Consider the following 72,089-nt stretch of genomic DNA (forward strand, 5'->3'; position numbering starts at 1 on the left):
CAAAGCTTAATGGGTGAGGTATGGTTAAGTGGTGAGGTTGCAGCAGCGACTAAGCATATATTTGGTGGCTAAACTTACGAGTACAAGAAATAAGAGGGGGGAGATCTACGCATAGCGGACGTGAACTACGGATGATCAAATGAATGATCCTGAACACCTACCTACGTCAGACATAACCCCGCCGTGTCCTCGATCGGAGTAAGAACTCACGAAGGAGACAGTCACGGTTATGCACACAGTTGGCATATTTTAATTAAGTTAACTTCAAGTTATCTAGAACCAGTGTTAAACAAAGTTTCCACGTTGCCACATAACCGCGGGCACGGCTTTCCGAAAGATTTAACCCTGCAGGGGTGCTTCAACTAGTCCATCACAAATTACCACAAGCCGCATAGAAATCCTCAATCACAAAGCTCGCGATCTCGTCGGATTCCCTAGTGGAAAACCTCAACTCTGAGATTACCCAAAGCATCACCGGAATCCCGATGCACAAGATATCTCGTCAAAGGTAAAACTAATCCAGCAAGGCCGCCCGACGTGTCGACGTACCCGATAGGAGCCGCGTATCTCGTTCTCAGGACACGACGAATGGAACTAGCTACAGGTGCCAAACCTCGGGTTTCCCCGCGGTGGCCCCGCAGGCAGACCGTTTGGGACCAACAGCATCAGCACTGCCCCCCCCCCCTGTTTATGTAAAATTACTCCTCGGGTAGCGCTAACTCCCTATGCATTTCAATTTATCAAAGTTATTATGTTGGGCAAATGTAGAACCAAAGTTGGGCCTTGCCAGACCAGCTTTAATCTAAAACGAATTATCAAGGGGGTCCCCATAACAACCCCGATCGTGTTAGGAGCGCTCTTTTATGGAACATAACACTGATAGCCGAAACTAAGGGGGCAAAGGTGGAACAAAACACCAGGCTAGAAAGACCGAGCCTTCCACCTTTACCAAGTATATAGGTGCATTAAATTAAATAGCATTTAAATATGGTGATATAACAAGGAACCCATGCTTTCACATGGAAGTGACTGCACCTGCAACTAGCAACGCTATCAACAGGGTTAAGCAAGCAGTAACATAGCTAATCAGTGGTTTGCTAGGTCGAACAGGTTGAAGGTTATCATGGCATTGTTGAGAGGCTGATATTTAACATGTGGTAGGCAACGAGACATAAACGACAGCAACGGTAAAACTAGCATGGCAATGATAGTAATGATATCTGGGGAAATGATCATCTTGCCTGAGATCCCGCATGGAAGAAGAAGGCCCCCGTGAAGCAGATGAACCGACGTAGTCGAACGGGTCCTCACAATCCGGCACGTTGCGGAACTCTATCGAGACGGGGGAAAACAGAAACAAGCATCAACACACGGAGTTCACCACACGATGCACAACACAAATGATGCATGAACAACTAAATACATGCAAGTCACGGCATGACAAATTCACACAATCAAAACTACACATTAAGTGAAGTTCAATATGCAACGAGTTGCATATTGACGAAACTCCACGTCTATTTATTTAGTTCTATCCCGATTAAATACACGGCAATATTAAATCTGGTTAAACATGCAATAGGTTAAGTGGAAATTAAACTACCTATCTAGACATTTTAAATGAGGTCGGAAATGTCATATAGCACCTCCGAAACAACCTCACATGTTAATTTACAATTCTGCCTAGATCTGAATTAACACCTTTAATTACTTATTAAACAGCAAAACAAATAGGTTCACGTGATTCTACACGTCAATACAAGCAATATAGGCATAAAGAACAACTCCAACGGAGCTACGGATAAAAAGTTACGAGCACCGCAAGATATGATGGCATGAATGCAATATGTGTGCAACGATGGCTACGGGCACTTCAAAACATACAAACAGCAAGAGAAAATGAAACTACACAAGATCCTAAGAAAGTTTCATGTACGACACGATCGAATCGGAGCTACGGTTCGAAAACTACGAGCAAAACAAGAAGACACTACAATCTGCCAAAATCAGCCACATAGCACTTTCTACGCCCCACAACTACGAGCTACAAAAACCCAACAGGCTCAAGCAAAGCATGACACGAAAGAGGGCAAGACGCACTACTACAAACAACTAACAACAACTAGCATGGCAGCAAGGAACACTAGGGAAAGAAGTCACAAAATGGCTTCCCACACACTATTTCAGACTTAGAGAAAATAACACCTCATGAAAGTGCAGTTTTCAGCCTGAAGCTATATTGACTGCAGCAAAATCTATATCTACAGGTCTCCAAATGGCATGAAACTTCACAGCAAGCTAGAGAAATACAAGGGGTACAACTAACTCCATTGGACCAACCTCAAAAGACCTACAGATCACAAGATACAAGCAAGACAAGACAGCAACAAAATATAACAGATTCCAGACTTAGAAATATTTCAGCTCCTCCAAATCAGCACTATTTCTATCAACTTGAGAGCAAGCAAACAACACCTAAACATGCATTTCTATTGCAACCAAAAATACCAGGGGCTAAACAAAACATCCAAGATCAACTCTCTATTTGACAACTAATTCAAACGAGGCACGGAATAAATCCTACGAATTAAGCAAAAGGGCATCACGGCAAAATATCGCGCGAACTAACTTACTCAAAAGCTAAAACTAATTGCACAGAAAAATCCATGGGATTTTTCTACCCCGGAAACATGTAAAATATGTGGGGTTTGCAACACAAGATAAAGCCACACGAAAATGCGGGAAAATATCCTACGTACGGGAAAATAAACTACCGGCAATCCCTACACGTAAAAATACAATTGACCGCTCTAAAATACGTGCAAAAATGATCCGTAAAACATGGGCATTTATACCACGGCGTCCGGGCTATCCGAACACGTGCGAAAAATAAATACCGGACGTTCCCCTATTGGGACAGCACGCTAAATAAAGCATTCGGCATGTAAAACTACGTCAAATAAATATGCAAGTTTCAAAATCATATTCTACGCGCGAAACTACCACAAAACCACATATAATACGCGTCGTTCCGACTTACGGTCTAAAAGCTACGGACGTTTTAATATCGTCATTTTTCTGGAATTTATTAATTCCGAAAAATTAACCTAATTATTCTAATGGGCCGAATCCTAACTACTGTTGCACCGAACAGAGCAGCGCCAAATAACAATGCAGCTCCTCAGGCAGAGTATAGCAGAGAGGCCGGCTGGCTCACCTTTGGGCCCTTGGGCCGCCTAGAGGAGAAGGCGAGGCAGAGGGCGAGCTGCGCCTGGGCGACGTATAGCGGCACTGGCCCGCTCAGCCTCGATCGGAGCTGGGTGTGGCGAGCTGGGCCGAGGGGAGGTGGGCCTCGGGGACGGGAGGCAGGCCGGCCTGGGCCTCCTAGCGCACTGGGCCGAGGGAGCCTGGCCAGGTGGAGCTGGGCCGGCTCGGGCAGGCAGCCCAGGAGCGTTGGTGAGGCGCCGTCGTGCTCCTCCCGTCGAGCCCTGCTCCCTTCCGAGCGCTGCAGGGGGCGGCGGCGGCAGGCTCGGTGAGGTCACGGAGCTCGAGGAGCCTCGCTCCAGTCGGACGGGGGGGCCGAGGGCGGCGGGATCCGGCGAAGGAGGCCGGCGAGCGGCGAGATCTGGCGCGGGCAGGGTCGCGGAGGAAGCTGCGGCAGAAGGGGCGATGGCGGCTGCTGCGCATGCAGAGAGGGGCGGCGGCGGCTGTGCACGCAGGGAGGGGCGGCGGCGGCTGCGCAGGAAGGAAGAGGCGGCGACGGGGCATGCGATCCGATGACGACGGCAGCAGCACGGGGCTCGGGCTTGGCTGCCATGGAAGGGAGCTCGCTAGGGTTTGCCTCGGGCCCCGATGGGCTTCGGCGGGATTGACCCGGGCTCAGGCGGGCCCTGCGGCTGGAGGAGGGAGACGGGGAGGCTAGGGTTTGGAGGGGTGGCGCGGAAAATGAGGAGGGATTAGGGAGAGGTCGTCTAATTAATGGCATGGGGGCTATAAATAGACAAACGGGGGGGCTCGGTTAACCGGAATCGCGTTCCGGATCCAACCGCGGGGTCAGATTCGGACGATTCCGAACGCGGGACGTGCTAAGTGGCCGTGTTGTGTAGATATCCGGAGATGAGAGGGGAACGAGCGGCGCAGCAACGAATTTTTAAAACACCGACAAACGTCCGACGGTAGACCGAATACGGTGCCGCTATGGTCGACCGTTCGGGTACCAGACGAACTCCGATCGCGACGAAATTCGACAGGCGGTCTAGCGATAACTAAACACGACCGCATGCCAAGTTTCACCTCGATCAGAGAAAGTTTTAAACGCACTTTAAAAACAGGGTTTCGACGGTGCCGCGGGCGCGTGCGAGTGCGGTCGGGCTCAGAACGAACAACGACGAGAACCGGCAACTAACAACGGATGCAAATTTGAAAACGGGCGGCAATGGAGACGCCGATGCAATGCTGATGATGCGCATGATGCGATGATGATGCGACAAAATAAAATAGACACACGACGAAAACGAAAAGGAAAAGGGAATCTTCTGGAACGTCGGCATCGGGCTATCACAACTCTCCTACACTACAACAGGATCTCGCCCCGAGATCCAAGAATGAAAGGGGGAGAGGATGAGAAAGAACAAGAGGTAAAAACTTTAGTCGCTTCTTTGACAACAAGTGAAAAAATGATCCCTGAAGGTTGCAAAGCGATGAGGAGTGATAAGAGAAAGAAGCAAGAATTCACAGAAAATTTCGGCAGCACTTCGGTAGGAAAAAGGGACAAAAAATTCGATACGAAAAGAGAATTACACAATAAGCACCACAAACAACTAAGTAGAGCAAGGGAACATGATGATCTAGATAGAACAACAAGATTGACCCAAAAGAGCAACATCACAAAGCCTCCGGAACAATAGAATAGGAACTAGCTCACACGGAAGAAGAGGATGAAGAGAGAATGACAACTACTAACTCCAATGAACTTGACAAGCATTCTTGCAAGAAGAATTGGGCGGAGTTGTTGGAAAAACAACAACGAAAAGAATAAGATGGTAGTGGGCTTATGGAAACCTTTTCAAACTGATGAAGTGACAACCAGCCACTAACAGAAACAAGGATTGATTGGGAGAAACAAGATATGAACAATTTCTTACACCGAGAGGATACATTGAGAACTTGGATTAATGACAAGCACCATTATAGCAACAATCCATAGCAAAAGCTTTAGGTGAAATCCAACCAAGATAGCTCAATGAACAAGTCATGGGTTGAAAGTATCTCATGAACATAGAATTGGTGGGTTTAATTATCCCATTCTTGAAAGGAAAACTCTTCGAGGCTCCTACACTAACAAGAAGGCTATAGTACCACCTCAAAGGATCAAGGAAGAACAAATGCACTTGAAAATGCAAGAGATGGATAATTGAGAAAAGAATTGATATCATGAGTCACTCCGGAAGAAGAATTGAAATCGTTTGATGACACAAGAATAAGAATTATGTTATACTAATCCTTCATCAAATTAAATTGATGATAAGCAACGGATTTAGCCTACCACTTATTCTTCTTGAAATGATCTTGAAGAGACAGAGAGATAAGCACCACTTGAAGCATAATTGAAGAAAGCACCGGTGAGAATTGGATTGAATGGGGATACCAAGAATTAATGGAGATACATGAGAATGAAGAGATCATGATCCACCTGAAAGAAAACTAGAACAAGGCACCGGAATAACCGAGAGACGAACGAAGAGACAACAATGGAGAAGAATTGAGGATGAAAGTTGAAAGATGAGAACGAAGAATCTTCTAAAATGATGGCCTTCGGAGGAACGAGAAATAAAAACAACTCAGATATGCACCGGATAGCACAAAAGGGATTACTCATGATTGACAACAATTCAAGATAATGCCACCAAGCTGAAATGATGAATCTGCAAGAGAATGAACCAAGATTCGAGAGAAGCACCCCTTCGAATTTGCAAGCTAGGAATAATGACGAGGAACAACACCAAGAATTACTGAGACACTCCGGAATAATGAAAAAAATGAAAGGTTAAGCCAAATAAGAGAATTAATTCTAATAGATCTTGAAGAAGGAATATGACTTATGAAATTCATACTTACGTCATAGTTGAGAAGAATTAAAGATCTCCGGATGACTACATGAGCCACACAAGATCCTGGGAAAACCTGTGGGTAATGGGGCCACTCAAATAAGCCACCGTAGAAAAGGATTGCTAGAAGGAGAGATATTGCACCGGTATGAAGAGAACTAGATGAGGTTAGCACCTCGAAATAATTGAAAAGATTGGAAACAAGAACTACTGAGATAACTTCAACGCTCCGGATAGAAAAGAGAGGAATACATAACAAGATAGGATGGTAAGAATTCCCAACATAGGAAAGAATTACAAGGATGAATAGGATATAATGAACACGGACAACTGAATTGAATTCACTGGAAAAGATGACCAAATTGAATAAAGATGAACACGAAGCTCCTCAAAATCTTCACAATGAATCACCGGATGAGACACGAAAGATAACATAGCGGAAGCACAATGCAATGAAATGCAGTTGCATGAAATCCAATCACTGAAGAAAAAGGGCGGGAGGGCGGGGAAAAACAAAGACAACATGGGACAGATGAGAGAACTCCGGAAAGAATTGAGAGAATGATCTGCAAAAATTAGAGAGGATTGAATCCACTGAAGAGAAGCACACCGGTTGGATGGAATTGAAATGACAACTCCGGTTGACAATAATTGATAAGACGATTGATTGAGCAAAAGGATTAGCACTCTCATGTGAATATGAGAACACTGCTTAGAAAAGATCTGAAATCACCACTTGACATCGAAGCAACTGAATTACCATATTCCAACAAAACAAAGGGTGCGGCTTGCAATTAGCCAGAACAAACTCATGAGAAAGATTTCGTCCGATATTTTCATGGACAGGATCGCACGGGCTCGATTTACAGAAGCCATCAAGTGCAAGGCAGTGCACCCGACATACGAAGCGTCCCCGAGTCGTAGCAAGCTACAAGGACTCTTTAAGACACAAAATGTACCGCTGTAAGTCGACCGTGAACAAACGAATCCACTAGATGTCGAACCCCAACCTAACATCAAGAATTTGTTGGAAGATTATCCTATAAGCAACTACTAGAATTCCCACCTATGAATTCCCGAAATATCTGGTCATGCAATCTGGTACACGGATACAAGGAGTAATATCACACAACTCCTACACTAACCCGTCACTTGTATCACATCCGTCAACACACAACCAGAATCTCGGACCTTCATCTACAACAGACCCTCGTGATCACAATGATACAAAGTATGGTAGTACCCCTGAACAATCTGCACCAGTACTGGGGACATCAGGGTTATCTCGCCACTACTAGTATTGAAGCAATTACGAACATCCTTCGTCCTGAGATACTAAGAAATCTGAATGATAACGATGTGTTCAAGAATCCCCTGGAGCTCAACTCCCCGGAAGAAAATCAAGTCAGACAGGAGGCACCAAGACAGAACTCCGTCACATCGGCATCATATAGATTTCAAAAATATCCGCGTGATCCTAAAAAAAAATTTGAGCGGGAAGAGAAGTAGAGTAAATTATTACATCGAGATTCCTCACCAGAGCATAGAAGAGGAGAAAAAAGAATCCTACTCTCCGATATATAACTAGACTCAAAGTAGTTTTTCTCTAGACTCGACTCGGCCAAGTTCGATCAATCAAGGGGGCTCCTAGGTCGGTCCTTGCTCTGATACCAACTTGTCACGCCCAAGATGCGACCCTATCCTCAATTTGGCACGAGGGCCTCGTCAGGGATAGAAGCGCATCTCGTCGTGTCGCAAGAATGGATATCGTTACAAGTACATGTACTGAAAAGAAGAGATATATAAAGAGTTGGCTTACACTCGCCACAAGCTACATCAGAGTCACATCTGTACATTACATAATCATCAAGAGTAAGAGCAGGGTCCGACTACAGACGAAAACGAACGACAAAAGAAGAACGACGTCCATCCTTGCTATCCCAGGCTCCCGGCCTGGAACCCATCCTAGATCCATGAAGTAGAAGAAGAAGAAGTAGCAACTCCAAATGAACAATCAACGCGCTAGCGTCGAGTAACCTCTACCTGCACCTGCAACTGGTGTTGTAGTAATCTGTGAGCCACAGGGGACTCAGCAATCTCATTTCCAAAGGTATCAAGACTAGCAAAGCTTAATGGGTGAGGTATGGTTAAGTGGTGAGGTTGCAGCAGCGACTAAGCATATATTTGGTGGCTAAACTTACGAGTACAAGAAATAAGAGGGGGAAGATCTACGCATAGCGGACGTGAACTACGGATGATCAAATGAATGATCCTGAACACCTACCTACGTCAGACATAACCCCGCCGTGTCCTCGATCGGAGTAAGAACTCACGAAGGAGACAGTCACGGTTACGCACACAGTTGGCATATTTTAATTAAGTTAACTTCAAGTTATCTAGAACCAGTGTTAAACAAAGTTTCCACGTTGCCACATAACTGCGGGCACAGCTTTCCGAAAGATTTAACCCTGTAGGGGTGCTCCAACTAGTCCATCACAAATTACCACAAGCCGCATAGAAATCCTCAATCACGAAGCTCGCGATCTCGTCGGATTCCCTAGTGGAAAACCTCAACTCTGAGATTACCCAAAGCATCACCGGAATCCCGATGCACAAGATATCTCGTCAAAGGTAAAACTAATCCAGCAAGGCCGCCCTACGTGTCGACGTACCCGATAGGAGCCGCGTATCTCGTTCTCAGGACACGACGGATGGAACTAGCTGCAGGTGCCAAACCTCGGGTTTTCCCGCGGTGGCCCCGCAGGCAGACCGTTTGGGACCAACACCATCAGCACTGGCCCCCCATGTTTATGTAAAATTACTCCTCGGGTAGCGCTAACTCCCTATGCATTTCAATTTATCAAAGTTATTATGTTGGGCAAATGTAGAACCAAAGTTGGGACTTGCCAGACCAGCTTTAATCTAAAACGATTTATCAAGGGGGTCCCCATAACAACCCCGATCGTGTTAGGAGCGCTCTTTTATGGAACATAACACCGGTAGCCGAAACTAAGGTGGCAAAGGTGGAACAAAACACCAGGCTAGAAAGACCGAGCCTTCCACCTTTACCAAGTATATAGGTGCATTAAATTAAATAGCATTTAAATATGGTGATATAACAAGGAACCCATGATTTCACATGGAAGCAACTGCACCTGCAACTAGCAACGCTATCAACAGGGTTAAGCAAGCAGTAACATAGCCAATCAGTGGTTTGCTAGGTCGAAAAGGTTGAAGGTTATCATGGCATTGTTGAGAGGCTGATATTTAACATGTGGTAGGCAACGAGACATAAACGACAGCAACGGTAAAACTAGCATGGCAATGATAGTAATGATATCTGGGGAACTGATCATCTTGCCTGAGATCCCGCTTGGAAGAAGAATGCCTCCGTGAAGCAGATGAACCGACGTAGTCGAACGGGTCCTCACAATCCGGCACGTTGCGGAACTCTATCGAGACGGGGGGAAAACGGAAACAAGCTTCAACACACGGAATTCACCACACGATGCACAACACGAATGATGCATGAACAGCTAAATACATGCAAGTCACGGCATGACAAATTCACACAATCAAAACTACACATTAAGTGAAGTTCAATATGCAACGAGTTGCATATTGACAAAACTCCATGTCTATTTATTTAGTTCTATCCCGATTAAATACACGGCAATATTAAATGTGGTTAAACATGCAAGAGGTGAAGCGGAAATTAAACTACCTATCTAGACATTTTAAATAAGGTCGGAAATGTCATATAGCACCTCCGAAACAACCTCACATGTTAATTTACAATTCTGTCCAGATCCGAAACAAATAGGTTCACGTGATTCTACGCGTCAAGACAAGCAATCTAGACATAAAGAACAACTCCAACGGAGCTACGGATCAAAAGTTACGAGCACCGCAAGATATGATGGCATGAATGCAATATGTGTGCAACGATGGCTACGGGCACTTCAAAACATACAAACAGCAAGAGAAAATGAAACTACACAAGATCCTAAGCAAGTTTCATGTACGACACGATCGAATCGGAGCTACGGTTCGAAAACTACGAGCAAAACAAGAAGACACTACAATCTGCCAAAATCAGCCACATAGCACTTTCTACACCCCACAACTACGAGCTACAAAAACACAATAGGCTCAATCAAGGCATGACACGAAAGAGGGCAAGACGCACTACTACAAAAAACTAACAACAACTAGCATGGCAGCAAGGAACACTAGGGAAAGAAATCACAAAATGGCTTCCCACACACTATTTCAGACTTAGAGAAAATAACACCTCATGAAAGTGCAGTTTTCAGCCTGAAGCTATATTAACTGTAGCAAAAATCTATAGCTACAGGTCTCCAAATGGCATGAAACTTCACAGCAAGCTAGAGAAAAACAAGGGGTACAACTAACTCCATTGGACCAACCTCAAAAGACCTACAGATCACAAGATACAAGCAAGACAAGACAGCAACAAAATATAACAGATTCCAGACTTAGAAATATTTGAGCTCCTCCAAATCAGCACTATTTCTATCAACTTGAGAGCAAGCAAACAACACCTAAACATGCATTTCTATTGCAACCAAAAATACCAGGGGCTAAACAAAACATCCAAGATCAACTCTCTAGTTGACAACTAATTCAAACGAGGCACGGAATAAATCCTACGAATAAAGCAAAAGGGCATCACGGCAAAATATCGCGCGAACTAACTTACTCAAAAGCTAAAACTAATTGCACAGAAAAATCCATGGGATTTTTCTACCCCGGAAACATGTAAAATATGTGGGGTTTGCAACACAAGATAAAGCCACACGAAAATGCGGGAAAATAACCTACGCACGGGAAAATAAACTACCGGCAATCCCTACACGTAAAAATACAATTGACCACTCTAAAATACGTGCAAAAATGATCCGTAAAACATGGGCATTTATACCACGGCATTCGGGCTATCCGAACACGCGCGAAAAATAAATACCGGACGTTCCCCTATTGGGACAACACGCTAAACAAAGCATTCGACACGTAAAACTATGTCAAATAAATAAGCAAGTTTCAAAATCATATTCTACGCGCGAAACTACCACAAAACCACATATAATACGCGTCGTTCCGACTTACGGTCTAAAAGCTACGGACGTTTTAATATCGTCATTTTTTTGGAATTTATTAATTCCGAAAAATTAACCTAATTATTCTAATGGGCCGAATCCTAACTACTGTTACACCGAACAGAGCAACGCCAAATAACTATGCAGCTCCTCAGGCAGAGTATAGCAGAGAGGCCGGCTGGCTCACCTTTGGGCCCTTGGGCCGCCTAGAGGAGAAGGCGAGGCAGAGGGCGAGCTACGCGTGGGCGACGTATAGCGGCACTGGCCCGCTCAGCCTCGATCGGAGCGAGGCAGAGGGCGAGCTGCGCCTAGGCGACGTATAGCGGCACTGGCCCGCTCAGCCTCGATCGGAGCTAGGCGTGGCGAGCTGGGCCGAGGGGAGGTGGGCCTCGGCGACGGGAGGCAGGCCGTCCTGGGCCTCCTAGCGCACTGGGCCGAGGGAGCCTGGCCTAGTGGAGCTGGGCCGGCTCGGGCAGGCAGCCCAGGAGCGTTGGCGAGGCGCCGTCGTGCTCCTCCCGTCGAGCCCTGCTCCCTCCCGAGCGCTGCAGGGGGCGGCGGCGGCAGGCTCGGCGAGGTCAGGGAGCTCGAGGAGCCTCGCTCCAGTCGGACGGGGGGGGCGAGGGCGGCGGGATCCGGCGAAGGAGGCCGGCGATCGGCGAGATCTGGCGCGGGCAGGGTCGCGGAGGAAGCTGCGGTAGAAGGGGCGACGGCGGCTGCTGCGCACGCAGAGAGGGGCGGCGGCGGCTGTGCACGCAGGGAGCGGCGGCGGCGGCTGCGCAGGAAGGAAGAGGCGGCGGCGGGGCATGCGATCCGATGACGACGGCAGCAGCACGGGGCTCGGGCTTGGCTGCCATGGAAGGGAGCTCGCTAGGGTTTGCCTCGGGCCCCGATGGGCTTCTGCGGGCTTGACCCGGGCTCGGGCGGGCCCGGCGGCTGGAGGAGGGAGACGGGGAGGCTAGGGTTTGGAGGGGTGGCGCGGAAAACGAGGAGGGATTAGGGAGAGGCCGTCTAATTAATGGCATGGGGGCTATAAATAGACAAACGGGGGGGCTCGGTTAACCGGAATCGCGTTCCGGATCCAACTGCGGGGTCGGATTCGGACGATTCCGAACGCGGGACGTGCTAAGTGGTCGTGTTGTGTAGATATCCGGAGACGAGAGGGGAACGGGCGGCGCAGCAACGAATTTTGATAACACCGACAAACGTCCGACGGTAGACCGAATACGGTGCCGCTACGGTCGACCGTTCGGGTACTAGACGAACTCCGATCGCGACGAAATTCGACAAGCGGTCTAGCGATAACTAAACACGACCGCATGCCAAGTTTCACCTCGATCAGAGAAAGTTTTAAACGCACTTTAAAAACAGGGTTTCGACGGTGCCGCGGGCGCGTGCGAGTGCGGTCGGGCTTAGAACGAACAACAACGAGAACCGGCAACTAACAACGGATGCAAATTTGAAAACGGGCGGCAACGGAGACGCCGACGCAATGCTGATGATGCGCATGATGCGATGATGATGCGACAAAAGAAAATAGACACACGACGAAAACGGAAAGGAAAAGGGAATCTTCTGGAACGTCGGCATCGGGCTGCCACACCCCGGCATGGATCTCGTTTAGAATTACGCACCCTTCATCAAAGGAAACACATCTTTGAAATACCCCAGAAGTACTTCGCTTATATAACTCGCCGTTGATGATGACCATGGATTTGCTCCGACGAACGATTTGACGGGCCAACACCTCATCCGAAGGTAACTCGCCTCGTGTGAGGTACGCCAAGTAGGGAAGAACCCATTCCGGCGTAACACGGACAGCCGCCACAAACTGGGACTCAGGATCTCGTATCGCCAACTCTTCTTCCGAGGGCAACCTCACGGAAGGATTATGCACAATATCCAGAAAGACATTAGGAGGAACCGGCTTACGTTGCGAGCCGAGACGCGAGAGGGCATCGGCTGCTTCGTTAAGTCGCAGGTCGATATGATCGACTTGATAACCATGGAAATGACCCGCCACATCAGACAACCCTTCTGTAAGCCGCCATCAGGGGGTCCCGGGAATCCCATGTACCTGAAACTTGTTGAGCCACCAGATCGGAGTCGCCAAGACATTTGACGCGTGTGAAGTTCATCTCCTTGGCAAGTCGCAAACCATGAAGCAGGGCTTCATACTCTGCAGCGTTATTGGTACACGGGAACATGAGTCGGAGAACATAACAGAACTTGTTAACAGAACTTGTCTCCGTGGGGTGAAATCAACACCACGCCAGCCCCCGAGCCTTCCAATTGCCTAGACCCATCAAAATAAATAGTCCAGTACGTGAGATCAGGCCTGTCTTCCGGGATCTGCAACTCGGTCCAATCATTGATGAAGTCGACCAATGCCTGGGACTTGATAGCCGTGCGAGGCGCATATCGCACGTGGTGCGGCCCAAGCTCAATCGCCCATTTGGCGATTCGCCCCGATGCTTCTCGGTTCTGGATGATGTCCCCAAGAGGGGCGGAGTTAACCACCATGATAGGATGTTCTTGGAAATAATGTTTTAGCTTCCGACTCGCCATGAAGACCCCATAAACCAACTTCTGCCAATGCGGATAACGTTGTTTGGAGAGGGTTAGCACCTCGCTGATAAAATACACCGGGCGATGTACCGGGTATTCCTTTCCTTCTTCCTTCTGTTCGACAACCACTGCCTCGCTCACTGCCTTGGTATTCGCCCGCGATGTATAGAAGCATAGGCTCCTTTTCAGTCAGGGCGGCCAGAACCGGCGGGTTGACCAGCTGCTACTTCAGAGCTTCAAAAGCTTCGTTGGCCTCGTCCGTCCAAACAAAACGATCAGCTTTCTTAAGCAACTGATAGAGGGGAATGGCTTTCTCCCCCAGGCGGCTTATAAAGTGACTTAAGGCCGCAATACGACCCGCCATGCGTTGAACTTGATTGATATTCGCTGGCTTCCCGAGCGAAGTAATTGCTTCGATTTTGTCCGGGTTGGCCTCAATGCCACGTTCGGACACCAGAAAACCCAAAAGCTTTCCTGCGGGAACGCCAAAGACACATTTGGTGGGATTAAGCTTCATCCGATACACCCGCAGATTGTCAAAGGTTTCCCTGAGATCCTCCAAGAGTGTTTCCTTCTTGCGAGATTTAACCACGATGTCATCAACGTAAGCGTGGACGTTGCAGCCGATTTGGCCACGGAGACAGTTTTGGACACAACGCTGGAAAGTCGCCACAGCGCTCTTGAGCCCGAACGGCATTGATACATAGCAAAAAGGCCCAAACGGGGTTATGAAAGTTGTCTTCTCCTGATCTTCCACAACCATCTTGATTTGGTGATATCCGGAGTAGGCGTCCAAAAAACACAAACGCTCGCAGCCCGCAACCGAATCAATGATTTGATCAATGTGGGGAAGGGCGAAAGGATCTTTTGGGCAAGCTCTGTTGAGGTCAGTGTAGTCGATGCACATGCGGAAAGTGTCGTTCTTCTTGAGCACCAGGACCGAGTTAGCTAACCATTTAGGGTGGAAGACCTCAACGATAAATCCGGCGACCAAAAGACGGGCGACTTCTTCTCCGATCGCTTTGCGTCGCTCCTCGTTAAACCTGCGAAGATATTTCTGAATCAGCTTTGCTTTCGGGTCAACATTAAGATGGTGCTCAGCGAATTCTCTCGGCACAACAGGCATGTCAGAAGGTTTCCATGCGAAGATGTCCCGATTCTCACGGATGAATTCGATGAGCGCGCTTTCCTATTTAGGATCCAGACCCGCCCCGATAGTAAACTGCTTGGATGAATCGCTAGGAGTGAAGTCCACCATCTTAGTGTCATCGGTGGGCTTAAACTTGAGGGGCGGTTCGGCAACAGTTGTTGGCTTCTTGAGAGGCGACATGTCTGCCGGGTCAACATTGGCTTGGTGATACTTGAGCTCTTCTGCAGCACAGGCGATTTCCGCATAAGCCGCATCTCCTTCCTCGCACTCCTTTGCTATCCTCCTATCACCATCGACCGTGATGGGTCCCTTAGGTCCAGGCATCTTGAGTTTAAGGTAGACATAGCAGGGGCGAGCCATGAACCGAGCGTAAGCCGGCCGTCCGAACAATGCATGGTAAGGGCTCTTTAGCTTGACCACCTCGAATATGAGCGACTCACTCCTGTGATTGGATGTTGTACCAAAAGCCACATTAAGTTTGACTCGCCCAATTGGATATGCCGACTTACCCGGGACGATGCCGTGGAATACCGTGGTTGACGGCATTAGGTCTTTTTCCAAGAGGTTCATCCTTCGAAAGGTGTCGAAATATAGTATGTTGATGCTGCTACCTCCGTCCATAAGAACCTTTGAAAGGGTATATCCCCTGACTTGGGGGGCAACGACCAATGCTAAGTCGTCGGGGTTGTCGATTCTGGGCGGGTGGTCCTCCCTACTCCGAGAGATAGTCTGTTCAGACCAATGGAGGTACCTGGGGAGCGTCGGCTCGGACACGCTATACGTCATGTGCTTCACTTTCTTGTCTCTCTTACACGCACTGGTGGTGAACACATGGTATTGTCCGCTGTTTAATTGTTTGGGATTGCTGTGGAATCCGCCATTAACGTCTTGCCCCTTGGGAGCCCCCTGCGGGGGTGGCTGCTGAAACACTCCGGGCGGCTTATACCGCTACTGGTTATGCACAAGGTACTGGCCACTGCTTGGTTGCGAGCCGCCCTGGGCCCCTGGTTCAGGAAAACCGCCGAACGGGTTCTGGCGTTGATTAGGTGCACCGAACTGTTCCTGTCGCTGGCTCTGGTCACTGGTTTGGCCTTTCTTTAGCCCCTCCGCCCGAAATTCCAGCATTACGTAGCAATCTTCCCAAGAGTGAGTCGCCGGTCCTTCCACCGTGGCGTGATGCGGACAGGGGCCCTTAAGTATCTCGATATAGTTACGCGGCTTCTTGCCACTGTAGCCCCTCTTCTTCTGGCGCTGGTTGCCATTGTTAGCATTGGTGTTGGCGACGAAGTCCGTGGATCCTTCCTGTTGTCTTCTCTTGCCATTTCCACCATGATTATGGTGGGCGCGTCCCTGAAACCGGGAGTGATTTTTGGACGACTTGCCTTTCCTCGATGAGTTGGCCTTCCTGCCGTCCTCTCCTGGATCTTTAGTAACGTCTGCTTCGGCGTATCGGGTGAGGGTGTCCATCAATTCGCCCATATCCTGGACCTTGCGCTTGAGTCGCCCCAGCTTCTGTACCAAGGGCTCATAGTGGCAGTTTTGCTCCAAGATCAGCACGGCTTGAGCCGCCGTGATGCCGTCTGACGAGTGGATGATTTCTGCAATCCGCCGCGTCCAGTGGTGGGCCGACTCATCAGGGCGCTGAACGCAATGCTGTAAGTCGACGATCGTCATCGGGCGTTTGCAAGTTCCTCGGAAGTTTTTGATGAAACGTTCCTTCAGTTCAGCCCAAGTCTGGATGGAGTTGGGTGGCAGGTTTTTCAACCAAGTGCGCGCCGTCCCTTCGAGCATCATTGTGAAGTACCTGGCACAGACAGCTTCACTTACGTCGAGCATGTCCATTGCGAGTTCGTAACTCTCAACCCATGATGCCGACTCAAGGTCCGGGGTGTAATTGGGCACCTTTCTTGGTCCTTTAAATTCCTTCGGCATCCGCTCGTTGCGTAGGGAAAGGGCCAAGCATGGCACCCCTACTTGCCTGCCGCCTCCGCTAAGTGGCGCTGGGCGGGTCTGGATGTCTTGGTGATCCTCGCGTGTCGCACCAAAGGTGTTGCAGACGGGAGGGTCCCGATGGTCAGGCGGGTTACCCTGAGGTAGGTGTCGTGGTCCGCTGGTTATGGCGGGTTGGTCCTCCGGCCGGCTTCTGGTGCGGCTCGCCTGGGGGGTCGAGTGCAGCCGATCGAGGCTGTGTGAGAATTGCGCGTTATGGACCACGCCGTTTTCAACATCTCAACGGCGTTTCTTGCTTCTATTTCAGTCGGGGTTTTGCCATAAATCGGAAGGGATTCTAAGTGGTGAGTCGCGGCGAGCACGTTGTCCATGGGGTTGGAAAAGTGGCCCTAAGGCGTTTGGAAACGGGGGACGCGACCATCTTCTGGCTGAAGCGGTGGGTTTGGCGGCTGAGACGGCCCTCCTCCTGGAACGGTTCCTGCCCCGAGGGTGCGCGGAGTGTCGAAAAGGCGGGTAGGGTTCAGATCAGGGGGTAAACACCCCTGGTGCCATCTCTGATGGACAGCGTCGGACGCGCACTGATGCCTTTCAAGTCATTAGTTCTCGGTGTTCAAGCGGGCCGTCTCAACGGTGATCTGAGCTTGCCGAGTCTCAATCCTGGCGGCTTCTGCCTCTGCATCTCGCTGGGCCTTCGCCATCTCGTCTCGCAGCTTTGCCAACTCGGCATTTATTGTTCCTTGGTTTTCTGCCGTCACTGGGGTCGCCATGATCCTTGTTATCTCCGCCGACAGGTCCACCAGGACCGCAGCTCGGCTCTTGGATGGTTCGACAGCCTCATTGTTGCCTGCAGGCTTTTGCTGGGACCGTGTTGCCCCCGCCATATATACGGCGATCTGACGGTGGGTCCGGTCGAGGACTTCGGATCCATCGCCAGCGACATATCTCCGAGGCAGCCCTCGTGTAGAGACTGGATTGAATTTGTGTCGCCCATGGATGACTCGTCGTCAGTGTTGACCGGCGTAGTCTCCTGAGTCGCCGATCGCTCTGGTTCATCAGATCCCTGCGTGAAGCCGACGAAGACCGGGCGCGTCAGGCTTGGCATCGCAACGGGACAGACATACCTGGCCGGCTCGACGGTGTCGGTGAAGATGTCCGGCTCAGGCATGGGTGCACCGACCATGCCGATGAAGATGTTGACCTTGGCGAAGGGGACTCTGTAGCCGAATTCGATTAAATCGGCCTCGGGTCCCCACAGCGAGTTGTCGATGTAGTACTTTCTACGGCGGCTCTGTGTCATGAGCCCAGCCGCATAGCTCCCTGACCCTGGTAGGGCTCCCTTCGAGAACTCAACTCCACCGTGCGTAAGCCCCACGGTGGGCGCCAACTGTTGTGGTTTTGTCAGGGCAGATGTCCTAGTGAAAGGACTTAATGATGGAGCCATCGCACCTTGGTGGCGACTCAAAGGGGTTGAATGGGAGCGGGACTCAGATTTACCCAGGTTCGGCCCCTCGTGAGGAGGTAAAAGCCTAAGTCCTGCTTTGTGTTGTATTGATAGTGTTTCGATTACAAGGAGGGTGTAACTCGCCTGACCTAGCTCTCGATGATTTCTAACCTGCCCTCTCCTCCCTGGGACTCGCCTTTATATATAGGTCAAGGACTTAGGGTTTACAAGAGTCCCAACCACGATACGGATCGTGGTTTCCTTTATCTCTAAGTCGTCGTGCTTTCCAAGGCTGGAAACATCCTCGATCGCCTATCGTCTGTGTAGATCTTGAACCACCATCCAGCTCCTGGGCCCTCTGGGCCAAGGCTTGCATCACCAAAGGATGAGTCGCCCACTTGGTGACCCGGCCCAACTAGGGCGGGTCATGTCGCAGATAATACCCCCAACACTATTTCCACGGCTTGTGCATAAAATTGTCTTGTATTCGTCAAGCATCGTTCTTGCCATCTCTATGAGCGTCCAGTTCTTCCTCTCAACAAGTCCATTTTGTTGAGGTGTGTAAGTCGCCGAGAACTCATGAAAGATACCTTATTCGTCAAGAAAAGTATCCACATTAGTGTTCTTGAACTCCGTTCCATTGTCGCTCCGAACCTTCTTGATCTTCACTTCAAACTGGTTTTGAGCTTTCCGAGCAAAGTTCTCGAAGATCATTTGTACCTGCGACTTATCATTGAGAAAGAACACCCACATAAATCTGGAAAAATCATCAACAATGACTAAACCATAAGAATTTCCACCGAGGCTCTTGTAAGCATTGGGACCAAAGAGATCCATGTGAAGCAGCTAGAGGGGTCTTCTTGTGGTCATGATGTTCTTTACGGGATGACTTCCACCAACTTGCTTTCGTGCTTGACAAGCACTACAAGGTCTATCTTTGTCAAAGATAACATCTTTAACACCAATAACATGATCACCTTTGATAAGTTTGTAAATATTACGCATACCAACATGTCCAAGCCTTCTATGCCATAACCAACCTTTAGAAGATTTTGCGATAAGACATGTACTGGGTTTGGATATCTTAGAGAAATCAACAATGTATAGATCACCTCTCCGGAAACCAGTAAAGACGATGTTATGATTGTTGCTACGAAACACTCGTCATTCAATTTTCGTAAATAGCACATCGAAACCAAAGTGTGCTAATTTAGATATGGAAAGAAGGTTGTAGCCAAGGGATTCAACAAGCATGACATTCTGGATGGAACTATCATGCGATACAGCAACCTTACCAAGGCCAAGTACCTGACCTTTGAAGTTGTCTCCAAAAGTCACATACTTCTGAGGTCCACGGTTCGGTGTAATCTCATGGAACATGTCTTTACCTCCGGTCATGTGATCGGTGCATCCACTGTTGAGAACCCACTCCTTTCCACCGGCCATGTAGTCTTTAAGGTTAGCCATAAGACTAAGGTTCTTCATGGTCTTCTCATATTCGATGGCAAGCTCTTCATCTTCATTGTAGTAGCCATGCTCCACATTGTCATCATCAGATGAAGTCCCTCATTACAAGAAACAAGAATTTCATCAGAAATTTGATTATGACAATGTTCATGTTTGTGCATTTGAATGGCTTCAACAATGATATTGTTAATAGTAATGACATCTCCTTTAGCACGCATGAGGTCACAAAGCTCAAATAGGCATTTATCGAAGTTAGGATCGGTTGGCTTCATTTTGTGAAAAGCAATGCATTTGTGGAATATGATATCAAGATTTTTCAAGGAATGGTCTAGATATCTTTTCTCTAAGTCTTCCCACAAGGTATGAGCACACTCAAAGTTTTGCAACTAATTAAGCACATTTCCTGGTAAACCTCTAATTATAAGATTAACAGTGTTGAGGTTACCAAGCATATTAACTTCATCATCATGAGAAGGATGTATGGGGTCAATGGGAGGCGCATAGTGATATTCAACATACTTGCGCAAATGGAACTCATCAAATATAACAAGCATTTCATCTTTCCATTGTCTAAAGTACTCCCCAACAAGAATAGGCACTCTACAACTAAAAATCTAGAAACTAGTCACATTCATCATCCTCCAATGGTCGTTAAACCAAGGTTTTGAATACCCTGCTCTAATACTAATTGAGGGATTGATAGAAGATGTGTCTAGAGGGGGGTGAATAGACTACTTGTCAAGATAAAATTTCCAGCCTAACCCAATTTCAAGGAAGGCAGAAATTCAGAAGTTATAACGAGAAGTACACCCTACACATGTAGTTCTAAGAGTATAGCAGTGGAATGTAAAACATGCAAGTGTAATGTAGAGGAGTAAGGTAGGGAGATCAAACGAATGAGGTTGACACGGCGATTTTTGGCATGGTTCCGATAGGTGGCGCTATCGTACGTCCATGTTAGTGTAGACTTCAACCCACGGAGGGTAACGGTTGCGAGAGTCCATGGAGGGTTTCACCCACGAAGGGTCCACAAACAAGCAACCTTGTCTATTCCACCATGGCTTCCGTCCACGGAGGACTAGCCTTACTCACGGTAGATCTTCACGAAGTAGGTGATCTCCTAGCCCTTACAAAAATCTTGGTTCAACTCCACACCACGAAGTAGGAGGCTCCCAAGCAACACCTAACCAATCTAGGAGGCACCACCCTCCAAAAGGTAATAGATGTGGTAGATCAATGAACTCCTTGCTCTTGTGCTTCTAAAAATAGTCTCCTCAACACAAATCACTCTCTCACAGAATATGCATAGGTAGGAGAGGTTGATTTGGTGGAAAGCAGTTTGGGGAGGCTAGAGATCAAGTTTAAAATGATAGGATTGGAATATCTTGGTCTCAACACATGAGTAGGTGGTTCTCTCTCAGAAAATGGATCTGGCAGTGAATTGTGTGTTATGAGTGCTTCTCCCACGAATGAGAGGTGGGTGAAGGGGTATATATCGAAAATGCTAAACATACGGACACTTACATGAGTTTTACGGAGACCTTCCCTCTAATACTCTCCACCTCCCCCTGATTTTCAGATGGGTGGGCCCCTCCTTCACCTTAATCCAATGCTAATTTGACAGGTCAAACCCAGTCCGTAAAACCCCGTATGGGTCCGTCGATGTAGCATTACTAGGTATATATAGGCAACAGCCAAAATCCAACCGTTACACACAAAAGGGCAAACTCGGTGACATCGAAGTTGACAACTGGGTGGTACCGGTTAGCACTAAAGGTGTGAACTTTTGAATCTCGTTGAGACCGATATATGAAACACGGTGGCACTAAAAAGGTGACTAACGGTCAGATGACCAAACTCGGTGCACCGATACTCAAACTCGAAAATTCCGATTTTGTGTATCTTGGCAACAGAATGTTGGTCACACTGAACTCGGTAGCACCGACTTGGTTTTGGTTGAACCGATTTGGTGGGAATGTCTAGGGTTTCTGTCTCAGGTAAAACTCGGTGGGTCCGATATGGAAATGTTGGTGACACCGAATTTGTGAGTGTGGATCTTGAGAGAGTGGATATGTGGGGAAAATGACTGAGTGTTTTGGTGGCTAACTTTGAGCATTTGAGCAATCAGTGCATTTTACTACCTCATTCCCTTTTAATAGTATTGGCTTTCCTATGGACTTAAAAGTGATTTCTCACAAATATAAAATGAAGAGTCTTCTAGCTTGAAGCTTGAGACAATATTGTTCCTTTCATGCATCTAGAGGCATCTCCACATAAACCTTAAGCCATAGCTCTCCATGAACTATTCCTAAAATATCTAGGTAAAAGTGTTACTCCAAGAGACAATGTATGTTGTCATGAATTATCAAAGTCACCAAGGGAGCATATGTGCTTTCACACCCGCGGGAAGGCAAACGCTGGGTCGGCCCAAGCGAGGGCTCGGTCGTGGTTGTGCTCCTCCACGACATGGACAGGCGCGACGACGGCTTGCTCCGACGAGGGGCTTAGCCTGTGGGGGGGTCTGGATCCGGCTCGGACGATGCTCGGGAGGCCAATGGCGAGGAGGAGACAGGCTCCCGGAGTGGTAGCAGCAAGACAGACGCGAGCGGTGGGGCGGCGACGCGGCATAGCGAGGAGCTATGGGAGGCGAGCGGCGCAAATGCGAGCGGCGGCGCGCCTTGAGGCGGCGGCGAGCACGGGGCAGAAGGCCCCGGCGAGGAGGACGGCGGGCTCCGGCTTAGGTGGAGGTGGCTGGGGCGAGCTCCTCATGGACTGGAGCAGGGCTGCAGGCGGGATCGAGGGCAGCAGAGGGAGAGCATGCCCGAGGCCATGGCGGGCGACGCGACCCGAGGCGATGACAACTCGCCGGCTGGCCCGACAGCGTGAGGTCAGCGAGGAGGCTGGAGCAGGAGGCCTCGGGCGCGCTACGGGCATGGAAGCATCCATGGTCAGGTGGGTGGCTGGCGATGTGGTTGGTTCATTGGGGAAAACCATGAGAGTAGGTGGGGGATCGGGATGGCTGTGCTCGGAGGATTTTTGGATAGGGAGCGATCCCGAGAGAGAGTACGGCGACGCGACGGGACAAGAGGGCTAGGATCTAAGGTTGAACACTAGGGGTTGGTCTATATATAGGGTATATGAGATAATCCGGATCATAGGGTTTAAATCATACGGTCGAGGTTAAATAGGTTAGGGGTCCAATTGAAAAACCGATGATGGTTTCGGGTATTACGGGGTTGATCCGGGTCGAACGGTCATGACCATCTGGTTCGGTTCCGGGGAAGTTTTCGGACTAGGTTGCGCGCCGGTAGGTGCACTATGCAGAGGGGCTAGGAAAAGATGAGAGGGAAAACGGGCAACCCTTTGATAGAGTTTAAAATACCGAAACGTTTGCGATTTAGACCGGCTATAGTGCCGCTATACATTTAACGGTTCGGGTATCAAACTGACTCTGATTACGATGAAATTTGACAGGCGACCTACCTACACTACATTAAGACCGCACATCAATTTTCAACCCAATCTGAGAAAGTTTAATACACAATTTTAAAAACAATAATTTAACAATGATGCGGGCGCATGCGTGTGTTGTTGGTCCTTAAACGGTTAACTATAAAAACGGAAAGAACCGGCAAAAAATAACGGATGCAAGTTCTGAAAAGTGACGACAACGGAGTGCCGTTGCAGTGTAGATGATGCGCATGATGTGATGATGAATGCAACAACCAAATAAATCATACGACAACAATGAAATAAAAAAAGAATCTTATAAAACGTCGGTTCCGGGCTGTTATAACTTTGCTCAAGCGATGTAAATCCACGGATGTGTGCTCGAGGGATCGAAGCACGGGAAGAAATCATCAGTAGTGCAACCTTGTTGGTCTTGGTGGTAGTCTCTAGGAATGTAGGAGTATTTCACTAGCATGTTTTTCGGTAGTGCGAGTGAGATTCTAAATTTGGCCATTAATTAGTGTTCATTGTAATCACAATTGATCAATTAATGCAAAGGATTCGGCTATGTAAAAGCATTGGATCACGGTTATGATCAATCTATGTATGCAAGCATCTGCCACTACATCTCTTTCTATGTTTTCATGTGATGTATGTTCCCTTTTAATAACATTTTTTTAAATGATAACGTCCACATGTATGACATGAGTTAACATAATTCACACGCCTTTATAATCATCCATCTTGCACATCAAATATATGACATCAACGGAATCTTTTTAGTTGTTTGGACTTAAAAATGTTTTATCTCTTACATAAAAAATCTAATTGAAAATCCGTTCTCATCATTAAATCCGTCTCGACGAGATCTTAAAAAACTAGATCTCATATTCATATGTTTCAACGACTTTTTTGAGGGGCAAAAGTTGCCATGATGTTTACACTCAAGTTGCACCAGTGTTTACAGTAAAGTTGTCACGACATTGTTTCATCTAGTTTTTTTTCTTCTAGATTTAAAGCTATCATTGTATTTCAACTACTTTTTATGACATTTTTTATTAATTGACCATGGCAAATGTTAGTAATTAATCACGACAATTTTAATTCATAGATCATGGCAATATTTAGTAAATCATCATGGAAAATTGAGTATAGATCATGCCGGTTTTAGTGTTTTGATCATGACAATTCTAGTATTTTGAACATGAAAAATATTTTTTTATATGAACCATGGCAAATTTTAGTGCATGTATCATGACAAATTTAAGTAATTCATCATGATAATTTTAATTAACGGCAAATTTGAGCCATTAACCATGCATTTTTATAGTAATTGATGGCATATTTCTTTTTTACTTATGAACCATGTCTAAATTATTTAATAGATCATGGTTAATTTTAGTAATTCATCATGCCAAGTTTAGTTTCTTTTTTTTTATAACATGAAAAAAATTATTTTAAACGTAAAAGTAGTTGAAATATATCATGACAACTTCAGTATAATCATAAGGGTAGTGTGTGCATGTGTGCATTCATAGAGATAAGTGTATGAACGTGTATATAAACGTTTGCTTCTGTATTGTGTTAAAAAAACTTCAGAGTAATCATGATGACAATTTATGTGCAATAGGAATGACAACTTTTAACCCCTAAAAGAAGTTATCGAAACATATCGATATGGGATCTAGTTTCGAAGATCTCATCGCGACGGATTTAATGATGAAACGGCTTTTCAATCGGAAGTTTCATCTAAGAGATAAAACATTTTAAAGTTTGAAAAATCCTAAAAATTCTTGAATCATTTGTCTTTGTCCATGTTTACATTTTCTTTTCTGGAGAAATAAAAAGGCTGACGTGTCACAATGCATGGTCAGAAGGGCTTGGCCTGACCTCTTTTAGCCCACACGTATGGACATGTGTGGCACTTACCAGGGTTTCATTAATCTAATTTTTTTCATGAATAATAACAGGCACACGATCCCACCAAGTTGTTGCTCCTAGATATCCTTGAAACAATTTTGATGCTTGATAACTCAGTATCTGAAAAGTTGGACAAAAACTTTCATCAATCTACTTTGGACTTGTTCGGTTAATCCCCACCACAAGGGGATTGAAGGGGATTGGAGGGGTTTGAGGTGGATTTTGACTTGCTGGGGATTTAATCCCATCAGAGCAAATTTCCTTTTTTTATTCAAGATATTTAATTTAATACTTTGAAAAATTAAAGCACGATTCCCCATAGAGATATGTACATAAAGGGGATCTTTGGATAATAATGCTGCTCGGACCTAAAGTTCACCTATACACGGATTAAGCATAAAGCCATAATATTTTATTATGCCATTGAAATTGAAGGGGGGGAGATAATACCGATTTAAGAGTAGTTCACTACTGCAATTCAAAAAAGAAAGAGAATTCTAGTTAATGGTTCCAATTTGTTCTGAATTTTGCAGCCTGTGACTAGAAATCCACTTTTCTTCTTTTTCATCTCAATAGAAAGAAATGGGAAGTTTTATTGTGTTAGCAATGTATGTTTTAAGATAGAATCTATCGAGGAGAATAATCGAAACTGGATCAAAAAAAGCAGGAGTATCTTTTTTGAAAAAGATTGGAAAAAAGTAAGTTTAATTATATTCAAAATAAAAGAAAGGGGCTTTTCGTAAGAAAACGTGGATGAATACTTGCTGTTTTCTAGATTTTCGATCGGATTTTTTGGCGGCATGGCCAAGCGGTAAGGCAGGGGACTGCAAATCCTTTATCCCCAGTTCAAATCTGGGTGCCGCCTGATCAATAAAATACTTAGGTTTTCTAGTACTGATCGAATTCAATCAATTTTTACTTCGCATAAGTTCGGGCAAGAGAGTAACTAAGCCTGCCGATACTGGGTTTAGAGAAACCATACCATAGTTCTATCCTTAAACTAGGGTTAGGGTTTGTTTTGGCGGTAGTGGCCAAAATGGTTATCAATAGGGGTGAGGTAGTGTTTCCTTGTTCTTTTATTATATGAATTTGAATTGGTTCTTAATTGATTCGATTTGAGAATTTTTAAATACGAGGATAAGATGTCAGAAATCTTGGTATCCAAAGAATCATCAAAATCTAGTCTGATTTAAAATAAGAAAAAATTTCCAATAAGCAGTAGTTATTCGTTTTTCTTTATAGTTTAATAAAGAATTAGTAGATTTTTATAACAAAAAGACAAAATCAAAGTTTAGTAATCAGTAATCGTTCTTGAATTCGAAGATTTTTCTTCGTTTATTTTACTTTCAGACGAATTCCTAATTGTTTGAATTGTGTAATCTCCCATTATGGAGATTGGTAACCGACTTAAAGCAATTTGATTGTAATTCAATTCATGACGATCATAGGTAGAAAGTTCATATTCTTCAGTCATTGATAAACAGCTTGTTGGACAGTACTCAACACAATTGCCACAAAATATACAAACTCCGAAATCAATACTATAATTAAGCAATTGTTTTCTTTTTATATCCTTTTCAAATCTCCAATCCACAACGGGTAGATCTATCGGACATACGCGAACACATACTTCACAAGCAATACATTTATCAAATTCAAAGTGGATTCGCCCTCGGAAACGCTCTGGTGTAATTGATTTTTCATAAGGGTAGTGAATCGTTATAGGTAAACGATTTGTGTGGGATAAGGTAGTTATGAAACTTTGACCTATGTACCTTGTAGCACGTATTGTTTGTTGACCATAACTCATGAACCCAGTTACCATAGGGAACATATTCATTCTAAATATCTATGAAAAAGATATGTTTCTTTCTCTTGTTTGGGAGAGCTTTTGTGTTGAAAATATTCTTACTATCTATTATTGTATTATCTTATTTATAGTGAAACAAGTTGAGAAGAGGTTGTTAATAATAGATTGCCCAGGGAAATAGGTAAAAGAAATTTCCATCCAAGATTTAATAACTGATCCATTCTCATCCTTGGTAAAGTCCATCTTATTGTGATAGAAATGAAGAGAAATAAATAAGCTTTAGTTAATGTAATAAATATACCCATTGTCATTTCCAAAATTCCAACTGCTTTATTCATTTGGAAAAAATCAAAAAAGGATATATAGGGAATAGAGAAATTCCACCCGCCCAAGTAGAGAACTGTTACAAATAAAGAAGAAACTAATAAATTTAGGTAAGAAACAAGATAAAATAAACCATATTTGATACCGGAATATTCAGTTTGGTGACCTGCTACTAATTCTTCCTCTGCTTCTGGTAAATCAAAGGGTAATCTTTCACATTCTGCCAAAGAAGAAATTAAAAAAACTAGAAAACCTATAGGCTGACGCCAAATATTCCATCCAAAAAAACCATATTTTGACTGTGCTTCAACTATATCAACTGTACTTGAACTGTTAGATAATCATAGTCGATGATAACATCACAGTTCCCACCGCTATTTCAAAACCGTACATGAAACCTTAGCTTCATACGGCTTCTCTATGATCAGAAAAAGGAAAGGACTGTTTTGTTCTGTTCCTAGCCCCTGGGGCATAGATAGAATTAGGTAAAATAAAATAGATTTGAAAGTCCTAAATTAGACCAAAGGAATTCCGTCTGCTAGAATAAGAAAAAGCGCTTCTGAATTGATCTCATCCTTTATAATATATTCCAAATTTTTCTTTGTTCAGTAATAACTTAATCTTGGAATAAAACACTTGGTACTTGTTTTGTTATAGGAATTCAATTAATAAATGGAAAGAGTGGGGTATTAGTTCATGAGCAATTCTGCATGAATAGAGGAAGGAAATAATGCAAATTTTTTCTAGTGCACTCCATATCTTTTTTACTATTCTTCTTTCCCCCGGGAAGGGGGTATTTAAAAAGAAAAAATGGATAAAGGGTTAATTCGTTCTTGATAGCCATTTCCTTAACAAGTGAATGGGAACATACTCTTAGCAATCCTGACATTAGAAGTGGCGCGTTTCGTGATTAAATCGCGAATTACAAATAGCTGAAAAAGCTTTATTGCTCTCCAATCCCCTTCAAACCCCTTGAAAATTTATGGAACCGAACAAGGCCTCAAGGATCTTTTTGGGGGCTTGTTCGGTTAATCCCCACCATAAGGGAATTGAAGGGTATTGGAAGGGTTTGAGGTGGATTTTGACTTACTAGGGATTTAATCCCTTCCAATCCCTTCAAACCCCTTGAAATCCTATGAAACCGAACAAGGCCTGGAGGGGATCTGGGGTGGTTTCAGGATCTGCTCATCAAACAGTTGAAACTTGAAAGAATCCCTGGAGCCAGATTTTTCTTTTCCTGGAGCCGGATTGACAAGCCGCAACAGTCTGAACAGTGCTCCTTCCTGGAAAACAGAAATTAGAGCAGCTTACCTTGGCCGAAAAGGCTTACTAGATTTCCTTCTGACAAGCCGCAACAGTCTGAACAGTGCTCCTTCCTGGAAAACAGAAATTGGAGCAGCTTACCTTTGCCGGAAAGGCTTACTAGATTTCCTTCTGAAGAATCCCATGACACGTTGTGTGCTCCTGAAAAATGCATCTTGTGGCAAAAATCCATGCCCTACAGGAACTTTTATTTTTTCCTGTAGACTCGTGGAGCAATGCTGAGGGCCTTTCTCTTTGGTTATGGAATGAACCTTCTTTCGTTTGGTTTCAATTAAATGGAGGCGAGGGCTGACGCCCCTGTTAATTGGAAAGAGGTAAATTTATTGTAAATATCTCAATAATATCTATATAAATATTTCAAGACAACAATAAAATGGGCCAGTAGATCTTGTTCGGCGAATCTCAGCATCCCAATCCCATGTCAGCACTGAAGAACCACACAGACGACAGTCAAGAAAGATCAGGCTACCTTCGCTTAATATTGTTACTAACATGGAGGTCTGGGTGCAAAACTTCAGAGCTCTGGGGACAAAACGCATCTTAAATTTGATTTTGTAAGTTGCTCCAGATCTTTCAAACTCCCCCTCAACTGCGTAGTGTATACAAGAAAAACTAGGAGCCCTGCAGACCGCTCCATTCTGTCAGGACGCCCCCCAAACTAGTGTTCCTTGATCCTGCAAAATGTAATGATGAAAGGTTAGAACTTAGGCATGCAATGTGCCTTGATGATGTTGCTTGCCCAACTTCACCTAGTGATTTCTTGAGAACAAAAATATTGCCTCCAATAAGAAAACCACAAAGAAAGCATTAAGTGGGCCATATACTGACCTCCTGGTATTTCGCTATCAGAATTACGGACACAGAGAAAGTCAAGCACCGACCAGTAAAAGCTATGGACCGACTTTTTGCAGCCTGTGCTAAACTACCAAGGTTGTATCCAAAATGGATGATACAAAAAATGTTTGCATCCAAAAGGTGTTACATCACAACCACCGATTAATTATTTGCTTTGAAACCAACCTTGCATACATAGCCTGTGATTCTTGATTACAAACCACGTGCACTCTGGTGGGATGTTGACATTTCAGGCAGGTCATGCCATAGCTTCTTTACGTGTGTAGTTATGTTGTTTCAAGAAAGACTTTAGTATGTGCTGTCATACATGATAGTAGCAAAAGTAGTGGGATTGTCAATTTCTAAAATCCTACTGCACTTGCGACTGTAACGAAGTAGTGGCTGGTCTATGGTAGGATAAAAAAGCAGTGACTCTGCAATTGCTGTCCTGTTGCATGCATTTGGCCCTCACACGTCACAACACCGCAAACCAACAAGCACATGGTCAACTTCACAGAGGTGCTCGCTGCCTAGGATGACATAATGAGCGGCCAACAACACACCTGCATGTTGGCTGTGATCCTGGCAATTTGCAAAGCTAGTAGCATGGTGGATATGTGAGTGGTTAGGTCACAGAACCAACCATAAAAGGAGCGGGTAAATGCATATGTAGCAGAAGGACATGGTAGATGCATAGCAAGGCAAATCAACAAAAAATATATGCGCATACGCCAATCTTATGAACAATGCTAGATAGTGAAGATCTCAAAGGGGATCCCCACAAGACAATGGGCCAGCTCTTATTTCCTTTTGACCGATGGATCTGTTAGTGGGAGCACTGTTGCGCTTGCACTGCAGTTCCCTACATTTTCATTGTAATTTTCTCACTCCACTCTCCTCTAGAACACCGTGACAGCTGTCAGTATGCACCCAACCCACTTACTGTTGCCTGCCCCATTCGCTCAGCAGATGCCAGTTGATAATGGGTGGTGCACTGTATCAATTTTTGGTTAAATGGTACATTTTCACTGCTTCAACAATTAAGGTTCTATATTGCACCAAATAGGCACCATTATAACATGCAGAGGTAAGAACCTTATCATCACTATAACATTGGTATTTTGTGGAATACTCAGCTCATGAAATGGCTAGGACATAATCTAATCATGGCAATCCTTTTGCAGAGTTAAGCCATCATTCCATGCATAGCTGATCAAGAGGAAGACTACGAATAATTTCAAGTCTAGTTACTGCTATCTAGTATCTACCATTCGAAGCTATATGTGACATTTCATCCAATATGATAAGAATATGGTGCTGTTAACACAAACGTTTTAAAGAAGAACACACAGGTTAGGTTTTAAAGTAGCTTGAGCCAAATGCAGTTGACCTTGTATTGTGGGATATCAAGTTTCAGGATAATCCTGTAGAACAATCATTACTGGTAGACCATATCCAAAGTAAAACCTTTTTTCTCTCTTTCCTACAGCTCAACCCATCATCCATGTATAAAAGGGGCAGAGACGCAATAGCTTCTCGCCAACAATCCTCCAGGGAACAAGTCTCCTTTAGCAGCTAGCGGAGAACAACATGCCTAAACCCACTTTTGTACTCGCCATCATTCTTCTAATTGCTCTCTTCAATGCATCTGCAGGTATGGTGTTTGCTATTTGTTCTTCCCAGTATTTTACTACGTCATTAAATATATATACAACAACTTCTTTTTTCATGCAGGCCAAACCATAGTGGTAGAAATTGATAATGCTGTTCCCCCGAAGTTCATAAAGGTCTGCCTATGTTGATCTCAAAGTTTTTGACCGCAATGCTTGTTGTGTTTCATTATTTCCGTTCCATAGACATATATGTGAGTGCTAGCTAATACTTTCTAGCTCTTTATGTTTTCCTCTAACGGTTGGTCACTTTTGCTATATAACTTATGCTTCACTAGAGGAAATATGTCTACAATTTATGCTTCAATCGACAAATACCAGATGAACAGAATAACTTCTATCTATTCATATGCTAAATTTCATGTATTCTTGTTCTCTGTGCTCTAAATGCAGGGGCACAGCAGGAAGATTCTCACAGAGATTCAGGACTATGACTATGGAGGTGCAAACTCTAGGCATGATCCACGCCGAAGGCCCGGGAGGAATGGCTAGAGTTAAGACCCTTCGTACATATCCCTGCAAATGACCGTGTGGGGTATTACTACATGAAAGCGGGTCATATGAGCGACCAGTCACTCGCGGTAGCAAAGCCTGTATGATTTTCAAAACACCTGCAGTATGGTTTATATATCCAAATATATCAGAGAGCGGGATAGATATTACTCTTATCCTCTAAATAGTCTAGTCAAGTGAAGTTGGGACTGGTTCATTTTAAAGGGCACCAAGTGCTACAAATACATGATGCCATTTGGTGCAGTGATAATAATTTCTTGTGAGCTCAAGCTGTTCTGTGCTCTTCTGTTCTGTTCTCGATTCTGACTAGACCCAGATTCTCCCACACTAGGGCATGCTTGTGTGAAAGCACACTCATCGCACTCATGACATATACAACTGAGGATAATAATTCAAGCATAGAGAAGGAAGTAAAGAGTAATTGGAGAGTGAGTTGTGAGATATACTTACGATAAAGCATGTGATTCTATTCAATTGCCTTCTTCTTTTATGAAATAAGGCCCGGGCTTGATAGGATAAGGATAAAGGTAGCCCTCTGGCCGAGAAAATCCAGCTTCATTCATGCGGTCACTGAGCACATGTAGTATAGGTTTTTTCAATCCATACTCATGCCTGTGTTTCTCAAGATAGGCATTAGCTTCTTCTGCCACCTCCATTGTGAATGCAAACCTATTCTCTTGAGATAACATGAGCTGGTTGATATCCAAGCACACAAGCTTCCCATTTTCCCTTACTTTTCTCACTTTCTCTTCTAAGAAAGGGATACGATCCAACTTGTAACGCAACATATCATCCTCTTTGGTCTGCCACAAACGGAAGGGGATTTTTAAGCATGATGTCACGATGGTGCTAGCAAATAAGATGGAAATAAGGAAAGAATGTAAAGTTTCTAATACATGTCAACAATGCCTATTGTTTCCATTTCAACTGATTTCATCCCATGGCGGTTTTATTGCCTATGCAAACAACAAATGTGTGATATACAGCTGCTTGCATGCCTGCATAACTGCTCGGAAATGGCCAAGCAGCGCTGGACGTGTGACACAGTTTACCCAGAAGGAAAAGAAGGCAGCTCGTTCCTACTTCCCATGACAATGATTGGATTGTCTACAAGAAACATAGTCTAAGACCGCAGCGTAAATCAGTTGGAAAGAAAGTCTGCAGCATAAGAGTCACCAACTTCTTATTTGACAAGTTTAGAAAAAACTGCAATTCAATGCAAGGTCATGACCCAGCACGACCAAAGGGCCTGCGTAAAATTGATATATATCTCATCACACAACTCTCCATTTTCTTTAAGAACCTCCCAAAGTGGGTCCGGATTCCATTACTTATCATAACATAACAAGCAAGCACACAACTCTCCCTTTGCTGAACTATATGTATCTCCGATTCAGTGTGCGTCTGGCTCTGTTACAAGCAGAGCTATATGTATCCCTGTACTGAACTTCGATGAACACAAGCCAATCATTTATCCTGTGTGGCTGTGTTTTAGATTTTGTCAAATACTGTACACCACATGGTAATGGACACCGAATGATGGTTCTCGGGTCTCCTGAACATCAGTATGCCCAACCTACTCCACTGAACAGGGACGCAAAAGTTCTAGGCCCAATCGTATTTCACCGTCCTAATTCCAACAGAAACAACCACGCAGAGACGAGGAGACCGGCCTTGTTCGGCTGTTGCGCATACCAGTTTCCGGCGGCGCCACACTCGCCGCCCACCGCTGACTCGCCCGTCCCCGGCCCCCTTCCCACTTCCAGGCTCACTGCTCTGCTTTTTCTACGAGATAATGGAAACAAAATGATAAGGATTGCGTGAGTTGGCGAGGAGGAGAAGAAAAGGGGAAGGGAAGTAGGTTGCCTGGGTCGGGCTTCCACCTGAGCCTTCATGGAGATGGTGCCACCGCTGCGGCTAGTCCTCCCGCTTGCTTGAGGGATGGAGGGGAGGCCGGCGGCGAGGTGACCGTGGTGGTGGCGGGCGGCGAAGGAAGCGGCCATTGCCATGGACATTTTTTGGACCGGGAGGTTCTTACCTCATCCAGTTCTCGACCTGTTTGGGCACGAGCAAGCGCTGCGGGACCTTATTCATCGACCTGCGCATGCTTTTGGGCCTGCCCATGTGCGGCGCGGGTGCCGCTACTTTTTTCCTGTTGTTCTTTTTGGCTTCATTAAAAATGTTTGGGATTTTAAAAAACGAATTTCAAAATCTTCAGAAATTTTAAAAAAGATCATGAATTCAAAACGTGTTCACGATTTCGATTTTAGTTCTTCAATTTGATAAATGTCTGTGATTTCCAAAAAAAATCTTGAATTCAAAAAATTATTCTAGAATTTGAAAATATGTTCATGAATTCAAACATATTCATGAGTTTCAGAAAACATGTTTGTGATTTCGGAAACAATTCGTGACATGTAAAAATTATTACAAATTTGAAAAACATTCCTGATTTAAAAATGTTCACAATTTACTAAAAAGCAATCACAATTTCGAAAAAAAATGTTCATGGTTTTCAAAAATATTCAAAAGTTTGTAAAACTGATTGTGATTTCAAAAATGTCAAGAATTTCTAAAAAAATGGTTGTGATTCCAGAAAAATTTACAATTTCAAAAAAAATCACAACTCAAAAAATCTTCATGATTTTAGAAAATGTCCATGAATTCAAAATATGTTTGAAAAATAAAAATAAAAAGTGAGAAAGGAATAAAAAAGGAAAAAACGAAACTAAAAGAAAAAACAAACATGAAAGAGGTTATGGAAAGAGGAAAAAAATATGAAAAATGAAAAAAAGGTATAGAACCTTCCCAAAACCGGTGGATGGAGTGAGCGCTACTTGGAAGTGCGACCAGTGAGGGGATGCGCGTTTGGTCGACAACCGCCAACCTATGTGATAAATAGAACCACCAACTTTGATGCACAACAGAAGAATATGGGGTGAAGCATATATGTGGGCTTTCAGCAAAGCCCAAATGAAGTAAATGGCCTAACATTGATCATCGATGGATGTAGTGTTGAAACCCCAAGGGCCGAATGAACCATTGGAGAGCCCCTATTTGACGCTTCATGCATTAGAATATCAGCAAACGTATGGTGCGTCGGTGACTAGGCTGGCTCATATCGGTGCTCGGTATGAATCATAGCGGTTTTCATGATCGATTTTTTAGTCGATTTTCTTTAAAAAAATTACAGTGCAGAGTAATTTTTCTTAACAGTAAAAATGTACTATATTTAAGAAAATGCTCGACGAAAGATGGAAATGTTCAATCAATTTCAAAAATATCTCATATTTCCAAATAAAGGAATTTTGTTTATTTTTTGTTGTATTTTTTAAGTTATTCTTCAATAAAAATTATTCTTGAAAAAATAAAAAATTTGTAGTTTAATAAAACATTTATGAATTTTGGAAGATTTTAAAAATAGAAAGGAAAGAAAATATACTAGAAGATAAATAATGTATCTCCCCAACCCATAGATGTGCACCCACATAGTCGTTAGAACGTGTCGCGCCTGTGCGACGTGCTCGACGTGCGTGCGGAGGGAGGCCTTCCAGATGGCAATTTCTTTAGTAGCTTGTCGACGAGGGGGAGAAGCGAGGAGGGTGACGGTACCTTCACATAGAAGGGAAGGCGAAGGAGGTGATTGGGAAGGATGCAACCGTGCAAGAGAGAACCGCACCCAGTGCTACTGAGACATATGGTGAGCATTTGATGTGGAGGAGAGAGCATTTGCTGAAGTTTGTGTGGAGACAAGAGGCAGTGTCGAAGGTGTCCAGTAGCACATGCACGATTTTGAGCTAAGGTGGATCAGGATGGTAGAACCACGACATCGTCGGTGTAAAGGGAAATACCGTAGGCGGCGTGATGGTTGGTAAGGCGCTTGATCAGACCCGAGCGAACGGCGTGTTGGAGCAACAAGTTTAGGCATTGATGACGATGGTGAACATCATCCATGAAAGGGAGTCGCCCTCCAGAAGACCACGAGCGTGCATGATATGTGGGGGGCATTGATCAAGACGTGGGTGTATCGTGGACCTGGTGGAGATAGGAATGGCCACCCATTCCCAACAATTGTTGCCAAAATCCAAGTGCGAAGATCCTCGAGAAGGAAGGCCAGGAGACAAGTCGAATGACATCAATGCCAAGCTTCAGGAGGATGCGAGGTGACATGAGATTGTACAACTTTGTGGCCATGTGTTTGATACGTTCATTTTGCATCATGAATTACTATTGATATTTGTGTTGATCATGTCCATTATTCCTTATTATCATACAATTATTATGCTCTTTCTCTCTGAATATGCAAGGTACATCACTACGAAGGAAATATTTGAAACTGGAATTCTGGATCGGGAAACCGAGAAAAAGGCAGAAAAATCAACTTTCTCCAAATGACTTAAAACTTTATGGAGAATTTTTCTGGAATATTCGAGAATTTGTGGGCCAAAAATATATGGAGAGGGACCACCAAATGTGCACAAGCCAATACCCTCCACCCCCAGGTCGTGCCCTGATGGCTTGTGGGACCCCAGCTGGCCCTGTGATGACGATCTTCTCCTATGCGGTGGGTTTTACCATAGAAAAAAAGCATAAGTCATCTTTCGGGATGAAGCGCCGTCGTCTCGAGGCGCAAACCTGGACAGTGGCCCTTTGGCTCTCCAACAAAGAGATTATGTCGGGGAAACTTCCCTCCGAGAGGGGGAACTCGAAGCCATCGTCATCATCAACGCTTCCTCCTTTGTGGGAAGACCAATCTTCATCAACATCTTCACCAACACTGTCTCATATCCAACCCTAGTTCATCTCTTGTATTCAATCTTTGTCTCAAAACCTCACATTGGTACTTCTGGGTTACTAGTTGTGTTGATTACACCTCGTAGTTGATGCTTGTTGGATTACTTGGTGGAAGATATTATGTTCAGATCCTTAATTATTATTATTATTACACCTCTTATCTTGAACATGTTGATGGTGTGTGAGTATTAATTATTGTTCCTAAGGACATGGGAGAAGTCTTGTTATAAGTAATCATATAAAGTTGGTATTCGTTCGATATTTTGATGATATGGATGTTGTTACTTCTCTTAGTGGGGTCATGTGAATGTTGACTACATGACACTTCACCATGTTATGGGCCTAAAGGGAGTCATTGTGGAGTAACAAAGATATGATGGGTTGCGGGAGTGACAAAAGCTTAAACCCCAGTTTATGTGTTGCTTCATAAGGGGCTGATTTGGATCCACATGTTTCATGCTATGGTTAGATTTATCCTAATTCTTCTTTCGTAGTTGCGGATGCTTGCGAGAGGGGGTAATCATAAGTAGGTTGTTAGTTCAATTAAGAACAACACCTTAGCACAGGTCCACCCATATATCAAATAATCAAAGTATCAAACGCGAATCAACTCAATATGATGAACATGACTAGACAGAAATTCATGTGTGTCCTCGGGAGCACTTACTTTATATAAGAGAACTTTCAGGCATGTCCTTTGCTACAAAAAGATTGTGCTACCTTGTTGCATCTTTGATACTATTGTTACTTGTCATTTGTTATGAATTATCTTGCTACAAAACAATCTATCATTGTTACTTATAGCACTTGCAGAGAATACCTTGCTAAAAACTGCTTATCATTTCTTTCTACTCCTCGTTGGGTTTGACACTTCTTTCTACTCCTCGTTGGGTTTGACACTCTTACTTATTGAAAGGACTATGATTGATCCCCTATACTTTTGGGTCATTAAGAATCTTTTCTGGCGTCGTTGTCATGGAGAGAAGCGCCTTTGGTAAGTGGAAATTGGCAAGGAAACATTTCTGGTGCGTGCTAAAATTAACTCTTGCTTATAACCATGAACAGACACCCTTTGAGTGGCTTGTTTGGGGTATCTTCGCCTTGATCAGAAGTTGAGGAAATTGTTCCTCAACCCGTTGAACCTACTAAAAATACTTATTATGAGATTCCTTCGGGTATGGTAGAGAAACTGCTTTATCCTATGCATCTAATTCATCATGATCGGAATTTTATTTATAATTGCTGGCCTCATGAAGGAGATAGCATCGCTCAAGCTTGAGGGAGGCTAAAATCTATGATGCACGCTTTCCCCAACCATGAGCTCCCAAAGGAATTGATTATACAAAAAAATTATGCTGGGCTTTCTCATGATGATCAAACATTACTCGATGCTTGTGCTATCGGTTCCTATATGAAGGAGACTATTGAATTCGGATAGGATCTTCTGGAAAAGATTAAACTCAACTCTGAAGATTGGGAACTTGGTGAAGGTAAAGAGTCACGTATAAAGCTTAACTATGATTTTGTTAAATATTTCATGGAAACTTCTCCTTTTCATGAGTTTAGCAATAAATATGACCTTGACTCTGAGATAGTAGCTACTTTCTTCGAATCTTTTGCTACCTATGTTGACCTTCCCAAGGAAAAGTGGTTTAAATATCATCCTCCCATTAAAAAATATACTCGAGGAACGTGTTCTAATTAAGAAGGAAGAAATAATTGTTAACCATGTTGATCCAATTGTTCCTACTGCTTACACTCAGAAATCTCTTTTCCCTGTTAGGATTAGAGAACATGCTAAGGCTACAACAGTGTTTAATAGGAGTTATGTTAGAACACCTACACCTTCTGAATAAATAAAGGTTGATACTGATGTTGCTATAGTTAAAGATCTCCTAGTTGATAATATCGGTGGGCAAGTTATTTACCTCTATGATGAAGCTGCTAGAATTGTGAAACCTATTAGAAACAAACGAGATGAACTAGATAAAAATAAACCACTGGTAGGCACACCTGTCATCTGAGTTAAAATTGGAAATCATAGCTATCATGGCCTATGCGATATTGAGGCTAGTATTAGTGATATACTTTTTTCACATTACATCAATAAATTATGCATGATATAGCACCCTCTGAAATTGAAGATATTGATGTCACTATTAAGCTTGCAAATTGTGATACTATTTCACCACTTCGGATTGTTAGAGATGTTGAAGTATTTTGTGGAAAAGTCAAGTACCCCATTGGTTTCTTAGTACTTGGTTTGGAACAAGATAACTTTTGCTCTGTCATATTTGGTAGACCTTCCTTGGATACGGTTAATGCTGAAATTAATTGTGCTACTGAGAAGGTCAAAGTGAGCTTTGGTGATATTTCTCATGAGTTTAATTTCTCCTAGTTTAGAGAGAGTCACATGAAAAATAATTGTCTAGTAAGGACGAAATAATTGGTCTTGCTTCTATTGTTGTACCTCCTATCGATCCACTAGAACAATATTTGTTAGACCATGAGAATGATATGCATTTGAATGAAAGGAATGAAATAGATAGGATACTCCTTGATCAACAACCTATCCTTAAGCACAACACACTAGTTGAAATTTTAGGTTATACTCCTCCACCCAAGGGAGATCCCGTATTTGAGCTTAAGGCTTTACCTGATACTTTGAAATATGCTTATCTTGATGACAAGAAGATATATACTGTTACTATTAGTGCTAACCTTTCAGAACATGAAGAAAAGAGATTACTCAAAACTTTAAAGCAGCATAGGGCTGCTATTGGATATAATCTTGATGATCTTAAGGGCATAAGCCCCACTCTGTGTTAGCACAAGATTAATATGGAACCTGATGCTAAACCAGTTGTTGATCATCAACGCCGTCTCAACCCTAACATGAAAGAGGTGGTAAGAACTGAAATATTAAAACTTCTGGAAGCATGTATAATCTATCCTATTGTCGATAGTAGATGGGTAAGTCGTGTTCATTGTGTTCCTAAGAAAGGTGGTATAACTGTTGTTCCTAATGAAAAAATGAACTTATTCAACTAAGGATAGTAACTGGTTATATGATGGTAATTGATTTTAGGAAATTGAATAAAGCTACTAGAAAATACCATTACCCCTTGCCTTTTATTGATCCGATGTTAGAAAGATTATCTAAGCACACACACTTTTGATTTGATGGTTATTCTCGGTTCCCTCAAATACTTGTGTCAAAAGGGAACCAAGAGTAAACTACCTTTACTTGCCCTTTTGGAACTTATGCTTATTTGCATATGCCTTTTGGTTTATGCAATGCACCTCCTACCTTTCAAAGATGCATGACTGCTATATTCTATGACTTATGTAAAAATATTGTTGAGGTTTTCATGGATGATTTTTTTGTTTACGGGACTTCCTTTGATGATTGCTTGAACAACCTTGATCGAGTTTTGTAGAGATGTGAAGAAAGTAATCTCGTCTTGAATTGAGAGAAGTGCCACTTTATGGTTAATGAAGGTATAGTGTTTGGGCATAAAAAATTTGAACGAGGTATTGAGGTGGATAAGGCCAAAGTTGATGCAATGGAGAAAATGCCTTGCCCAAAAGATATAAAAGGTCTAAGAAGTTTCCTTGGTCATGTTGGTTTCTATAGGCGTTTCATTTAATATTTCTAGGTTTTTAACTAGTCTTCTCCAAAAAGATGTGCCTTTTGTTTTTATGATGATTGTGTAGAAGCCTTTGAAATACTTAAGAAAGCTTTAATTTCTGCACCTATTGTCCAACCACCTGATTGGAACCTACCATTTGAAATTATGTGTGATGCTAGTGACTATGTTGTTGGTGTTGTTCTAGGGCAAAGAGTAGAAAAGAAATTGAATGTTATTCATTATGCTAGTAAGACCCTAAACACTTCTCAAAGAAATTATGCTACTACTGAAAAGGAGTTTTTAACAGTCGTTTTCGCATGTGATAAGTTTAGACCTTATATTGTTGATTCTAAAGTAATTATTCATATATATCATGCTGCTATTAAATACCTTATGGAAAAGAAAGATGCTAAACCTAGACTCATTAGATGGGTGTTATTGCTCCAAGAATTTGATCTGCATATCGTTGATAGGAAGGGAGCTGACAACCCTGTAGCAGATAACTTCTCTAGGATGGAAAATGTTCTTGATGACCCACTCCCTATTGATGATAATTTTCCTGATAAACAACTTGCTATTATAAACACTTCACGTAGTACTGCTTGGTATGCGAATTATGCTAATTACATTGTTGCTAAATATATTCCGCCTAGCTTCACCTATGAACAAAAAGGAAAAAAATTATTCTTCGATTTACCACATTACTTTTGGGATGAGACACATCTTTATAAAGAAGGAGTGGATGGTGTTATTAGACGTTGTATACCTGAGCATGAGCAGGAACAAATTCTAAGGAAGTGTCATTCTGAGGCCTACAGAGGACACCACGTCGGTGCCAGAACTACACACAAGGTATTACAATCCAGTTTCTATTGGCCTACTCCTTTTAAAGATGCTTGTAAATATGTCATTTCTTGTGATGAATGGCAAAGAGTTGGTAATATCGGTAAATGTAGGGAAATGCCTATGAACTATTCACTTGATATTGAACCATTTGATGTCTGGGGCTTTGAATTTATGGGAACTTTACCTTCCTCTAATGGATATACTCATATTTTAGTTGCTAATGATTATGTTACTAAGTGGGTAGAAGCTATTCCAACTAGTAGTGTTGATCATAACACATCTATTAAAATGCTTAAGGACATTATATTTCCGAGGTTTGGAGTCCCTAGATATTTAATGATTGATGGCGGTTCACATTTTATTCATGGTGTTTTCCGTAAACTATTAGTTAAATATGATGTTAACCATAGAATTGCATCACCTTATCTTCGTCAATCTAGTGGTCAAGTTGAATTGAGCAATCGTGGAATAAAACTACTCTTGTAGAAGACCGTCAATAGGTCCAGAAAGAATTCGTTTGAGAAACTTGATGATGCATTGTGGGGTTATAGGACTACTTATAAGGATCCCATGGAGATGTCCCCATATAAAATGGTATATGTAAAAGCTTGTCATTTACCTCTTGAGTTAGAACATAAAGCTTACTAGGCAATTAAAGAACTTAATTATGATTTTAAACTTGCCGGTGAAAAGAGGTTATTTGATATTAGCTCACTTGATGAATGGAGAACACAAGCTTATGAAAATGCCAAGGTATTTAAAGAAAAGGTTAAAAGATGGCATGACAAGAAAATTAAAAAAACAGGAATTCTGTGTAGGAGACTATGTGCTTTTGTACAATTCTCATTTTAGATTTTTTGCAGGGAAACTCCTCTCCAAATGGGAAGGACCTTATGTTGTCGAGGAGGTTTATCGCTCTGGTGCTATAAAAATTAATAAATTCAAGGGTAAAAACCAGAGAGTGTTGAATGGGCAAAGAATCAAGCATTATATTTCAGGTGCACCCATTAATGAGGAAACTAATGTCATCCAAGTCATAACACCGGAGGATCACATAAAGGAAGTCTTTTGGAACACTCCAGAAACCTGAAAAGGGGGTAGGTATGTGGTACGGTAAGTAAACCGACTCCAAAAACTCCAAAAAATATTTTTTACTGGTTTTGATATTTTAGAACAAATATAAAAATAAAAGGAGTCCACGGGACCCACGAGGGAGGCACAAGCCAACAAAGCACCCCATAGGACACACCGTGATGGCTTGTGGGGCCCTCGTGCATCTCCTAGACTCTGAATTCTTCCCAAGCATGTATTCTTACCTAGAAAAATGCATTATATATACTCCCGTGTGTCTTGACAACAGCATCACGGGATTTTCCTCTCTTCTAGTTTTGAGTTGTTTTTCTGAGAAATTGAGATCTCCATGACTTCACCAAGCCCTTCCAAAGACAAGTTCTTTGAGAAAGTTATCAACCCCTACCTGCCGGAGGTGATGAAGCACCATCAAGCCATTGAGATGCATGCGGGGGTGCTTCAGATCCGGGATGTTCAAGGTCCCAAGAAGGAGGGAGGTGACAAAGCCAAGCTTGAAGCGATGGAGTGATACGTCCATTTTGCATCATGCTTCTATGTTGATATTTATTGCTTTATGGGCTGTTATTATACTTCATGGTACAATACTTATGCCTTCTCCCTTCCCTCTTTCCTCTCTCACCCCGTCTCTCTCTCTCTCTCTCTCTGTCCAACAGGAGCAGCAGCACCCCGTCATGGAACCGGAGCTCGCAGCTCATGATCCAATTGTCCCCAACTCCGAATCGAGCTCTGAAGACGGGAATGGAGCCCCAACGGCCGGATCTGGCAGCGCCAACCCTCCCTTTTCCGCTGCTGGTTCGCTCCAGATCGAGGGAGCTCGGCCCTGTCGAGATCTGTATTCCCCATGTGAGACCCGTAACTGAAGCATTATTTCTTTGCCTAGATCCTCATAGCATGTTTAGGTTAATAGGTTCTGGCACTAACTTTTAGCACGAGTACACAGCCAGCCGAGTTGGCTAGCACAACCGGCCTTGCTACAAGAGGTTGTGGGTTCGAGTCCCCACCGAAGCACCATTATTTTTTCCAGTCTTTTTATTCCATCACGAGAGGTTCAGCTATTTGACGTCGATCCCCTATTGTGTCACAAACATGCAGTAGGCAAGCTGGTCAATCCATAGTTCTAGAAACCAAGAGGTCCCCACCGAAGCACCATTCTTTTTTCCAGTCTTTTTATTCCATCACGAGAGGTTCAGCTATTTGACGTCGATCCCCTATTGTGTCACAAACATGCAGTGGGCAAGCTGGTCAATCCATAGTTCTAGAAACCAAGAGGTTCTTGGTTCGAATCCCAGCCAAGTCCCTAATTTTTTTTCTATGTTCTCTATTGTTTTGCACAGCCACACACCCAAGCACATGGGCCGAAAGCTTCCGCTGGCTGCAGCCTTTTGCATAGATTCGGCCCAGTAGTGGTTTATTTAGCACGTGTAATTTTTCTTTAATTTCAGAAAAATGCATTGTTTTTCAAACGCTTGTAGTTTCTTAACCGTGCACCGGATCGGAGTGATTTAAATATGTAACTTGACTATAATTTCGCGTAGATTAGCAATTTCCAACTCCCATGCATAATTAGAACTGTTTAGTGTGCTGTTTGCTTCGGTTTGCGTGTCGACGTGTTGAAAACGGTTTAGGTCGTAACTAATTGCCCGTAGCTCCGTTGGAGATGTGCCATATATGTAAATGGACCAGAACAATGAGTAGAATCACGTGATCCACTTTGTTTTGTTGTTTAACAAACTTAAAATGTGATTAGGACAAATCTGGACAGAATTAGAATTTAACGCGTGGGGTCATTTCGGAGATGCTATAAGTTGTTTCTAGCCTCATTTAAAATGCATAGATAGGTAGTTATATTTTTGCTTCACCCCTTACCATGTTAACAACATTTTAATATTTCCGTGTTAATAATCGGGAGTGAACTAAATAATTAAACGTGGAGTTTCGTCGATATGCAACCCGTTGCATACCGAGCTTCACTTAATGTGTAGTGTTTGATTGTTGTGATTGTCATGCCTTGCATTAGACCGTTCATGCATCATGTGTGTCTTGCATCGTGTGGTGTATATCGTGTGTTGATTCTTGTTACCGGTTTCCTTCGTCTCGATAGGGTTCCGCAAGCGTGTCGGAAAGTGAGGACCCGTTCGACTACATCGGTTCGTCTGCTTCACGGAGTCGTTCTTCTTCCAAGCGGGATCTCAGGCAAGATGACCATTTCCCCAGATACCATTACTATCATTGCCATGCTAGTTATTTCGATGCTATCGATTATGTCTCGTTTCCTACCACATGTTAAATATCAGCCTCTCAACAATGCCATGAAACCTTCAACCTGTTCGACCTACCAAACCACTGATTGGCCATGTCACCGCTTGCTTAACCATGTTGTTAGCGTTGCTAGTTGCAGGTGCAGTTGCTTCCATGTGAAAACATGGGTTCCTTGTTATATCACCTTATTAAATGCTACTTAATTTAATGCACCTATATACTTGGTAAAAGGTGGAAGGCTCGGCCTTTCTAGCCTGGTGTTTTGTTCCACCTTTGCCCCCTTAGCTTCCGGCTACCGGTGTTATGTTCCATAATTGAGCGCTCCTAACACGATCGGGGTTGTTATGGGGAGCCCCTTGATAATTCATTTTAGATTAAAGCTGGTATGGCAAGGCCCAACTTTGGTACTACATTTGCCTAATAACCTAATAAAATTGCATAGGGACTTTCCGGACCCCGAGGATAATTTAATCAACCCCCGGGCCAGTGCTCCTCATGAGTGTTGCCCCCACCTGAGCGATGTCCGGCGCCCCTCTGGTCACTCGGAGGTTTAGCGATCCCGACGTCTAGCTCATCCGCCGTGTCCTGAGAACGAGGTACGCGACTCCTATCGGGATCGTCGACACATCGGGCGGCCTTGCTGGATTAGTTTTACCTTTGACGAGATATCTTGTGCATCTGGATTCCGGTGATGCTTTGGGTAATCTCAGAGTTGAGGTTTTCCACTAGGGAATCTGACGAGATCGCGAGCTTCGTGATGGAGGATTTCTATGCGGCTTGTGGTAATTTGTGATGGACTAGTTGGAGCACCCCTGCAGGGTTAAATCTTTCGGAAAGCCGTGCCCGCGGTTATGTGGCAATGTGGAAACTTTGTTTAACACTAGTTCTAGATAACTTGAAGTTAAAAACTTGCCAACTGTGTGCGTAACCGTGACCGTCTCTTTTGTGAGTTCCTTCTCCGATCGAGGACACGATGGGGGTTATGTCTGACGTAGGTAGGTGTTCAGGATCATTCCTTTGATCATCAGTAGTTCATGTCCGTTATGCGTAGATCTTCCCCCTCTTATTTCTAGTACTCGTAAGTTAGCCTCCAAATAAATGCTTAGCCACTGCTGCAACCTCACCACTTAACAATGCCTCACCCATTAAGCTTTGCTAGTCTTGATACCTTTGGAAATGAGATTGCCGAGTCCCCTGTGGCTCACAGATTACTACAACACCAGTTGCAGGTACAGTTAAAGGTTACTCGACGCGAGCGCGTTGATTGTTCATTTGGAGTTGCTTCTTCTTCTTCGTCTTCATCGATCTAGGGTGGGTTCCAGTCCGGCAGCCTGGGATAGCAAGGATGGACGTCGTTCTTCTTTTGTCGTTTGTTTTCGTCCGTAGTCGGACCCTGCTCTTCTTCATGATGTTTATGTAATGTACTCATGTGACTCTGATGTAGCTTGTGGCGAGTGTAAGCCAACTCTCTTTATATATCTCTTCTTTTCAGTACATGTACTTGTAACGATATCCATTCTTGCGACACGACGAGATGCGCTTCTATCCCTGACGAGGCCCTCGTGCCAAATTGAGGATAGGGTCGCATCTCGGGCGTGACACATGTTATATTACAAATCTGACCAGATCTGAACTAACACCTTTAATTAGTTGTTAAACAGCAAAACAAATAGGTTCACGTGATTCTACGCCCCACAACTACGGCTACACAACTCCGATATGCTCAAGCAAGGCATGGCACGGAAGAGGGCAAGAAGCACTACTACAAACAACTAACAACAACTAGCATGGCATCATGGATCACTAGGAAAAGAAGACACAAAATGGCATCTCACACACTATTTCAGACTTATGAAAATTACACCTCATGAAAGTGCAGTTTTCGATCTGAAGCAATATTGACAGCAGCAAAACCTATAGCTACAGGACTCCAAATGGCATGAAAATTTACAGCAAGCTAGAGAAACACAAGGGGTACAACTAACTCCATTGGACCAACCTCAAAAGAGCTACAGATCAAAAGATAGAAGCAAGACAAGACAGCAACAAAATCTAACAGATTCCAGACTTAGAAATATTTCAGCTCCTCCAAATCAGCACTATTTCTAGCAAACTGAGAGCAATCAAACCACACCTAAACATGCATTTCTATTGCAACTAAAAATACCAGGGGCTAGTCTAAACACCAAAGAACAACTTCCTAGTTGACAACTCCGTCACACGACGCACCGAATAAATCCTACGAAATAAACAAAAGGGCATCACGACAAAATATCGCACGAACTAACTTACTCAAAAGCTAAAACTAGTTGCACAGAAAAATCCATGGGATTTTTCTACCCCGGAAACATATAAAATATGTGGGGTTTGCAACACAAAATAATGCCTTACATAAATGCGAGAAAGATGACCTATACGCGGGAAAATAAACTACCGGCAAACCATACATGCAAAAATACCTACGACCGCTCTAAAATACATGGAATTATGGTCCCTAAAACATAGGCATTTTACCTAAGGCACTCGAGCAATCCGGACCGCAAGAAAAATAAATACGGGGCGTCCCCCTATTGGGACAGCACGCTAAACTAGGCGTTTGGTACGTAAAACTACGTCAAATAATTATGCAAGTTGGACAATCGTCTTCTACATGAAATTCTACGCCAAAACCATATAAAATTCGCCTCGTTCCGACTTACGGTTTGAAAACTACGGACGTTCTAAGATATGCCTATTTTCTGGAATTAGCTAATTCGAAAAACCCTAAAAAAATACTATTGGGCCGAATCCTTGCACTGGGCCTAAACGGGCATTGAGCGCAATATAGAACAATGCGCTTGCGGCGCACAGAGAGGCTGAGGATCTCACCTTGGTCTTGTTGGGGATCTGCTGGAGAGGTCGGCTGGGCCGGGACGGAGGAGGCCCACGGGGGCGAGTGCCTGGAGCAGCCCCACCAGCAGCGCTGCGCTCGGTGGCCATCGTCCTCCTCGTGGGCACGCACCTCTGGCGGCGCAGCAGCATGACCAACGGCAGGACAGGGGAGGCCAGACCCCGGCGACGGGGGCGAGAGGAGGCCGGATCCCGGCGGGCTAGACGGATCCGGCCGTCGGGGTTCCATTCCCGACGGCGGCCGGCCTTCGGGGAGCTTCGACGAACTCCGGCCATGGCGCGGCGACCTGCGGGGGAGAGAGAGATCCGGGTGAGGGAGAGAAGAAGAGAGGAGAAGAGAGGAGGGAGGAGGGAGCTCCGGCCTGGGTCCGGCGGGGCTCTCCGGCGAGGCGCGGGTGGCGGGGCTGGTGGCGCCGATGGCTTGGCGGCGGCACAAGCGGGAGGAGCACGGGCAGGATCTCGGGCAGGGAGGAGAACGGGGGCGGCGGCCGGATGGGCTCGGCGGGCCCGATCTGGGCTCGGTGGGCCGCGGCGGCTGGGGGAAGGAGGTGCTGCGGCTAGGGTTTGATGGGGGGCTCGGATTTTGAGGCAAAGGGAGAGGGGGCTGTCTAAAAATATGATGGAGGGGTATTTATAGAGAAAAGAGGGGCTCGGTTAACCGGAATCGCGTTCCGGATCCAACCGTGCGGTCGGATTCGGACGATTCCGCATGCGGGAATGGGTTCGTGGCTGTGTAGGGTGGTTTACCAGAGATGAGAGGGAGAACGGGCGGCGCGGCAACAATTTTTAAAACACCGACAAACGTCCGACGGTAGACCGAATACGGTGCCGCCACGGTCGACCGTTCGGGTACCGGACGAACTCTGATCGCGACGAAATTCGACAGGCGACCTAGCTAGAATCAATTACGACCGCATGCCAAGTTTCACCTCGATCAGAGGAAGTTTTACGCACACTTTTAAAACAGGGTTTCGTCGATGCCGCAGGCGCGTGCGTGAGCGGTCGGGCTCGGAATGGACAACGACACGAACCGCCAACTAACAACGGATGCAAGTTTTGGAAACTGGCGGCAATGGAGATGCCGATGCAATGCAGATGATGCGAATGATGCAATGATGATGCGACAAAAGAAAAATAGACACACGACGAAAACGGAAAGAGAGGGGGATCTTCGGGAACGTCGGCATCGGGCTGTCACACCCTGTTGGCCCTCTGGCTCCCCTCTTTTGCTATAAGGAGGGTTTCGTTCCAGAAAAAAATCAGGAGGAGGCTTTTGGGAGGAATCGCCGCTGCCACGAGGTGGAACTTGAGCAGAACCAATCTAGAGCTCCGGCACGGTCGTCCTGCTGGGGAAACTTCCCTCCCGGAGGGGGAAATCGTCGCCATCGTCATCACCAACACTCCTCTCATCGGAGGGGACTCATCACCATCAACATCTTCATCAGCACCATCTCATCCCCAAACCCTAGTTCATCTCTTGTAACCAATCTCCGTCTCGCGACTCCGATTGGTACTTGTAAGGTTGCTAATAGTGTTAATTACTCTTTGTAGTTGATGCTAGTTGGATTACTCGGTGGAACATTATATGTTCAGATCCTTGATGCTATTCAATACCTCTCTGGTCATGAACATAATTATGCTTTGTGAGTAGTCACTTTTGTTCCCGAGGACATGGGATAAGTCATGCTATAAGTAGTCATGTGAATTTGGTATTCGTTCGATATTTTGATGCGTTGTATCTTGTTTTCCCTCTAGTGGTGTTATGTGAACGTCGACTACACAACACTTCACCATTATTTGGGCCTAGAGAAAGGCATTGGGAAGTAGTAAGTAGATGGTGGGTTGCTAGAGTGACAGAAGCTTAAACCCTAGTTTATGCGTTGCTTCGTAAGGGGCTGATTTGGATCCACTAGTTTAATGCTTTGGTTAGACTTTGTCTTAATTCTTCTTTCGTAGTTGCAGATGCTTGCGAGAGGGGTTAATCATAAGTGGGATGCTTGTCCAAGTAAGGGCAGCACCCAAGCACCGGTCCACCCACATATCAAACTATCAAAGTAGCGAACGCGAATTATATGAACATGATGAAAACTAGCTTGACATAAATTCCCATGTGTCCTCGGGAGCGCTTTACCTCCTATAAGAGTTTGTCCAGGTTGGCCCCTTGCTACAAAAGGGATTGGGCCATCTTGCCGCACCTTTGTTACTATTGTTCCTTGCTACTTGCTACGAATCATCTTATCACACAACTTTCTGGTACCGATAATTTCAGTGCTTGCAGAGAATACCTTGTTCAAAACCACTTGTCTGATCCTTCTGCTCCTCGTTGGGTTCGACACTCTTACTTATCGAAAGGACTACGATATATCCCCTACACTTATGGGTCATCATGGAGTAGGAGATCTTCAAGTGCCAATGGATGGCTGAGTATGATGTGAGTGCTAACCACTTTATGATCACGGATTTCATCCGAGAAAACAAGCTGGATATGAAGAGCGTGGGAGAGATGCTCTCTAAGCTCCAAGATCGGATCGATCACATCCAAGATCAAATCTATGAACTCCAAGGTCAAAATTGTAAGTATGAATCTTGGTATGAGAGGATGAGTTTCGTTGCTGGTTTCAGGACTCCCGAGAGAAAATTTTCCTTATATGATGGGGAGTCTACGCCCTGGAGTATGGAGCACACCCCTACTACAAGACCACTATCACGTGAGGAGGACGCTTGATTACATGGGTATGGGAACCACCCTTGGATTTCCCCAAGTTTGCGGGAGGTGCCCCGGTATCGTATCACCATCACTTTCATCATTACTATCTATCTTAATTCCGACTTGCATCTAATCTATGTAATGAAGTTTGTGGTTTATTTAAGCTTGCAGGTTTGCCCGAGGATAAGGTCAAGAAGAAGGTCTTTCCCTTATCTTTGAGGGATAAAGCATTGACATGGTATAGGCTATGTGATGATACTGGATCATGGAACTACAACCGATTGAAATTGGAATTTCATCAAAGGTTTTATCCTATGCATTTGGTACATCGTGATCGGAATTATATTTATATTTTTTGGCCTCGTGACATAGAAAGTATAGCTCAAGCTTGGGGGGGGGCCTAAATCAATGTTATATTCATGCCCCAACCATGAGCTCTCGAGAGAAATTATCATTCAGAACTTCTATGCTCGGCTTTCTCATGATAATCGCACCATGCTTGACACTTCTTGTACCGGTTCTTTTATGAAGAGAGATATTGATTTCAAATATAATTTATTGGAAAGAATTAAACACAACTCTGAAGATTGGGAGTTTGATGAAGGTAAGGAGCCATGTATGAATCTTAAGTTCGATTGCGTTAAATCCTTTGTTGAAACAAATACTTTTTGTGATTTTAGCGCTAAATATGGACTTGACTTTGAGATAGTAGCTTCATTGTGTGAATCATTTGCTGCTCGTATTGATCTCCCTAAAGAGAAGTGGTTTAATATCATCCTCCCCCAGAAGTCAATGTAGTTAAACCCAATCCAGTTGAAGAGAAAGTCATTGCTTATAATGATCCTATTGTTCCGAGTGCTTACATTGAGAAGCCACCTTTCCGTGTTAGGATAAAGGATCATTCTAAAGTTTCAACTGTGATACGTAGGGGCTACATTAGAACACCTACACCCCCTGAGCAAATTAGAGTTGAACCTAGCATTGCTATTATCAAAGATCTTCTGTGCGACAATGTTGAGGGCCATGATATTCACTTCTGTGAAGATGCTGCTAGAATTGCTAAACCTCATTCAAGAGACAAACATAGGCCTATTGTTGGCACACCTGTTGTTTCTGTTAAGATAGGAGATCATTGTTATCATGGTTTATGTGACGTGGGTGCTAGTGTTAGTGCAATACCTCAATCTTTATATGATGAAATTAAAGACGAGATTGCACCCGTTGAGATGGAACCTATTGATGTCACTATTCAGCTTGCCAATAGAGATACTATCTGCCCTTTGGGAATTGTTAGAGATGTTGAAGTCTTGTGTGGTAAAACGAAGTATCCTGCTGATTTTCTCGTTCTTGCTACCACCCAAGATAGCTTTTGTCCCATCATATTTGGCAGACCTTTTCTCAATACTGTCAATGCTCATATTGACTCTGAGAAGCAAACTGTCACTATTGGCTTTGAAGGTGTGTCACATGAGTTCGATTTCTCCAAGTTTGGTAGACAACCTCATGAAAAAGATTTGTCTAGTTAAGATGAAATTATTGTCCTAGCTTCTACTGCCGTGCCTCCTACTGATCCTTTAGAGCAATACTTGCTTGAGCATGAAAATGATATGCATATGGATGAAAGGAATGAGATAGATAGAGTTATCTTTGAACAACATCCTATCATTAAGAATAATTTGCCTATTGAACTGCTTGGAGATCCACCCTGTCGGGACCCCGATCCTAAGCCATAGGAATCCAGCCTGTAACACATCACATCTGTTTGTGGTCTCACGCACGGTTATCCCCACGGCTGCAACCTTACCTTAGCCAGGACCGTTTGCGCCTTTTGACTCACGTATGCAATTGTGTCGCTAGCAATCCAATGACAAAGAACTCGGATCAACATGTCTAGTCATAAACCAAAGCGGCAGTTCCGCACAGGGACAGGCATACATGACCCAGCAAAGCAGGTGTCGATCACCAGCGAATGTAGACGAGTCATAGCAAGCTACAAGGACTCCATTACATCGCGTGATATTTCCCCAAAGGGACAGACACAGCAGCTAAGAAGGACACATGCCGGTCAACCAATGTGTCTGGAGCAGTAGCGAACTACCATGGCTCATTGGAATCACAAAGGGGCATTTCCCTGTAAGGAGTGCTACTAAAGCCTACGACTAGGTATTCGAACCCCATACATATCAAGTACAACACACGTAGGCATGGCATACCGATATGTGTAGATACATCGATGGCATCACAACATAACCATAAACATACAAACTTTATTTAGAAGGCTCGGAAGAGCCTCGCACATAATATTACAAGGTAGGGGTCTCATGACCCATCATCACAAGTCATACACACAATTCTTACAAGCCAGCGGAAGATTTAAAACTGTCTGAGTACAGACAGATGGAAAGATAAAGGCACATGGCCTGACTATCTACAGACCCATCCTAGGGCCAGATCGTAGCTGGGATACCAGCTACTCGTCGTCGTCGATGTCTAGGTAGAATCCTCCATTAGGGTCATTAACAACATCTGCAACAATTTATTAACCAAACATGAGTACAAAAGTACCCAGCAAGACTTTAGGATAAACTATCTACTCATGCAAGGTATCAACAAGGAGTTCTGGGGTTTCATGCAGAAAGCCAGCATTTGACTCTTGGCTAGACAACTTGTATTTCTAAATAGTTTTGACAACTATGTTTCTTGCACAGGAGTGCACTAACACCACAACAATACTCCATCGTGGAATCATTCTGTCTCCATACGGGAATGTCGTGTCGGGACCCCGATCCTAAGCCATAAGAATCTAGCCTGTAACACATGGCATCCCTTTGCAGTCTCACACACGGTTAACCCCACGGCTGCAGCCTTACCTTAGCCGGGACCGTTTGCGTCTTTTGACTCACGTATGAAATTGTGTCGCTAGCATTCCAATGTCAAAGAACCCGGATCGACAAGTCTAGTCATAAACCAAAGTGGCAGTACCGCACAGGGACAAGCATACATGACCCAACAAAGCAGGTGTCCGTCACCAGCGAATGTAGACGAGTCGTAGCAAGCTACAAGGACTCCATTACATCGCGTGACATTTCCCCTAAAGGGGACAGACACAGCAGCTAAGAAGGACACATGCCGGTCAACCAATGTGTCCGGAGCAGTAGCGAGCTACCATGGCTCGTTGGATCACAAAGGGGCATTTCCCTGTAAGGAGTGCTGCTAAAGTTCAGGGCTAGGTAATCGAACCCCATACATATCAAGTATGACACATGTACGCATGGCATGCCGATATGTATAGATACATCGATGGCATCACAACATAACCATAAACATACAAGCTTTATTTAAGAGGCTCGGAAGAGCCACACACATAATATTACACAGTAAGGGTCTCACGACCCATAATAGCAGTCATTCAGTTACAAGCCAGCGGAAGTGTTTAAAACTGTCTGAGTACAGACAGGTGCAACTAGAAGGCACATGGCCTGACTATACTACAGACCCAACCTAGGGCCAGATCGTAGCTGGGACACCAGCTACTCGTCGTCGTCGATGTCTATGAAGAACCCTCCATTAGGGTCATTAGCAACCTCTGCAACATTTATTAAGCAAACATGAGTACGGAGGTACTCAGCAAGACTTTAGGATAACTATCTACTCATGCAAAGTATCAATAAGGTATTGTGGGGTTTCATGCGGAAAGCCAACATTTGACTCGTGGCTAGACAACTTGCATTTTTAAATAATTTTGACAACTTGATTTCTCGCACTCGAGTCCACTAACACCACAACAATACTCCATCATGGATTCATTCCGTCTCCATACGGAAATGCCGTCCATGACACTCACGCTTATCTTGACAATTTTACGAGTAGCCATTTAAGTTATCTATGAACAACATATGTCTCCAAGTAATCCATATCCGCGGACGCGGCTATTGGAATAGATCATAACCCTGCAGGGGTGTACTTTGTCACACACGCTCTCGCCACTTATCGCCATGTGCACGTCATGAACCTCGGCAACCTTCAAGCGGAAGCCCAGCGAGGGAGTCGGCCACGACCGTTAACCACACTAGTACCTAGTCCAGGTTTATCGCCTATCTGAGAGTAACCCGTACGGAAGTCCGGCCGAGGTTTCCGCCACGGCCTCAAACGATGTCCGCAGGGTTCCCAAGCCCACCATCCGGGTGCCACTTGGTAAACCGTGCCACTGCCTACCGCATCACAGCCCACCTCTCAGGTCAGCACCATGCACGGCCTCCAGCATGACTTTAAACACGAGAAACTACTTGCAACTCCTGGACCGAGTACTAAGCGATTAATAAGTCGAGAGGGTCAATTAAGTATCCCAACATGTGGTAGTATCTAGTCTTGGATTACTTACACGAAACTCAGTTCCTAAGGACGGTTCCAATGAAACAACCCGCCATGTACTCCTACACAGCCTTTCACCGGTACCTTTACCAAATCAGGTTCAACACACAACCTTTGCTTACCGAACACATTCTCACAATCCTATTCATCTCCCAGATGACAGACCATACACAACTCTAAGCATAGCATGCATAGAAGGATAAGGCACATCATGGCTTAAGCAACTACCAGGTATGCTAGGTTGAAAGGTTCAGCTATTTACTGTGACAAGGATAGGTCATGCAAAGGAAGTGGGTTCAACTAACGTGGCAAAAGCATTTGAAGCATTTGATCCTAATGCAATAAGTAAGTGCAGGAGCAAGAACATGGGATTGATCGGGATGATCAAAATGGCTGCTTGCCTTGTTGCTCAGAGGAGTGACAATATCCGTCAGACGGATATTCGGTGGAATCCGGGGGAGCGGAGCCTACCGAAAGGAATGACAACAATCAATATCGAACATATGCAATCAAGATGATGCATGAGCATGGCATGAGAATGCAAGATGGTATACTATTATAGCTAACATGTATTAGGTTTGAAGTTGATTTGAATCAAATTCAAATATCACTACCAACGAGGTATTCTCGGATACCATTTTAATTGATTCGACTTGATGCTCAGATCAACTTGCTTTTAACATGCATGGGATGACATGTTAGGTTGCTGGTTTGTAATTTGGACAGTGTTTGATTATGTCATTTATAGTGAAATTTAAATATTTTCCAAATTCCATCTACAAAGTATTTATAAGAATTAACTTATTCATTAATCTGCATGTTTGGGTTCAGTAACATTTTCAAACATGTTTGAGAATGACATATTCAGATTCCTTGAATTTTTTTGATACTTTTTCATAGATAAATTATTTTCATTGGAGTTACATATTAATTTCTATGAACTTTTGAAGTTTTAAACATTTCTGGAATTATTTTTATACTGGAAAACCCCTTTATTGCGTCAGCATGACATCAGCAGGTCAACTGACCTGATCAGGTCAAACCTGATAGGGGGGACCCACTGGTGAGCGTCTCAGGGGCTAATCCCGCGCTGACCAGCCCCTAAGTGGGTTTGACTTGGCCTTGGGTCCAGTGTCAGCGAGTGTTTGGGCTTTAAACTACTGGGTTAGGCTGGCCACGTCGTTCCTCGCCGGAGCCTGGCCGGCGGCGACCAGATCCGCGGCAGAACCTCGCCGGAGACACGCTATATCGTGTTGTGGTGCTCGGAAGAGGATGCCGAGAGCACTGAAGTGATCTCCAGGCTCGACCTCATCCAGCGCTGGCCTCAGGGAGGGCTATAGGTGGCCGGAGCAAGCCGGCGACGAGCCGGGGCGGCTGCCGGAGTACGGGTTCGATGGTCCAGCGGCTAGGGGGCACGGATCCGAGGGGAAGGAGAGGGGAAATGATCGCAGGCTAACGGTGGAGGTGAAGCTAGGCTCAGACTGCTCGGGGAGGGGCTGTTGCCGGCGTTTCACCGTCGATTTGCCGGCGACCGAAGGTTGAAGACAATGGCGTTGGGGACGTTGCAGAGCTCGGGGAGACTTCGGCCGTTGCAGAGAGAACCAGCTCTACGAGGCGAAGCTACAGGACTACTCGGAAGGGAGGTCCTGTGGCTAGAGGCGCGGCGGCTCGAGGTCGAGCTCTTGGCAATGGCGGCAGAAGGAGGGAGAAGAGATCCCGAGAGGAGGGGGAAACTAGAGCTGGGGAACGGATAGGGACGGGCTTGGGGTGGATATCCCCGCTATCGCGCTGTCCTGGGGGGCTCTGGAGGTCGCCACGGCGAAGCAGGAGGTGGAGGGGGCCGCCGTGGTCGATCTCCCCTCTGCCAGAAGGCAGAGGAAGAAGACGACCCTGCCCCTGGTGGGCTGGGCCTCCTCAGGCGACAGGTAAGGTTTTTCCTCTTTTCCTTCTCTTTTCTTTTCTGTTTTGTTTCTGATTTGCTAACTATTGTTTGCTATTTATTTCATCTCCCAAAATAGTTTGTAAAAACATTTTGAACACACCAGAATATTAGTTGGAATATTTCCAACCATTCCTAAAGTTTTCAACATTTTTGAAAGCTTAAAGTTTCTGATTTCAAATTTTAAACTTGAAACCAGTAGCTTTTTGCATTTATTTAAAATGCCAAGAGTATAAAAGAAATGGTTTCCTTCATTTCTTATTTGTTTCCAAGAATTATCAGAAAAGTTGAACTTTTCTTGAGGCCATTTTGGGTTCATTGATTTTAACTAGTTTGAAATTTCCTTTAATTTGAGAGGTGGCTAGGGTTTTTGAGTTTTCCTTCACCACTTACTTTGTTCTTGTTGAAAATTTCCTAGATGCAATGCAAAGAAAACATGAGCACAAAGCTAAATTGATTAAAGTGTCAGGGATGTGACATGTCGTCCACGACACTCACGCTTATCTTGACAATTTTATGAGTAGCCATTATAGTTATCTATGAACAACATATGTTTCCAAGCAGTCCATATCCGCGGACGCGGCTATTCGAATAGATCATAACCCTGCAGGGGTGTACTTCTTCACACACGCTCTCGCCACTTATCGCCATGTGCACGTCATGCACCTCGGCAACCTTCAAGCGGAAGCCCAGCGAGGGAGTCGGCCACGACCGTTAACCATGCTAATACTTAGTCCAGGTCTATCGCCTATCTGAGGGTAACCTGCACGGAAGTCCGGCCGAGGTTTCCGCCATGGCCCCAAACGATGCGCGCAGGGTTCCCAAGTCCACCATCCGGGTGCCACTTGGTACACCGTGCCACTGCCTACCGCATCATAGCCCACCTCTAAGGTCAGCGCTACACACGGCCTCCAGCATGACTATAAACACCAGAAACTACTTGCAACTCCTGGACCGAGTACTAAGCGATTAATAAGTCGAGCGGGGTCATATTTCAGGGCCCAGCATGTGGTAGTATCTCATCTTGGATTACATACACGAAACTCAGTTCCTAAGGACGGTTCCAATGAAACAACCCGCCATGTACTCCTACATAGCCTTTCACCGGTACCTTTACCCAATCAGGTTCAACACACAACCTTTACTTACTGAACACGTTCCCACAATTCTGTTCATCACCCAGATGACAGACCATACACAACTCTAAGCATAGCATGCATAGCAGGATAAGGCACATCATGGCTCAAGCATCTACCAGGTATGCTAGGTTGCAAGGTTCAGCTATTTACTGTGACAAGGACAGGTCATGCAAAGGAAGTGGGTTCAACTAACGTGGTAAAAGCAGTGAAAGCATTTTGACCTAATCCAATAAGTAAGAGCAGGAGCGAGAACATGGGATTTATCGGGATGATCAAAATGGTTGCTTGCCTTGTTGCTTAGCACAGGGATAATATCCATCAGTCGTATATTCGGTGAAATCCGGAGGAGCGGGGCCTACCGGTAAAACAACATCAATCAATAACAATCATATGCAACAAGATGATGCATGAGCATGGCATGAAAATGAAAGGTGGTAGGGTAATGTAGCTACCGGGGAAACAGAGGGGAAACACGCGCGAGCTTACGGTGGAGACGATAGGAGGCTCAGACGGCTCGGGGAGGTGCTGTAGCCGGCGATCCAACGTCGATTTGTCGGCGTCGGAGGTTGAAGACGACGGCAATGGGGCATTGCAGAGCTCAGGGAGGTCGATTCCTTTGGCGTGCGCGTCAAGCTCGATGAGGCGAAGAAGATGAAGTACTCGGGGAGGCTTCCCTGTGGCCAGAGAGCTCGGTTGGCTCGAGCTCAAGCTGATGCTAATGGCGGCAGGGAGAAGAGAGAAGAAAACCGAGAGGAGGGGGAAGAATGGAGAGCGGGGGAGGATAAGGACGCGCTCGGGGAAGTCATTCCCGACATCACGCTGTCCTGGGGGCACCGGGGAGCGCCACGGCGAAGCAGGAGGTGGAGGGGAGCCGCCGTGGTCGATCTCTCCTCTGCTAGAAGGCAGAGGAAAAAGACGACCCTGCCCCTGTGGGCTGGGCCTCTACACGTGAGCGTAGGATAGACTTTTTCCTTTTTCTTCTGTTTCTGTTTTTTGTTTTATTTGCTGATATTAATTGCTATTTATTTTGGCTTCAAAAAGCAATTAAAAAATTAGTTTGAATAGCCCTGAGTGTTAGTTGGAATATTTCATACCACTCATAAAGTTTTCAACATTTTTGGAAACTTTAAATTATTTGAAAACAAATATATAATTGTTTTCAGTAGCTTTTAACTTAAATTTAAAATGCCAAAAGTAGTTTGAAAATAAGTTTCATCTCTGATATTATGTTTTCAATATTTATCAGAAATATTGAACTTTTAAGAAGGCCATTTTGGGTTCATTGATTTTGGCACTTGTTGGAATTCTTTTGATTAAGAAGTGGCTAGGGTTTTGCTTTGGTTTTTCTTGTTTTGCTTTTGGGGTTTCCATTTCATTTCCTTGGATGCATTGAAAGAAGACATGAGCACAAGTTACTAAACCCTAACAGGGATTAGGGATGTGACACACCCCCACCAAAGGGTGATCCTGTGTTTGAGCTTAAGCAGTTACCTGATACTCTTAAGTATGCTTATCTTGATGAAAAAGAGATATATCTTGTTATTATTAGTGCTAGCCTCTCAGAGCATGAAGAAAAGAAGTTACTAAAAACTCCGAGGGAGCACCGTGCTGCTATTGGATATACTCTTGATGATCTTAAGGGCATTAGTCCTACTCTATGCCAGCACAAAATTAAAACCGATCCTAATTCCAAACCAGTTGCCGATCATCAACGAAGATGAAATCCTAAGATGAAAGAGGTAGTAAGAAAAGAAATACTAAAGCTCCTGGAAGCAGGTATTCTATCCTGTTTCTCATAGTGATTGGGTGAGTCTGGTGCATTGCGTCCCTAAGAAGGGAGGTATTACCGTTGTGCCTAATGATAAGGATGAATTGATCCCACCGAGGATTATTACTGGCTATAGGATGGTGATCGATTTTAGGAAATTGAATAAAGCCACTAGGAAAGATCATTACCCTTTGCCTTTTATCGACCAAATGCTAGAAAGAATGTCTAAACACACACACTTCTGCTTTCTAGATGGTTATTCTGGTTTCTCCCAAATACCTGTTGCACAATCTGATCAGGAGAAAACCACTTTCACCTGCCCTTTCGGTACCTTTGCTTACGGACGTATGCCTTTTGGCTTATGTAATGCACCTGCTACCTTCCAAAGATGTATGATGGCTATATTCTCTGACTTTTGTGAAAAGATTGTTGAGGTTTTGATGGATGACTTCTCCGTTTACGGGTCTTCTTTTGATGATTGCCTCAGCAACCTTGATCGAGTTTTGCACAAATGTAAAGGTACCAATCTTGTCTTGAATTGGGAGAAGTGCCACTTTATGGTTAATGAAGGCATCGTCTTAGGACATAAAATTTCTGAAAGAGGTATTGAAGTCGATAAGGCTAAGGTTGATGCGATCGTGAAAATGCCATGCCCTATAGATATCAAAGGTATAAGAAGTTTCCTTGGTCATGCTGGTTTCTATAGAAGGTTCATTAAAGACTTGTCTAAGATTTTTAGGCCTCTTACCAATCTCTTGCAAAAGGATATTCCTTTTGCTTTTGACAATGATTGCGAGGAAGCCTTCGAAATACTTAAGAAGGCCTTGATAACTACACCAATTGTTCAACCACCTGATTGGAACTTACCTTTTGAGATTATGTGTGATGCTAGTGATTATGCTCTTGGCGCTGTTCTAGGACAAAGAGTTGATAAGAAGTTGAATGTTATTCACTATGTTAGTAAAACTCTAGACAATGCCCAAAGAAACTATGCTACTACTGAAAAGGAATTTTTAGCAGTCGTGTTTGCATGTGAAAAGTTCAGATCTTACATAGTTGATTCCAAAGTCACTATTCACACTGATCACGCTGCTATTAAGTACCTCATGGAAAAGAAAGACGCTAAACCTAGACTTATTAGATGGGTTCTCTTGCTACAAGAATTTGATTTGCATGTTGTCGATAGGAAGGGTGCTGAGAACCCCGTAGCATATAACTTGTCTAGGTTGGAGAATGTTCTTGATGACCCACAACCTATTGATGATAGCTTTCCTAATGAGCAATTGAATGTCATCAATACTTCACGTAGTACACCGTGGTATGCTGATTATGCAAATTATATCGTTGCCAAATATATACCATCTAGTTTCACATACCAGCAAAAGAAGAAGTTCTTATTTGATTTGAGACATTACTTTTGGGATGATCCTCACCTTTATAAGGAAGGAGTAGATGGTGTTATTAGACGTTGTGTACCTGAACATGAACACGGACAGATCCTACAGAAGTGTCACTCCAAGGCTTACGGAGGACACCATGCGGGAGATAGAACTACACACAAGGTATTGCAATCAGGTTTCTATTGGCCCACTCTCTTCAAGGATGCCCGTAAGTTTGTATTGTCTTGTGACGAATGTCAAAGAATAGGTAATATCAGTAAACATCAGGAAATGCCTATGAATTATTCACTTGTCATTGAACCATTTGATGTTTGGGGCTTTGATTATATGGGACCTTTTCCAAAATCCAACGGGTATACTCATATCCTAGTTGTTGTTGATTACGTTACTAAGTGGGTAGAAGCTATCCCAACTAGTAGTGCTGATCACAACACCTCTATCAGGATGCTTAAGGAAGTTATTTTCCCTAGATTTGGAGTCCCTAGATATCTAATGACTGATGGTGGTTCACATTTTATTCATGGTGCTTTCCGTAAAACGCTTGCTAAGTACAATGTCAATCATAGAATTGCATCTCCCTATCATCCTCTGTCGAGTGGTCAAGTAGAGCTAAGTAATAGAGAGATTAAACTAATTCTGCAAAAGACTGTCAACAGGTCTAGAAAGAATTGGTCTAAGAAGCTCGACGATGCACTCTGGGCTTATAGAACTGCTTATAAGAATCCCATGGGCATGTCTCCGTACAAAATGTTTTACGGTAAAGCATGTCATTTATCTGTTGAGCTAGAGCATAAGGCTTATTGGGCAATCAAAGAGCTCAACTTTGATTTCAAACTTGCTGGTGAGAAGAGGTTATTTGATATTAGCTCCCTTGAGGAATGGAGAGTTTGGGCATATGAAAATGCCAAGTTGTTCAAAGAAAATGTTAAGAGGTGGCATGATAAAAGGATACAGAAACGTGAGTTCAATGTAGGTGATTATGTCTTGCTATATAATTCTCGTTTAAGATTTTTTGCAGGCAAGCTTCTCTCTAAATGGGAAGGTCCTTACATTGTTGAGGAAGTATTTCGTTCCGGTGCCATCAAGATCAACAACACGGAAGGTAATTTTCCAAGAGTGGTAAATGGGCAAAGAATCAAACATTATATCTTAGGTACTCCCATAAATGTTGAGAGCAATATTATCAATACCATAACTCCGGAGGAGTACATAAGGGATATTTATCAGCCTGTTTTAGACTCCGAAACGAAGAGGTATGCGATTCGGTAAGTAAACCGACTCCAAAACTTTCTAGTAGGAATTTTTCTCCGTTTTGGAATTTTTAGAAAATTAGAAAAATTTAATGTAGTCCGCAAAGCGCACGAGGAGGCGACAAGCCTGCTAGGCGCGGCCTACCCCCTGGTCGCGCCTAGGGGGCTTGTGGTCACCTCATGTGCCTCCCGGACTTCGTTTTCTTGCGGAGTACTCCTTCTGGTCGGAAAAAATCATTATATATTCTCCCGAAAGGACTGACCCTCGTATCACACAATTTTCCTCTGTTTTCGTTTCGAGCTGTTGTGCAGACAGATCTAGATCGCTATGGCGTCCCCAAAAGCTCCGAAGGACAAGTTCATCGAGAAGGTCATCAGTCCCTACCTCGCTGGAGTGATGTAACACCCTCAATCTATCGAGATGCGTGAGGGGGCGCTGCACATCCGTGATGTTGAGGGGCCCAAGAAGACCGGAAGCATGGATGCGAGGCTCGAAGCAATGGAGCAACAAGTCTTCAAGTGCCAAGGGATGGTGGAACGCGGACTCAACGCCAACAACATGATGATCACGGAGTTCACCAACAAGCACAAGATCGATGCCAATGACATCGGGAAACACCTCTCCAGGATCTATGACAAAGTTGATCAACTCCAAGCCCAGATTTATGACCTGCAAAACCAAAACTATGAGTATGAGTATAGATTTAAATCAATACGGTTGGCTGCAGATTTGAGGATTCCGAAGACTCGATCATCTTTGCATGATGGAGCACCTATGCCTTGGAAGACGGAGGATCAAACCTAGGTTGCAACAACTCCACCACCATCACCTCCAAAGGAAGACAATTAAGCACGGGTATGGGCAATCCCCTTGGCTTGTGCCAAGCTTGGGGGAGTTGCCCCGGTATCGTATCACCTTCACATCTTTTGCCTTTACCTTTTCTTAGTTCGATCCTTTTTGGTTTTATCTTTCTCTAGTAGAATAAAGTTCTTAACATTTTAGGCTTGAGTTTTTCTTTGTGTCACCCCCGATGTATTCGAGCTCGTGAGCCATATAATAAAGAGTGTTTTAGTTAAGGGCCCTGCTTCATGCCATGATCTAAAGAAAAGAATGATAAAAGAACAAAAGCATGAAAGATCATGTAATGATCTTATGAGAAGTGATGGCTTCACATATAAAAAGAATGTTGATTGAAACTTGTTGTGGGCGGACAAACGTAGACCTTGGTCATTGCTACAATTAATAGGAAGTAATAAAGAAAGACATGTTCACTTATAAATATATCATCTTCGGCATCATCTATGATTGTGAACACTCATTAAACTATTGCATGCTTAGAAGTAGATGTTGGACAAGGAAGACAACATAATAAATTATGTTTGCTGGGTTCCGAACAATGTTATATGACTAGAGACCCCTTAGCATGTGACGCTTGCTTCCACCCCTTATCAGCCAAAACTTCCGCACCAACTAGAGATTCTACGTGTGCATCCATAAACCCCCAACCTAGTTTTGCCATGAGAGTCCACCATATCTACCTATAGATTGAATAAGATCCCTCAAGTAAGTTGTCATCGGTGCAAGAAATAAAAAATTCTCCCTAAATATGTATGATCTATTAGTGTGTGGAAAATAAGCTTTGTACGAACCTGTGATGAGGAAGACATAAAAGCGACAGACCGCATAATAAAGTTCTTTATCATAGGAGGCAATATAAAGTGACGTTCCTTCACACTAAGAGGTCACACATCCAAACCCCGAAAGCGCATGACAACCTCTGCTTTCCTCTGCGAAGGGACTATCTTGCACCTTTACTTTTTGCCCTTAAAAGAGTCATGGTGATCTACACCAATTCCTTATTTCGCCTTTATCTTGGCTAACATCATATGCTAGGGAAAGATCTATATTCATATGTCAACTTGGAAGTAAGTATTCATGAATTATTATTGTTGACATTACCCTTGAGGTAAATAGTTGGGAGGCGAAACTATAAGCCCCTATCTTTCTCCGTGTCCAACTGAAACTTTGATCTCATGAGTACCATGTGAGTTGTAGCAATTGTAGAAGACGAAAGGATGATTGAGTATGTGGATTTTCTTTACAAGCTCTTATTTGACTCTTTCCGATTTATGATAAATTCAATTGCTTCAATGACAAAAGGCTATTGGTTGTTAATTCTCAATAAGGTTCTTGATCCATACTTTACTTTGTGAAGGAATTATCACTTTAGCGTAAGAGATGATATGATGATATTGCTATTCTAGTTATGATCATGATGCCTGCATGTCCGTATTTTGTTTTGTCGACACCTCTCTCTCTCTAAAAATGTGGGCATATTTATTGATCTTGGTTTCCGCTTGAGGACAAGCGAAGTCTAAGCTTGGGGGAGTTGATACGACCATTTTTCATCATGCTTCTATGTTGATATTTATCGCTTTATGGGATGTTATTACACTTCACGGTACAATACTTATTTTGCAAGGTTTACGTGAAGAGGGAGAATGCTGGCAGCTGGAATTCTGGCCTAAAAAAGGAGCAACTTTGAGATACCTATTCTGCACAACTCCAAAAGCCGTGAAAATCAACGAGGAATTATTTTGGAATTTATAAAAAATACTGGGTGGAAGAAGTACCAGAGGGGAGCCACCAGGAGGCCACAGCCGCGCCTAGGGGGCTTGTGGGCTCCCTGTTGGCCCTCTGGCTCCCCTCTTTTGCTATAAGGAGGGTTTCGTTGCAGAAAAAATCAGGAGGAGGCTTTTGGGAGGAATCGCCGCCGCCACGAGGTGGAACTTGAGCAGAATCAATCTAGAGCTCACACACGTCTGTCCTGCCGGGAAAACTTCCCTGCCGGAGGGGGAAATCGTCGCCATCGTCATCACCAACACTCCTCTCATCGGAGGGGACTCATCACCATCAACATCTTCATCATCACCATCTCATCTCCAAACCCTAGTTCATCTCTTGTAACCAATCTCCGTCTCGCGACTCCGATTGGTACTTGTAAGGTTGCTAGTAGTGTTAATTACTCTTTGTAGTTGATGCTAGTTGGATTACTCGGTGGAAGATTATATATTCATATCCTTGATGCTATTCAATACCTCTCTGGTCATGAACATAATTATGCTTTGTGAGTAGTCACTTTTGTTCCTGAGGACATGGGATAAGTCATGCTATAAGTAGTCATGTGAATTTGGTATTCGTTCGATATTTTGATGCGTTGTATGTTGTTTTCCCTCTAGTGATGTTATGTGAACGTCGACTACATAACGCTTCACCATTATTTGGGCCTAGAGGAAGGCATTGGGAAGTAGTAAGTAGATGATGGGTTGCTAGGGTGACAGAAGCTTAAACCCTAGTTTATGCGTTGCTTCGTAAGGGACTGATTTGGATCCACTAGTTTAATGCTATGGTTAGACTTTGTCTTAATTCTTCTTTCGTAGGTGCGGATGCTTGCGAGAGGTGTTAATCATAAGTGGGATGTTTGTCCAAGTAAGGGCAGCACCCAAGCACCGGTCCACCCACATATCAAACTATCAAAGTAGCGGACGTGAATCATATGAACATGATGAAAACTAGCTTGACAGAAATTCCCATGTGGCCTCGGTAGCGCTTTACCTCCTATAAGAGTTTGTCCAGGCTGGTCACTTGCTACAAAATGGATTGGGCCATCTTGCTGCACCTTTGTTACTATTGTTCCTTGCTACTTGCTATGAATCATCTTATCACACAACTTTTTGTTACCTATAATTTCAGTGCTTGTAGAGAATACCTTGCTGAAAACCACTTGTCAGATACTTCTGCTCCTCGTTGGGTTCGACACTATTACTTATCGAAAGGACTACGATAGATCCCCTACACTTGTGGGTCATCATGGAGCAGGAGATATTCAAGTGCCAATGGATGGTTGAGTGTGATGTGAGTGCTAACCACTTTATGATCATGGATTTCATCCAGGAAAACAAGCTGGATATGAAGAGCGTGGGAGAGATTCTCTCTAAGCTCCAAGATCGGATCGATCGCCTCCAAGATCAAATCTATGAACTCCAAGTCCAAAACTGTGAGTATGAATCTTGGTATGAGAGGATGAGCTTCGTTGCTAGTTTCAGGACTCCCGAAAGAAAATTTTCCTTCTATGATGGGGAGTCTACGCCGTGGAGTATGGAGCACACCCCTACTACAACACCACCATCACGTGAGGAGGTCGCTTGAGTACATGGGTATGGGAAGCACCCTTGGCTTGCCCCAAGCTTGGGGGAGGTGCCCAGATATCGTATCACCATCACTTTCATCATTACTATCTATCTTAATTCGATCCTTAGTTGTTTCGTAATTTAGAGAAATAAATTTCAGATTTTCTTTGCGTAGAATTTTAGTTTTGAGTTCAATCTATCCTTGTAATCGAGTATGTGAGCTTTATAATAAAGATTAGTTGAGTTTTTGTGCTTTACCTATATGCACCCATCATCATAGCATCACAATAAAAATAAATATAAAGATCATATGCTCATCTCATGAGAAGTAACGACTTCACACAAAAGGGTATAAGTGATAAAAGTTGTTGTTTGTAAGCAAATATTGTATTAGTCATTGTTGCAATCTAAGCAAGATTATGATAGAGGGGAGGAGACTCACATATAAATAGACTATCTTGGACATCTTTTATGATTTTGAGCCTTCATCAAATATTATATAATGATCAAGTGTTGATGTTGGACATGGAAGACAACATAATGATCATAGTAGTTTATATTCACATGGAAGTTATATGGTCTTGGATCCTTCAACTTGTGATGCTTCCTTTAGATCCTTTGCTAGCCCAAAAATTTCGTACTAAGTAGAGATACTACTTGTGCATCCATGATCCTGAAACCCAGTTTCTTGCCATGAGAGTCCACCATACCTACCTATGGATTGAGTAAGATCCTTTAAGTAAGTTGTCAGCGGTGCATCAAGCAATAAAAAGTGCTCCTAAATATGTATAATCTTTTATTGCAAGGGAAAATAAGCTTTGTACGATCTTGTGATGGCAAAGAAATAAAAACGACAGACTGCATAATAAAGTTTGATATCATAAGGGGCAATATAAAGTGACATTCCTTTGCATTAAGAGTTCACACATCCAACAAATTAAAAGGGCATGCCAACCTCTGCTTACCTATGCGAAGGGCCTATCTTTTACTTTCACGAGTTCAATCCTATACTTGAGTCTATAAAGTTTATTCCTCTTCCAACCTATTAATCCTATAGTGGCAAGCACCATGTGTTAAGGAAAGATTCAGATTTATATATCCAAGTGGATGTAGATGATCATGATTTACTATTGTTGAAATTATCCTTGAGCTAAATAAGTTGGGTGGCGAGCCATTAAACCCCTATCTTCCTATGTGTCAAATGGAAACATGAGCTCCAAAAATATGCCTTGAGCGTGAGCAATCAGAGAAGATTAAATGATAGTTGAGTATGTGAACTTGCCAAAAAAATCTCTTACGTAGAATCTCTTCTGGATTATGATGAATTATGATTGTCCCAATGACTGAGAACATAATTTGTTGATTACCAATAAAGTTTATGCTTCATACTCCAATAGTTGTGAATGGATTGTTACTTGTTTATGAGAAGCTATATGATAAAATACTTGCTACTATTCTAATATTCATGATGCTCTCATGCTCCTATTATGTTTTTATCGACATCTATCTCTCAAATCATGTGGTCGTTATTTTTGAGTTCGGCTTCCACTTGAGGAAAAGCAAGGTCTAAGCTTGGGGGAGTTGATACGCTCATTTTGCATCATGAATTGCTATTGATATTTGTGTTGATCCTGTCCATTATCACTTATCATACAATTCTTATGCTCTTTCTCTTTGAATATGCAAGGTACATCACTCAGAAGGAAATATCTAGAAACTGGAATTCTCGACCAGGAACCCGAGAAAAAGGCAGAAAAATAAACTTGCTCCAAATGACCTGAAACTTTGGGGTGGCTTTTTCGGGAATGTTTGAGAAATTCTGGGCCAAAAATATACCGGAGAGGGACCACCAGCTTGGCTTGTGGGGCCCGAGTTGGCCCTCTGGCGACCATCTTCTCCTATATGGTGTGTTTTACCCTAGAAAAAAAATCATAAGTCATCTTTCGGGACAAAGCATCGCCGTCTCAAGGTGGAAAGCTGGGCAGAGGCCCTTTTACTCTCCGACAGAGAGATTCTGTTGGAGAAGGAAGGGGGAAATTGAAGCCATCGTCATCACGAACGCTTCCTCCTTCGTGGGACGACCAATCCTCATCAACATCTTCACCATCACCATGTCATCTCCAACCCTAGTTCATCTCTTGTATTCAAGCTTGGTCTGGAAACCACAGATTTGTACATGTGGGTTACTAGTTGTGTTGATTACATCTTGTAGTTGATGCTTGTTGGATTACTTGGTGGAATATATTATGTTCAGATCCTTAATTATTATTACATGTTGATGGTGTGCGATTAGTAATTATTGTTACTCAGGACATGGGATAAGTCTTGTTATAAGTAATCATATAAAGTTGGTATTCGTTCACTATTTTGATGATATGGATGTTGTTACTTCTCTTAGTGGTGTCATGTGAACGTCGACTACATGATACTTCACCATGTTATGGGACTAATGGGAGTCATCGTGGAGTAACAAATAGATAATGGGTTTTGAGAGTGACAGAAGCTTAAACCCGAGTTTATGTGTTGCTTCATAAGGGGTTGATTTGGATCCACATGGTTCATGCTATGGTTAGATTTATCTTAATTCTTCTTTTGTAGTTGTGGATGCTTGCAAGAGGGAGTAATCATAAGTAGGTTGTTAGTTCAAGTAATAACAACACCTTTGCACGAGTCCACCCACATATCAAATCATCAAAGTAGCGAACGCGGATCAACTCAAATGATGAACATGACTAGACAGAAATTCCCATGTGTCCTCGGGAGCACTTGCTTTATATAAGAGAACTTCGAGGCATGTCCTTTTGCTATAAAAAGTATTGGGCTGCCTTGCTGCACCTTTGCAACTATTGTTACTTGTCACTTGTTACGAATTATCTTGCTACAAAACAATCCATCACTGTTACTTATAGTACTTGTAGAGAATACCTTGCTAAAAACTGCGTATCATTTCCTTCTGCTCCTTGTTGGGTTCGTCACTCTTACTTATCAAAAGGACTACAATTGATCCCCTATAATTGTGGGTAATCAGTGTTGCACAAGCAAGAAGTTGTCATGGACACAATGGTCGCGATGAATGCGCTCTAGTTCGTGGAAAGAATCTCGCCAAGACGCGGAGTGATGTGAAGGGGAAGTACCTTAGCACACTAGCTCCAAGGTCTAAGTGGATGAGGCTCACTGGGTGGTAATCGAGCAAGAAGGAGTCGTCGGCTTTCTTGGGAGCAGTCTTAGCAGAGTCTCATTCAACTTCTGGAATCAGCGGACATTTAGGGAGCAAAGCTTGCGAAAGGCCTCGTAAATATCCCCTTTAATGATGGCCAAGCAGGACTGCAAGAACTCGGTAGTGAAGTCCTGAGAGAAGGGAAGCTCGAGTTCATATAGTTTGAAATGTCGCAGATCGATAAGGTCTAGGTTGATATAGAAGTTATGGGCTTCCATCATTCCCACGACCAAAGAGAGGTGCTTAAAGGCTGCACGCGCCATGTCGGTGTCATCCTTGACCAACGCACCTTTGGCACGAAAGCTTATGATGATATTTTTCTGGTGTCGGTGCATAACATGGATCTTAAAGAAGGCAATATTCGTGTCACCCTTCTTTTATTTGAAAGGGAGGTTAAACCCCGCCCTCTTCATCAATCGATGCATGTAGTCATCTTTATTCATTATTTAACAATAGTCTAACAAGAATATAGAACAAACCATCCAAAGACACCACTTATACCTACAAATCAATAATGTGGAATGCCCTCACTCCCCACCATATAGAATCGGGGTCATTGCCGATCCGCCCGCATGACGTATCAGGAGCCTACACCTGGTGCAACAAACCTAAAGCGTACACGACATGCACATGTTTTAGAAGCCGCCACCACCTTCGAACCACTGACGCATCTCCATGAAGGAGATTCACATCATCCTTGCCAAACCGACCAACCGTTAATGTCGCCACAACGTCAAATAGCGCCATCACCCTGCGCTCGTTCATCCAGAGGCATATGTCGCAGAGACTCGGTTGCACCATGCCATCAAGAACTCTCATCATCGACGCGGTGAATGCGATGAACTCCTCCATTTCTCCCCTCCAGGTAGCACATGCTCCAAATTGATGCCCCAAGTGGGAGGACAATCCCGAAGGCCTTGTCATTGTGTGATCTCGGAATCCCGGATCTAGGGTTTCCCCGGGAGCAGCTGTAATGAGGCGACAATGATTGCAACCAACAGTGCCTTCGACAAGGACATGATGCCCAAGAAATCGTCATCGTCCACCAAGACCGAGGTCCACACGGTTTTCAACGACATACCCGCGACTCTGAACCATCAATTGCCGAGATCCACGCGGATCCATGCCATGACAACGTGCGTAGCCGTCGGATCACCGACAAGGAGCACGCCTCCCTCGCAAACCCCTCATCGTGCGTTGGCCTCCCATGAGAAAAGACAATGATGGATCTGGGTGGGATCTAGATCCACAGGAGATGCAACGCCCACCATCATCGGAGAACGCGAGTTCCCATCATCCATGAGGGCGAGTTGTGCGAGTGCATGACAAGGGGAGCTGCTTGGACGCTACGCGCATGCACCCCGCTGGACTCGCCCTAGCAGATCTAGGGAGATATCTGCCGCATCCAGCGCCATGCCTACCACCATAGCGGCCTACACCAGCGGTAACGATGGAAAGGAAAGTGACGACTTGGTTTCACCCCTTGGCGGTGCCCTAGGGAGGCATCGGTAGAGTGCTACCTCACTACCGCACAATCTCGTGCCACCCTTCTCGATCGAGCAAAAATTCACCAAATGGATCTTCCGAGGAAGGCAAGACCCATGTAAGTGCTCTTGAACTCACGCTAGAGCCAAGTCTTAGCCGAGGCGAGGTGTTACTAGGTCTGATACCAATATGAGAAGGAGATAACGCATAACATCACTTTTCTTTTGGAAAAGGAGGTTAAGCCCCCCGCCCTCCGCATCAATCGATGCATACAACCATCTTTATCATTTATTCAACAAGGGTCTCACAACAACACACATCAAGCCAACCGAAGTCATCCTTCACACCTATAAAACTCGATAATGCTCTCACTCCTCATACCTAAAACTGATATCGTCGCCGATCCATCCACATAATATATTAGAACCTACAGCCGGTGCAGCAAACCTAAAGCGTACACCAGAAGCACATGTTTTAGAAGTCGCCATCATCATTGAACCGCCGACCCATCTTTAAGAAAGAGATCTATATCATCCTTGCCAGTCCATCCATTGTAGACGCCACCACGGCGCCCAATGGCACCACCTCCCTACGCGTGAAATGCTGATCACGTCACAGTCGCCGCTGATACCCTGCATCATCGTGTCATCAAGTGCCACCAGCCAAGGCAGCTTGAAATCTCTAGAAGATCTATTGTATGTAACATCTGCCAAATAGGTATGACATAGCGTAGCACCAGTCGGGCAAGCATGGCTTGACATCTCCACCAAAACTTCATGCAAGACGAAGCCGCTCCACCCCCTACCTCTGTCATCCAGCGCTACTCCACAAACAATGCTCCCAAGAGCAAAACGACTTCACAGTGCCACCATCATCCGATTTGAAAGACCAGATCCTAGAGTTTACCCTCAAGCAGCGTGAGTGGGTCGACAATAGCCACACAACGATGCCTTCATCAAGGTAATGACGTAGAATTCCGCCATCGCCCGCCGTCGGCTCGGTTTTAACCAACAACTATGTCTCTGAGGCTAGCAGTTTTGACTAGATGACGTGCCTCGAGATCCGACCACCCAGCCTCCAGTCTGACCATATCAGACGAAAAATGTGACCACCACCGTCAAGCCCAGGGTCGCCGCCCCACGCGTCCGTGAGACGATGGAGGATAACCGATCTGGGTGGGAAACTCCAGAGCTGCCGCCGCGAGATGCCACATGCTGCCCTCGCAGTAGTGGTGACCCAGCCATCCCCGAAATTCCATCGTACCGCCGTCCAATCGTGCCAACTCTGCCTCCAGGTTGGGCGACTAGGGTCGCCGTGGCGTCTCGGACAGAGCCCCCCTCGCCGAGAAAGGAAGAGAGCCCGTCATCCGTTGGGCGGGCTTCGCTCGCTGGCCTCCGACGATGACGGAAGGGAAGCAGGGAGAGAGGGAAGGTTGAGGGCGGCAGCATGTAGGATTCATCGGGCTA

The 72,089-nt window shown here is 44.3% G+C and overlaps 1 protein-coding gene and 1 non-coding gene across 3 annotated transcripts; one reads left to right on the top strand and one right to left on the bottom strand.

Annotated features, from left to right (window-relative positions):
- The first annotated feature begins 25,964 nt into the window (after positions 1 to 25,964).
- On the top strand, positions 25,965 to 26,035 carry TRNAC-GCA. Its single transcript has one exon. It is a non-coding gene; the product is annotated as a tRNA-Cys (tRNA).
- A 2,892-nt stretch (positions 26,036 to 28,927) lies between these two features.
- On the bottom strand, positions 28,928 to 33,712 carry LOC123444224 (protein PLASTID TRANSCRIPTIONALLY ACTIVE 7). 2 transcript variants are annotated; one of them, XM_045120883.1, is made up of 4 exons: positions 33,528 to 33,712; positions 33,340 to 33,420; positions 32,095 to 32,447; positions 28,928 to 29,301 (listed from the first exon to the last, which is right to left on the bottom strand). In XM_045120883.1, exons 1-3 carry the CDS (start codon positions 33,657 to 33,659, stop codon positions 32,115 to 32,117), a joined length of 546 nt encoding a protein of 181 aa, XP_044976818.1. In that variant the 5' UTR covers positions 33,660 to 33,712; the 3' UTR covers positions 28,928 to 29,301; positions 32,095 to 32,114. The 2 variants fall into 2 exon arrangements, with proteins under 2 accessions (XP_044976818.1, XP_044976817.1); XM_045120882.1 differs by having other exon boundaries at positions 33,340 to 33,429.
- Positions 33,713 to 72,089: the final 38,377 nt, after the last annotated feature.

The sequence above is a fragment of the Hordeum vulgare genome, chromosome 3H (genome assembly GCF_904849725.1).
Source record: "Hordeum vulgare subsp. vulgare chromosome 3H, MorexV3_pseudomolecules_assembly, whole genome shotgun sequence".
NCBI classification, from domain to species: Eukaryota; Viridiplantae; Streptophyta; class Magnoliopsida; order Poales; family Poaceae; genus Hordeum; species Hordeum vulgare.

Coding starts and splice junctions, on each gene's coding strand:
- LOC123444224 (XM_045120882.1), bottom strand. CDS start 33,659: ATGTCCATGGCAATGGCCGCTTCCTTCGCCGCCCGCCACCACCACGGT. Junction 33,430..33,527: donor CCATCTCCATGAAGGCTCAG/GTGGAAGCCCGA, acceptor ATTATCTCGTAG/AAAAAGCAGAGCAGTGAGCC. Junction 32,448..33,339: donor TGTGGCGCCGCCGGAAACTG/GTATGCGCAACA, acceptor CGTTTGTGGCAG/ACCAAAGAGGATGATATGTT.